Source organism: Vicia villosa, linkage group LG2 (genome assembly GCF_029867415.1).
Source record: "Vicia villosa cultivar HV-30 ecotype Madison, WI linkage group LG2, Vvil1.0, whole genome shotgun sequence".
In the NCBI taxonomy this organism is placed as follows: domain Eukaryota; kingdom Viridiplantae; phylum Streptophyta; class Magnoliopsida; order Fabales; family Fabaceae; genus Vicia; species Vicia villosa.
In genome coordinates this window covers 211,968,018-212,040,106 of record NC_081181.1, presented here as the reverse complement: position 1 = coordinate 212,040,106, position 72,089 = coordinate 211,968,018, and the positions used below count along the sequence as shown (strand labels likewise).

The 72,089-nt window shown below is 34.7% G+C and overlaps 3 protein-coding genes and 1 non-coding gene across 5 annotated transcripts; 2 read left to right on the top strand and 2 right to left on the bottom strand.

Annotated features, from left to right (window-relative positions):
• The first annotated feature begins 175 nt into the window (after positions 1–175).
• Positions 176–249, top strand: TRNAI-AAU (transfer RNA isoleucine (anticodon AAU)). Its single transcript has one exon. It is a non-coding gene; the product is annotated as a tRNA-Ile (tRNA).
• A 31,663-nt stretch (positions 250–31,912) lies between these two features.
• On the top strand, positions 31,913–34,149 carry LOC131651249 (uncharacterized). The gene is made up of 4 exons (XM_058920921.1): positions 31,913–31,964; positions 32,047–32,656; positions 32,802–33,585; positions 33,631–34,149. The coding sequence occupies exons 1-4, from the start codon at positions 31,913–31,915 to the stop codon at positions 34,147–34,149; spliced, it is 1,965 nt and encodes a 654-aa protein (XP_058776904.1).
• A 15,036-nt stretch (positions 34,150–49,185) lies between these two features.
• Positions 49,186–53,044, bottom strand: LOC131653781 (uncharacterized). 2 transcript variants are annotated; one of them, XM_058924059.1, is made up of 5 exons: positions 52,350–53,044; positions 51,987–52,266; positions 51,367–51,618; positions 50,514–51,030; positions 49,186–50,232 (listed from the first exon to the last, which is right to left on the bottom strand). In XM_058924059.1, the coding sequence occupies exons 3-4, from the start codon at positions 51,549–51,551 to the stop codon at positions 50,658–50,660; spliced, it is 558 nt and encodes a 185-aa protein (XP_058780042.1). In that variant the 5' UTR covers positions 51,552–51,618; positions 51,987–52,266; positions 52,350–53,044; the 3' UTR covers positions 49,186–50,232; positions 50,514–50,657. The 2 variants fall into 2 exon arrangements, with proteins under 2 accessions (XP_058780042.1, XP_058780043.1); XM_058924060.1 differs by having other exon boundaries at positions 52,090–53,044.
• A 13,698-nt stretch (positions 53,045–66,742) lies between these two features.
• LOC131651248 (uncharacterized) lies at positions 66,743–69,018 on the bottom strand. The gene is made up of 3 exons (XM_058920920.1): positions 68,195–69,018; positions 67,638–68,114; positions 66,743–67,538 (listed from the first exon to the last, which is right to left on the bottom strand). Exons 1-3 carry the CDS (start codon positions 69,016–69,018, stop codon positions 66,743–66,745), a joined length of 2,097 nt encoding a protein of 698 aa, XP_058776903.1.
• Positions 69,019–72,089: the final 3,071 nt, after the last annotated feature.

Genomic DNA, 72,089 nt, shown 5'->3' with positions numbered 1-72,089 from the left:
AGTCAAATTGTACCTTCATCGTGCTAATAACACAATAAACTAAAAGTAATTACTGAAGTTGTTGATTGTAAATATAAAGACGTTTATACAGTCTTTTTTAAGCATGAGTTGCATGACTCTATCATTCATTTATTTGGTTTGTACAAAATAACAAAAAACCAAATAAAAAACAGATGGCCCATTAGCTCAGTTGGTTAGAGCGTCGTGCTAATAACGCGAAGGTCGCAGGTTCGAGACCTGCATGGGCCATATTTTTAATCTTATTTAAAAAGGTCCATACATCAAATAATGTGGTTGATATGTTCAGGACCGGTCTTGAATTTTTAGAGGCCCGAGACAAATAATAAAAATAAACCCTAATAAATTATACTTAAATAAATTAAAATAAAATTATAAGGTTACAATAAATAACCATCGAGAATAAAATTTGATTTAAGATCTCATTATAAATTTCCATTGATTATATAAAAATTATTTTATAATTAAAATTTTTGTTGCCTTATTGACACGTATGTTGTGAGTGGATCCTTTTAATCTATTGTAAAAAATAATAATAATAATTAAAGCTTTGGTTGGAGTTAAATTTTGAACCGCTAACATTCAACTTTTAAAAAAGTGAAACGCTATTTGTACACTAATAGTAACATCTACACCGTATAATAATACGGTTTGGTTTTTCTAAAATGCTTAATTATTATTTTTTATTTTTCTTACACAGATAATTGCATGGGCCATGTGTTATTGGATACGGTGTATCATTTAGTGTTAGATTTTGGTGTAAGTATAGCAAGTCTCTTTAAAAAAGGACTTATCTGTTGGGCTAAACACTATGATTTATTTATTAATTTCGCTAACAAATACATATTTTAGTATCACTATTATAATTTCTAAACTATACCTAAAAGTGAGACCCCCATTATTTTGAAGTCCTGGAGTGTGGGTCTGCTTGCCAAGGCTCAGGACCGATCCTGGATATGTTGACAAAGTCATTCATCAATGATAAATTCAAGTGTTGTTTGGACTTGTTACAATTTTCTTAGTGTCAAGTACGAAGTATACCTCTCCAATTACCATGATGTGATCGTCATGCATAAAATCTTCATAGGAGTTTGATATTTTCTAAGGTGGATATTGTTGAATATAACTCATATAGTAATGACATAAGGATTTCAATATCAACAAGATATTCAATTGTGACTTCCAAGCAGATAAGATGTTGTATTATTTATATATTAATAGTGTTGAGCACGACTCATATTTTTGTAGACACTAAAGGGAGGTAAGGGAAAAGAGCCCCTACCCTTACGTTTGGCCAAAATGTGTTTTAAGCTTAGCTGTTTATTGTGAAAAGATGACTTAGGATATGGGAGCGATAACTCTAGTATAATTTTAGAGTATTGTTGAAAATTGAGTCGTAATATTATATATATTACTTATAACACTGTAAAAAACGACGAACCAAAGAACCATGATAGTTAACTAAAAATTTTGAACTTAGTGGTAATTAAGCAGGACATGACAACTAAAATGACAACAATAAAAGCATATTAATAATTGAACTAGCATGACCCACATTCTTGAGCAATAAATACTTGTTGGCTACACTTAGAGCTGTTATCGGTCCGGTCCGGATATTTGTTATCCCGAGAACCGGACCGAAATAGTAATCGGGTAAATTCGGATCGGACCGAAACAATGATGGAACATCTTTTTGACCGAAACTGAACCATTACTTCAGATATCCGAAAAAAGTATCCAATAAATATCTAATATAATATCCATTTTTAGTATCAGATAAAAAATTATTCATTCCCAGACTGAGTAACATTTCGGCCGATTTATTAGTCTGGTTCTACCGGGCCGGTTTCCGGTCCGATTCTCGGATAAAGAAGTCCAAAAACAGCCCTAGCTACACTACACTACCGTAGCAATGGACTGCTTGGTTAGCAGATAGTTTTCATTCCTCATTTATAAACTATTTTGCTTTTCAAAATGTATATTTAATGTGAGACTTTATTTTAGGGTCCTACTAACCAGTGCCCTCAGGGCAATGGTTAAGCATTTTAAAAAAAGAAAATATTTTATTGAAAATTTAATATTTTAATTTTCAAGACATTAAATACGCAGATTATAGAAATAAAATTTACTAATTTAAAGTCTTAACCATTGCCCTGAGAACACTGATTAGCATTTTCCTTTATTTTAACATGTCTAAGTTTGAGAATCAGAATTGCGGCAAAGCTCATTTTTATATGTTTAAATGGAAAAGACTTAAAATTTTTTTTTTCCTTCATCTATTTCTGTAATTTAATTAAATTTTTAATTATAACATATAAATTTTATTACATTTAATACACTACTACGAATTCTAAACAATGTGCCGCAAACTCAAATAACATTTCTTTGAAAATTGTATACCAGTATACCAGTTACCCAAATTCATACCAAGTGACTATCACACAAAACTTAAAATTTCACATGTCTAAAACATTTTCTTATACAATCAAAACTGAATTATGTTTAAACTAAACTTTTTATACAAATATTAAAAAATAATGTAAGACGGCTAAGAGCATATGTATACAAATTGACATCTCAAAACTCACCCATCCTTCTGATTTCAGAATAAATCATATATTCTCCGTTTTGTCAGGGATCTGATCTGATCTCATCAGCAATGAGGTCAAGATTCAATTAATTAAGACAAACCATGGAGCATAACATGTCGGGCGCCGTCCAAACGAATACGTACACAAATTACAAAACAGTGGAAGTGTGTGATGACTAACTTAAACGTCACCTACAACACATATTTCTGGTGAATTGGTTCCATTGCTTAAACAAGCTGGAGCTTTGTGGCTATGGTCATCATTGTTTTTTGTTTTTTTGATAATTAATAGTATACTTTATTTAGTTGAAGAAACAAATGTTGAATTAAAAAACAAATTGCAGTAGTTGCTTAGTCTTCAATTTGGCTGGCTAAATTCATGATATAATATTGTTTTAGTTAATTAAATATGCCCCGTCAAAATTCACTGTTGCTCATATTCTAGAATGTTTGGATTTTAAATTGGTCATTTTGCAAAACGTGTTAGTTCCTTTTCATATATTGTGTTTTCTATAAATCTATTTTTAAGGGAATGAAAACATAAAAATTTAAAATGGACGACCTAAGATGGACGCCCTGAGAGCTGAACAAATTGAAATGGACGGTCATAATTGGTCGGTGCTTTATATATGATAGCTAGGAGGGAAAATAGGTTGTGCCGAATTAGTCTTTGTCAAGCTTGAGTCTGACCTGTTAAAAAATTAAAAGCTTAAGTCTAACCTGTAATCTACAGTAAACTTTTTTTTTTGGCTTAAGTCTAACTTTTTGAAGGTCTGATTGGTCTACTAACTTACTTAAAACCAATTTCATTTAAACATTTGTAAATAAGTCATTCAACTAAAGTTTATATAGACTAACAAATTGAAAGATTAAGATTAATTAGACTAAATGTTTGTTTGTGTTTAATTTTTTGAGTTTACCTAATAGCAAAAATTTTGTGATACTATTTGTTTGAGAGAACTTATGAAAGCAACTCATGACATTGTTCATAAGATTTTTTTCATCTTATTTTCATAATTTCTTCAAGATATCTAGGATTTATTTTTATATTTTAATTCAAAGAAAAAATATAATATAATATTGATAATATTATTCATATTTATTTAACTATGCCAATCTGATATGCTTAAAAGGCTTTTTATATGGCCTATGACCTAGTTTTTTTAGCTAAATAGGTTTATAAAAAAGTCTAGACCTTTTTCTATTTAAAAAAAGCTTGGTCTGACCTGAGCCTGTGTAGGCTAGGCCGTAGGTCCCTGTTAGTCGGCATGACCTATTCTCACCCCTAATGATAATGATGTACTTATAAACACTAATCTATGACAATCAAGTAAGTAAGTACTAGTGGATTTCAAATCCAAAAGAATGTTTAGGATGGATAAATTGACTGGGCTCGAGGCGATTGCATAGTTTCAACATTGCAGATCAATTTTATGGCAACTTAATCAAACCATTTTATCACGGGTAGGACTCTAGTGCTCTTCTGCATGGGTTGGCACTGTTTTTTGGTAATGGTTCATCTGGTCGATGTCTTGCTGGTGCTTGGAGTGGTGTTGAATTACATCGTCATGCAGCTAGTTTAATATGTGGCTGTTGTGGTGTTGTCGTTAGATGCAGTTAGCTTGCAAAAATATCTACTTGACTGCGTTTTTCTTTCATTTTCGTTTGTGTTCTGTTTGTGTGACTTTGTTTCAAGATGTGTTCTATGTAAGGGGTGGGTGTTGCTGTCATTACAGCAATTGTGTGGTTTTATTCGTTCGGTATTGGTGGTTGTCTTATTTTGTATTAGTAATATAGGTTGTTACTTGTAATATGGAACTGTTGTGTTTTGACTGAGGCATTTCTTATGCCCTCTGGGTGTTTATTAATATAATTTCCTTTGGCTTTCAAAAAAAACGTAAGAGTCACATGTGTAAGATTTTAGGCTAGGAAGATACATATTCGAGCTTGGATCATGAGTTAGGTTTTATAGTAAGAAGATTAGGGTTTTAGAATCCAAAATGCCAATTAGATAATTGGCCTTGAAGACAACTGTGAACAACTTATAATACAACATCAAACACTCAATTTTGATTTGATAATTGACCATGCCTCTAGATTGTGCTCACGGTATGGTCCTTTCATACATTAGTGACTCCGGGATGTGACAGTCAGTTGCGACGTGATTTTCACATGACAAAATTGTGAAGTGAAAATCACGTCGCACCATTTAATAGGACTGCAAATAATTTAATTGGAGTTGCGACATGATATTCACGTGGCAAAATTGCAAAGTGAATATCACATCACAAACATGTTTTTATTTAAATGGAAATCTGAAAATAATTAACATTGTTTTCATTTCAATTTTAATAAATATATTATATTAAATTAATAAAAAAATTATAAAATAATAATTTTTTTAAATAATAATTTTATAAGATACTAAAAAAGTTTAATTAATATCTTACAAAAAAAATTAAAATTTAAAAATAAAATAAATTCTATAGGGCGGAATATTCTTCAATATTAAGATCATCGTCATTCTACTCATCCACCGGTTTTTGACCACTAACTCCTTTCATAAATCATTTCATTTTCTCCTCCATATCAGATTGCCTCTTCGCCATTGCCTCCATTTGATGATGTTGCTCCCCCATTTGGGCTTTAAGCGTCACCTCACGTAGCGCTGACTCCCGTCTCGCCTCCGTTAGCGCTAGTTGTCTTACTGTTTCAAGCATCTTAGGTGTCTACTGTGGTGGATGTGACATTCCTTCCTCATCTCCAACTCTTTCAAATAGAGTTATAACCCCACTTCTCAAGCTTCATGTGATATTTTCAGCACCAAAAAAAACATTCATTTGGTCCCTTTCCGCCGTTTACTAAAGTTCAAATATAAAAATCCATATGTAGATTAAGCGGCACTGAACCTCTTAGAGTATATTGAGGATTTCCAATAAAAAATTGTGCGAGAAATGTCTGATAATCCTCCTACACATACAATAACAAATTAAGTTAAATATAGTTTAAACTTACTATACACAAGAATTAAATTAAATTAAATTAAATTAAATAATGAACGAAATATAGCCACGTGATTTTCATGCCACAATATATCAGTTGCCACGCAAAAATCACACCACAAAGTTGCCACTAAATAAAAATATATAAACAATTTAAGTAAAGTAACTTACCAAAGCTTTTTTGATATGTCCGTCACCAAAAACCCCTGATTTTTTGTCCGAGTCTTTTTAACCAACTCCGTTAGTAGTGCTTGTCTCCCTAACTCCTTAGCCTAAATAATAAAATTAACTATAATTAAAAATATATAATAAATCAAAATATAAATTAAAATGTTAATAATTCTCATACGTCGAGCATGTTCAGAAGTTCTTATACTTCCAACTGCATTAAGGCTAGCCCTTTTTCAAATGCTCTCATTTTCTTTAGTTTTTCAGATCTAACTTAAATTCAGGTGTATTCCAAAAGACAAGAAGTTCATCAAATACTTCTTTGCCTATCCAATTAGGACGGATATTTTCATATTCCCAATGCTTTCTAATAGGGGTGGCAAAACGGGCCCGACCCGCGGGGAAATCCCATTTTGGCCGCACTTTTACACGGGGCGGGGCAAGGTTTTAGGCCCACTCCCTTTAATGTGTCCGCTCCGTCCCGCCCCGTTTTTTTGCGTGCATTAGATTTTTCATACAATTTTATTATTTTTAGGCCTAAAAGGTTCATTGCCCGCGGGCTTTCCCCGCCCCGTCCTCACTTTTTCACGGGGCGGGGCAAGATTTTAGACCTGCAAAATCAAATATGCCCGCCCCTCCCCGCCCTATTTTTTCGCGGGCTTTTGCGGGGCGGGCATGCCCGTTTGCCACCCCTACTTTCTAGCATGCTGTAGCATGTTAGAAAGTCAGACTTATGTTCTGCCATAATAATTTTTTCTACCACTCTCATCCATTTTTTCTAACGTACATTTTTCTTGCAAAGTTGTATGACGTTCAAATAAGTAGTTAGATGATTATAATAGAAACGTAATTTAAATAACAATAACTTAAAAAATAAATTAATTACACCTTAATTTTTCTAAACCAAGCTTCTTTTTCTTTCTTGTCAATAACATTAAATCTCTTCCAAGCTTTTTTTATACAATTGGTAAATTACATAACTTATACATTGGGCAGCAATCTGACTCAATCCAAAACTAAACAAAAATAATTAAAATTACGTGAATACTCAAATAAAAAATTATACATTCGAAAATTACGAATTTTTTATGGGCCAAATATAATATCTTCAATCAATGATATGAATATCACTCGAATCATCCATAATATAGTCATCCTCCTTATAACCGTCCTCATCCTGCTCCTCATGATCGTCCTCACCCGGCTCCTTGTGATCATCCTCACACATAGGTATATGTGTGGTAGGTGAGGTGCAAGATTTACCAAACTGGTGAAGGGATGAGGGTACCTGTGTGGGATGTGTTGTACGGGATCCACTAGGCTGCTGGAAGGATGAGGGTACCTGTGTGGGATGTGGGGTGAAAAATATCTAATCTGTTGGAAGAATGAGGGTATTTGTGTGGGAGGTGGAAAGCAATATCCCCCAGACAACATGAAGTATAAGGGTACCTGTGTGGGAGGTGGAAAACTAGATCCTGCAGTATGCTGGTATGGATAGCTAGGTCCTCCACTCGGCTCGTATGGATAACTAGGTCCCCTAGACGAGTTAATAAAAGATGGACTCCCAGATAAAAACATAGGATACTCATGAGGAGAGAGTAATGTCATAAGAGGCTGAAAATTGGCCATGGACATAGGATCTACCTAACTCTGCGGGGAAAGACACATGACCGACTGGGGTGCCTCACATACTATTATCCTCAGACGCTGACATTGGGTCTTCTTACCACTACCACTACCCTTAACCTTATCAAATTGGAAGGCATTTTACCTATTTATAGAGAATACACGTTTAATACATATTCATAACACATTCAATACAAAAACATATTAAAGGTTCATTAAGTAAAATTCATTAAAATGCATTAATGTATATTCATTACACATTCAATACAAAAAAATATTCAATACATCAATATATATTCATTAATATAAAAATATTCAATTCATCAACACAAAAACATTCTCATCTATATATATATATATATATATATATATATATATATATATATATATATATATATATATATATATATATATATATATATATATATATATATATATATATATATAAACTCATTCAATAAATGGTTCATTAAGTAAAATTACAAAAACACATTCACATCAATATATATTCATTATTATTCAAAATCTTCACGCTCTTCAATCATATCATTCTCATCTTCTGATGTGATATTGTCCTTAGGTCCAAACTCTTCATGCTCTTCGTCTACATTATTTTCAACCAACAATATAGACGCATCAACTTAATGCCCCTCAGCCAGTGTATCATACAAACTTGTAGTTTTTTCAACTGCAATCACATAATTTATATTTTCAACTTCACCAACTTGGCAAGCAACATCTTTCACTAGATCGCTAGTTTCAATATGACCCAATGGTTTTGTTTTGATTACAACACAATACCCTCGTTTACGTAGAATAATTGAAGGATAAGGAACATAATAAACTTACCTAACAATATATGACATTACGAAAGGGTCATACTTTTTGTACCTCCAGTCTATTCGAATCTCAACAATACGACATGTCTTATATATTTTTATGCCTCTGGCAGATGGATCGTACCAATCATAATAACACAAGTCAACTTTATTTTCCAAATACACCAATGTTTATGATTCTGGGAGTTAACATCAAGTGATTGAAATAGTGACTGCAAAAATGTGATGTTTCCCGATGCAAGTAAAGTGCACATATTGATCCTTCAACTTTAGCTTTATTTTTCACCGATCACTTTGAATCACCCATGAACCTTTCAAATGGATACACCCACCTATATTGAATAGGGCCGCCAAGATAAGCTTCATATGCAAGATGCATAGGTAGATGTTCCATGGAATCAAAAAACCAAGCGGAAATACTTGTTCCAACTTACAGAGAATGACTGGAATATTTCTGTCCAACTTAATAATGTCATCCACTCTTAAAGCTGAGACACAAATATCTCTAAAAAATTGACTAACTTCAGTTAGTGGATTAAAACAAGGAGATCGCAATACAAAGTTTTTCCATGGTAAAGCAAGCCAGAGGAGGAACACCAATACCATTAAAAAACTGAAGGACGATCTAGGGTGTTGGTGGAAAGGTGATGACCATTGTGAAAGGATTCTAGTGAACTACTTTGCGAACATTTTTGCTACGTCCTCACCTACTAACATTGCAGGAGTTTGTTTTGTTGTAAAAGATAAGCTAAGGCCGAATCTGGTAAGTTGGTGTGCATCTAAATTTTCTTCTGTTGAAGTAAAGGAAGCCATCTTTCAGATGCACCCTCTCAAAGCCCCGGGACCGGATGGGTTGCCGGCACTGTTTTATCAAAAGTACTGGCATATAGTGGGGGCTGATGTCTGCAGCATGGTCCTGGAGATCCTAAACAGCGGCAAAGACCCTAGTAACTTCAACAATACCTTTATTACTCTCATCCCAAAGTGCAAAAACCCAAAAACGCCTAAGGATTTTCGCCCCATCAGCCTTTGTAACGTGATTATGAAGATCGTTACGAAGACCATAGACAATAGAATCAAAACTATCCTTCCTGAGATTATAGATGAAGAACAAAGTGCTTTTATCCAAGGGAGGTTGATTACGGATAACGCCTTCATAGCCATGGAATGTTTTCACTGGATGAAGAAAAAGAAGAAGGGAAAAAAGGTGTTATGGCACTGAAACTTGATATGTCTAAGGCTTACGACAGGTTGGAATGGGATTTCGTCGTTGGTACCCTTGCACCATTGGGCTTTCCGGACAACATGATAGCCCTTATTCATAGGTGTATTGTTAGAATCCCATTTGTGCATATTTTGTATATAAGTTTTGTGTTATTTCTTAAACTCTTGTGCCAAATTTGATTACCTTTTGATCTAATAGTATGTAAATAAATAACTTTGTGTTTATTTTCTAAATTAAGTTAGTTTATTAACTCTTGTAATGTTTTTCTTTAGGTTTTAACAACTTTTGGGCAAGATGGAATGAGAAGAATGATCAAAACAAGCTTGCAATGAGGGTGGAATGCAAAAAGAAGGAGTTTTGTGCAAGAAGGTCCGCTCAGCGGAGTCCAAGCGGACCCAGGCAGGGATTGGCAGTGTTTTTTCCACCAGCAAGTCCGCTCAGCGGACCCCCTCCGCTCAGCGGACCTTGAAGACAATTTAGATATTTTTTCTGCTCCGCTCAGCGGACCTAATTTTTCAACTTTTGTTCTTAGCCACATAAAATTGATGATTAAGAGTGGTTAGCATAGTTTTTATCATAATAGACACTTGGAGAAAAAGCTAGGGCAAGAGAAGAAGAGAAAAAAACCATTTTCCTTAAGAGAAAATCAAGATTTCTAAACATCTTTCTTTGATCTTCTTGAGTTTGATGTCACTAAATCTTGGTTTGTTGCTTGTTGTTGAAGCTTCCATGGATATGGAGGGCTAAGTTTCATCTTGTGTCAAGATTAGAGGTAGTTAGTTTGTAAATATGTACTTTCTTTGATCTATTATGTATGAACTTGGTTAATGATTAATACATGGTGAATATCTTGTTATTTATGTTTCATTTGTTGTTTTGGATCATTATTGAGAGATATGTTTCAAAGCTAGACCTAAAAGATATTCATCTATCAATAAACAAACTCTAGAGATAGATTTGTGAGTTGATAATCACAAGTATCAAGCTTTTAAGATTATCATGTTGATTGTCGGCATGAGAGATCATCTGACGGTGAATATGATAATAATCACGATATTGCTTTAGAGATAAACGGTATCGAGAGGATACGTGATTGTATTAATCATGAATAGGTTCATTTATATAATCATTAGAGTACATATGAAGCAAACTAATGAACACTAATCTTGACACAGTTTTACCAAACCGTTTTTAAATCCTAAGTTATTGTCTTTAATTTCTTTTCATGCTATTTATCTTTCATGACACTAAAAAAATCCAAAACCTTAACTCAAAATACACTAAGCTGTAGAACGGCGATAATATCGCATCAATCCCTGAGGAGACGATACTAAAAATACTTATACTATACTTTCTAACAAAATGGCGCCGTTGTCGGGGATTGGCGTTAAGATATTATAAGCATAGCAATAGTTTTTGTGTGTTTTGAGTATAAATATTATTATTATTGCCTAGTCTTTGCTCACTTTTTGGGTAGTGTTTCAGCTCTGGTTTATGCGTGGGAGTGTACCAGCAGATCAGATTCTTTTTGATCCAGAAATTGAAAGAACCGCAAGGAGATTGAACAGTAAAACCAGAAGAAGAAGGAAACTAGCCAAAGAACGAAGATTAGCCCAAGAAGCTACTACTTCATCAGCACCACAAGTTATAGAAGAAGAGATGGCAGGGCATGGAGAACAAGATCCACCACCACCACCACCACCGCCGCCAAGAGCACCATGTGCTAACAGTCCAAGAAGAGCAGCCCAGTTTGCACGAAATGACAACAATGCAAGAAATTCTGAAATGAAGACTGGCATTCTTCAGCTACTTTATGCTAGTCCCTTTGCAGGTCTTGATCATGAGGACCCATATACACACTTGACAAAGTTTTATGAAATTGCTGGAGCAGTAGGAGCCCCTGAAAGAGAGGAAGAGCAGGTGTTTAAGAGATTATTCCCTCACTCCTTAATTGGCAAAGCAAAGGATTGGTATCTAGACCAACCCACTCAAACCATGACAAATTGGAATGAGTTAGAAGAAAAGTTTCTTGATAGGTTCTTCCCTCAGTCACGGTTACTTGAAGCAAAAACAGCAATTTCAGTGTTCTCTCAAGGTGTGAATGAAACTCTCAATGAGGCATGGGAAAGGTATAAGTCAATGTTGAGAAAGTGTCCTAGTCATGGATTTGATGAACTTACTCAGATTCACATTTTTCGTAATGGCTTACAACCACAACCTAAGCTTCTGTTAGATGCTACTGCTGGAGGTTCCTTGATGGCTAAGACAGTAGAGGAGGCAATAGAGATAATTGAGAAAATGGCCATAAATGATCATCAGGTGCAACATAACCGAGGAGTTGTTCAAGAGAAACCGGGGCTTATTGAATTAGGAACCAATGATGCTATTCTTGCTCAAAATAAGCTTCTTTCTCAACAAGTGGAGGAGCTTACAAAACAAATGGCAAGGTTACCTCAACAACTCAAAGAGCTACAAGATCCTAACAAGAACAAACAAGTTGCTTCGTGTGAGCTTTGTAGTGGAGACCATCCTACCGGATATTGTCCACCGGTGAATGAAGTGAATTATATGGCGAATCAAAATCAAGGAGGCTATCTACAAAGACAAGCTCCTTACCAAAATCAAGGTGGATACCAACAAAGGCCTAATGCACCACAATATGGCCAAGGGTGGAGACAAGATAATTATCAACAAAGACAAAATCCTTATCAATCACAACCACCTTCTCAAGACAAGCCTTCAAAGTTGGAGGAGACTCTAAATCAATTCATGCAAGCATCAATGGCGAATCAAAAGAGTAATGAAGCGGAAATAAAGAATCTAGAGACTCAAGTCGGCCAACTTGCGAAACAACTTGCCGAGAAGCAAACCGGACCATCATTCACGGCAAACACTCAAACCAATCCTAAGGAGCATTGCAAAGCGGTTGTAACTAGGAGTGGGAGGGTGCTTGAAAGTGAAGTGGAGAAGGAGGTTGAGGAGGAGGAAGTTAGGATAGAAAAGGAGATAGAGGTAGAAAGTGAAGTAGAACCAAAGAAAAATGAGGGAGTTTTAGTTGAAAATGAGAGTGAAGAAAAAAGTGAGGAAGAAAAAGAAAAAAATAGAGAGAAAAAGATAAAGATTCAAGAGGGAAAGAAGAAAGTTATGAGTCCTCCCGTTCGGAATCTACCTTATCCTCATGCTCCCTGATTGGCCACCAAATTCACCTTGTTCCTATGTTCGAATCAATGGAAAAGCACTTCATTCGGTGGTATTTTAAGTCGTTTTAGTCTAGTTCTTAATTAGTTTTGTTTACCTTTATATTTGAATTTGGTGTGTTACTTTTTCTAGTTTTTGTTGTTTTTCCATTGCTTTTGATCTTGTGTTGGTAGTGTTTTAAGTTATGCAGATACAGGGCATGATTCGAGACAAGAAAAAGTGAATTTTGGTGAGACAGAGCTGTGACACGGCCACCCGTGTCATGGGACACGGCCGTATCAGACTTGTTGAAGAGAAGAACTTGAAAATATGAAAACCAAGAAGACAGAGTTGTGACACTGCCACCCGTGTCATGGGACACGGCCGTGTCAGACTTGCTGAAGAGAAGAACTTGAAAATATGAAAACCAAGAAGACAGAGTTGTGACACTGCCACCCGTGTCATGGGACACGGCCGTGTCAGACTTACGCGCAGAAAAATATTCGTTTTCAATTCTTTGAATCAGTCACTTAAGGAAGGGCATTATAGACTTTTCGAAGCAAAATAATTGTTGAGAGATATTTAGTCACTGTTTGGAGAGGAGAAAATCACTTTTTGACGGTCAGAGAACGTGAAAATAGAGATTGAGAGCACTAGGGCTTGGAGCGAAGAAATCTTCAAGAGCATCCGCGATTGAAGATCAACCCCGACTCAACCAATTGTAATGCTTTCATCTTTAATCATTGTTATCTTGATAATTGCCATGAGTAACTAAACTCTAAACTTGTTAGGATTGATGTCCCTGAATCATGTGATGTAATGACTATAATTTACCGTTAATTTGCGGATTATCTTTATGAAATTCAGTTTATGATTAAAAGTGCTTATTGCTTCTTTATATTGGAAAATATATGTGATGATATACGGTTAAGGTTTTGTTGGAAAACTACCTCAACGCTTTTTAATCATAACGTTATAACTATGAATCACTTAGGAATAAGGATTAATGTGTAGCGACCTAATTATCCGGGCTATGTTCTTTTTAGAATCTTGAGGTAAAACTATCTTGTTAAGGAATTGAAAGAGGGTTTTAATCTCAAGAAGTTTTCACTAAGGAATTAGGGAAAATCAATGTTTGGTGTCGGTATTGAGAATTTCTAAAGTTAATCTGTTAATTGGTGATTATTTCATTGCAGAGCGATTCATACATCAGTCCTGACTTGTGTCCCCATATTTTCATTGAATCAAACTATTTTAACTCTTTCGTTTTGCATAAGTTGTTATTTAAATTAAACATAAAAACCAAATACCCCGATGACTTTTTATTCAATTGCACTGTTCTGAAACATATAATTCCTACGCAGTCCGCGAGTTCGATACTTGGGAATTTACTCTCTTATTACTACATCGGTAAACAAATAGTACACTTGCTATTTTACCGGTCAAGTTTTTGGCGCCGTTGCCGGGGACTGCCAAATTATAAGTTGAAGAATAGTTCAATTGAATTTTTGTTGCTTTGCAACTAAAATTATTTTTCTGTCATTCATTTGCTTATTACTAACAATCATCTAACCTTTGTATGCGAGGTAAAGCCTCAGCAGAATTTATTTTTGACGCAGAGCCAGAACGATCATTGCGAGATAGGCTTCGAAAAGCGAAGCAAGAACAACTGGAAGCGTTAGAAGACATTCTGACAGCTTCGGAATCTGATAACGAGGAAATTCTCTCTATTCATTCTGAGCATTCAGATTCAGAGGCTGAAACGATGGCAGCTCCCGTAGAAAGGCTATTAGGTGATTATGGTGGAGCAAATGCACCAGCTGGCCGGATGACAATTGTAAATCAACCGGTCGATGTTGCTCACTTTCAGCTACACCCAGCAACAATTCGATAGCTGGAAAAGAAACCATTTTCGGGAAGAATAAATGAAGATGCTAATAAGCATTTACAAAGGTTTCTTACTATGACAACATCTCTGAAGATAGAGGGACACTCTGAAGAAGCCAAGAAGTTGGTTATGTTTCCATTCACGTTAGCGGATGACGCTGAAGAGTGGTTTTACTCATTACCTGCTGGGAGTATTACCACATGGCAACAAATGGAGTCAACCTTTCTGAATGAGTATTTTCCCGCTGCTGTTTATATCCGTAAGAGGTATGATATTGTTAATTTTAAACAGAAGGAAGGAGAATCACTTAGAGATGCTTATAAGAGATTCAAGAGGTTGTTGGTGGCATGCCCAACTCACAACATGGATGTCACTGAACAAATGCAGAATTTTCTGAATGGTCTTAAAATGAAGATTAAGCAATTGATTGACACAGCTGCTGGTGGCTCATCTAACTTTTCAACAGCCACTGGTGTTAAAAAAATCATAGAAGCTATTGCGGCCAATGAACACTTGGAGTTATATGACCGTAGTGTTAGCCAACCTGAAGGATTAGTGGATATGAAATTGTCAACGCAAGTTGTGAAAATAGAAGATCAGGTAGCTGCGGAAGTTGAGCGGAGATTGAAACAGATGGGTCTTGAAAAACAAACAGTAGCACAAGTTCAACCGGCTCAAGCAAGTCAACCGGTGGGGTGTGAAATATGTGGAGGACCTCATTTTACTGTTCAGTGTGTTGCTACAGCTCAACAAGTGGAGGAAATAAATTTCTTGAAGCAAAACAACCCCTACTCAAATACCTACAATCTGGGGTGGAAAAATCATCCAAATTTTTCATGGAAGGATCAACCAGGGAATGCTCCTAAACAAGAGGTTATTCCATATCAAGGTCAGCAGTCGCAGCAATAGTATAGAACTCCTCAACAACATTATCAACAACCTCAGCAACAGGTCCCCAGAAAAGCAGATTGGGAGATTGCCATCGAAAAAATGGCAGCTCAAAGCTCTCAGTTTCAAGAAGAAACAAGGAGTAATTTTCGAAACACGGGTGCATCCATCAAGAATCTTGAGGTTCAGATGAGTCAAATAGCACAACAACTCACCAATGCTCAACCACAAGGTGCCTTACCTAGTGGAACTGTTACAAACCCAAGGGAGCACCAGAATGTGAATGTCATCTCAACAAGAAGTCTGAGGAGATCAAAACCAGAAGAAAAAAATGAAATCGAGTATGATATCATCGAAGTAGATCTTGAAGTGCGTGAAAATAAGAAAGTGCCAGAGGAGGTGATACAACCTGTGAAGCCAACTGAAGAGAAAAGAGAAAAAGAGCTGACACCATTGATTAAGTTGCCGTATCCTTCTCGAGTAGCAAAGAAGGACCAAAAAGAGCAAGACTTTGAGAAGTTTACCACATACTTCAAAAAGTTAGAGAGCAATATTCCATTCTTTGATGCACTCGAGAAAATGCCAATGTACAGGAAGTTCATGAAGGAAGTGATATCTAAAAAGAAACAACAAGGGGTGAAGGGGTAGTTAAGAAGGAGAAATGTTGTGCAATCTCACCAGAGAAGAGAATACCAATCAAGCAAAAAGATCCTGGATCAGTTGCAATACCGTGCACGATAAAAAACAGAACTTTCATGAAGGTTCTAATTGATTCGGGTGCTAGTGTGAGCTTAATGCCGTTATCTACCTTCAAAAAGCTCGGTATTGAAAAGGTGAGTGAAAGAGGAACAGAGTTGAAATTTGCAGATCACACCATGAAGAGGTCATATGGGGTGGCAGAAGATGTATTGGTAGAAATTGACAAATTTGTTTTTCCAGTTGATTTTGAAATAATGGATATCCCTGAAGATGAAGAAACACCTATTATTCTGGGTCGACCTTTCTTGCGCACTAGTCGGTGCAATTTCGATATTGAAAAAGGTACTCTGACTTTGAAATCTTTTGATGAAGAAATAACTCTGAAAGTGTTAAACACCAAGAAGCAAGGTGAAAGTGGAGATAATCAATCTTCAGTTGGAATGATCCACATAGTAGGCGGAAGCAAAAGATCGGAACCAACCCCAAAAAAGGTCTCAAGCATAATCTCTCAGGTGGCGGCATCTCATATAAAAACTCCAAAGTCCAATAAAGAAATCAAGGAAAGAAAGAAAAAGGAACATCAAGGTGAGGAGATGGAAGTTGAAAGTGACTTGAGGCATAAAGTGGTCCATCCTTTAAATTTAGATGAGTTCTGGGTTGCAGAAAGGACAAGCAACATGGTGTGGAAGAGGAAGTATCCCCCATAACAGAAGGGAATGGACCGTCGAGCCATGCGACGTTAAACGAAGCGCTTCGTGGGAGGCAACCCACGGGATTTATTTTTAATAGTTTTATGTGTTTTTGCATTTTTATTCTGTAGGTACAAACAGTGTGTCTTTTGCAAGGCGAGAAGCGGTAAGAGAAAAGAATTCGAATTGTGGAAGAGTCAGGGGTCTGACACGGGCACCCGTGTCATGTGACACGGCCGTGTCACAGATCCTGAAGAAGTGGCGTAAAAAAAAAATCAAGTTTGGGAAATCAGAGGTGTGACACGGGCACCCGTGTCATGTGACACGGCCGTGTCACAGACCCTGAAGGATTTTCTTTTGAAATCAATTTTTGGAAGAGTGGCAGAGTTCTGACACGGCCACCCGTGTCCCGTGACACGGCCGTGTCAGACAGAAACGCAATTTTTTTTTTGACAAATTCGTTTTCATAGTGGTGGGCCCCCTATCAACCCTCCACCTTCGCCTCAGTGAGCACTGTAAGTCTCCCTTATGCTTGCTTATACATTGAGGACAATGTTAAGTCCAAGTGTGGGGGAGGTTCTTTCGTTTTAAGTTATTTTATGTTATTTCCGTTTTTGTTATTTCTTTATTTTATGTGTGTTTTGAGTTTTCTGTGCACCAGGATGAATGTGATTCCAGAGGAAAGTATCATGGGAATTAAGGTGAAAAAGGGAAAAGACGCATCTTAAATTGGCATCCGGGACACCTGTGAAAGTTGGCACAACTGGAGAAAAATGCTAGACGCAACTTGATGGTGCCAAGTGAATGAGTTTAGAGCAACCCGAACCGGACATGAAGTTGTACAAAATGGAGACCATTTTTGAACCTGTATGCAATGCCAAACCTGTGAGGATATATAAAGCCAAACACTTCAATTCGTCATGAGAGAGCATCGGGTATGGCATCATCACTCTAATTTTGCATTTGTTCTTCATATAGTACACACATCGATCACACACACTGAGGCATTTATTTTTTTTTTCTCTTTAACCCTGAGCCTTTCGCACCCAACCTTGTTGTTTATCATCCTTTGTAACCATCTTAAACCATCATCCATGTTTTCTTTTTCGTATTCACAATCCCTTTTGTTTCCTTTATTTTTGGTGTTAACTATAAGTCCGAGTCCGATAGAAAAAGTTAAGTTTGGGGTAACCAAGTCCGGTGATAAAAGAATGAGGCAAGTGTGAAAAAGAAAAGAAAAAAAAAAGAACACATGAAAAGAGATGTGTTGTGAAAAAAAAAAAAGAGAAAAAAATGATTTCGATACACACTTGCCATCATGTAAAGAAGTTAAGAGTCCGGAAAGCGAAAAAAGCGCTAAACACCCCAAACATGATGTAATGTGCAAAAAGATATCGGACTAATTAGTTAATACCGAACCATAAACCATAGTACCTACTTTCTTTGTTTATCCTACCTACCCCAAGCCCCGTTACAACCCATAAGTCCTCTAAAAGTGTGTGTTGTTGATATTGTGGAAGTATGTTAGAATGTTTACAAAACAAAGAGTAGATATGTATGCCTTGATGAGCGAGTGAAACACTTAACCCCGAGAGAAGTTGTGAGAGTGTGATTGAGCTTGCAGGTAAAAGAATGAGTCAAAATTGAAGTACAACGGAAAAGTTAGGGGAGGGGGATCGAACACTTTGACACGAAGTAATTATCAAGTGTGGAAGCATCAGTTGTGTTGTGGAGAATAAGAAAAATTCATAGGTGTCCTCTTGTTTTCTCGTCCATCACTTGAGGACATGTAATGAGCTAAGTTTGGGGTTGTGATCGGCCACCAAATTCACCTTGTTCCTATGTTCGAATCAATGGAAAAGCACTTCATTCGGTGGTATTTTAAGTCGTTTTAGTCTAGTTCTTAATTAGTTTTGTTTACCTTTGTATTTGAATTTGGTGTGTTACTTTTTCTAGTTTTTGTTGTTTTTCCATTGCTTTTGATCTTGTGTTGGTAGTGTTTTAAGTTATGCAGATACAGGGCATGATTCGAGACAAGAAAAAGTGAATTTTGGTGAGACAGAGCTGTGACACGGCCACCCGTGTCATGGGACACGGCCGTATCAGACTTGCTGAAGAGAAGAACTTGAAAATATGAAAACCAAGAAGACAGAGTTGTGACACTGCCACCCGTGTCATGGGACACGGCCGTGTCAGACTTGCTGAAGAGAAGAACTTGAAAATATGAAAACCAAGAAGACAGAGTTGTGACACTGCCACCCGTGTCATGGGACACGGCCGTGTCAGACTTACGCGCAGAAAAATATTCGTTTTCAAATCTTTGAATCAGTCACTTAAGGAAGGGCATTATGGACTTTTCGAAGCAAAATAATTGTTGAGAGATATTTAGTCACTGTTTGGAGAGGAGGAAATCACTTTTTGACGGTCAGAGAACGTGAAAATAGAGATTGAGAGCACTAGGGCTTGGAGCGAAGAAATCTTCAAGAGCATCCGCGATTGAAGATCAACCCCGACTCAACCAATTGTAATGCTTTCATCTTTAATCATTGTTATCTTGATAATTGCCATGAGTAACTAAACTCTAAACTTGTTAGGATTGATGTCCCTGAATCATGTGATGTAATGACTATAATTTACCGTTAATTTGCGGATTATCTTTATGAAATTCAGTTTATGATTAAAAGTGCTTATTGCTTCTTTATATTGGAAAATATATGTGATGATATACGGTTAAGGTTTTGTTGGAAAACTACCTCAACGCTTTTTAATCATAACGTTATAACTATGAATCACTTAGGAATAAGGATTAATGTGTAGCGACCTAATTATCCGGGCTATGTTCTTTTTAGAATCTTGAGGTAAAACTATCTTGTTAAGGAATTGAAAGAGGGTTTTAATCTCAAGAAGTTTTCACTAAGGAATTAGGGAAAATCAATGTTTGGTGTCGGTATTGAGAATTTCTAAAGTTAATCTGTTAATTGGTGATTATTTCATTGCAGAGCGATTCATACATCAGTCCTGACTTGTGTCCCCATATTTTCATTGAATCAAACTATTTTAACTCTTTCGTTTTGCATAAGTTGTTATTTAAATTAAACATAAAAACCAAATACCCCGATGACTTTTTATTCAATTGCACTGTTCTGAAACATATAATTCCTACGCAGTCCGCGAGTTCGATACTTGGGAATTTACTCTCTTATTACTACATCGGTAAACAAATAGTAGACACGAAGTAATTATCAAGTGTGGAAGCATCAGTTGTGTTGTGGAGAATAAGAAAAATTCATAGGTGTCCTCTTGTTTTCTCGTCCATCACTTGAGGACAAGTAATGAGCTAAGTTTGGGGTTGTGATCGGCCACCAAATTCACCTTGTTCCTATGTTCGAATCAATGGAAAAGCACTTCATTCGGTGGTATTTTAAGTCGTTTTAGTCTAGTTCTTAATTAGTTTTGTTTACCTTTGTATTTGAATTTGGTGTGTTACTTTTTCTAGTTTTTGTTGTTTTTCCATTGCTTTTGATCTTGTGTTGGTAGTGTTTTAAGTTATGCAGATACAGGGCATGATTCGAGACAAGAAAAAGTGAATTTTGGTGAGACAGAGCTGTGACACGGCCACCCGTGTCATGGGACACGGCCGTATCAGACTTGCTGAAGAGAAGAACTTGAAAATATGAAAACCAAGAAGACAGAGTTGTGACACTGCCACCCGTGTCATGGGACACGGCCGTGTCAGACTTGCTGAAGAGAAGAACTTGAAAATATGAAAACCAAGAAGACAGAGTTGTGACACTGCCACCCGTGTCATGGGACACGGCCGTGTCAGACTTACGCGCAGAAAAATATTCGTTTTCAAATCTTTGAATCAGTCACTTAAGGAAGGGCATTATGGACTTTTCGAAGCAAAATAATTGTTGAGAGATATTTAGTCACTGTTTGGAGAGGAGAAAATCACTTTTTGACGGTCAGAGAACGTGAAAATAGAGATTGAGAGCACTAGGGCTTGGAGCGAAGAAATCTTCAAGAGCATCCGCGATTGAAGATCAACCCCGACTCAACCAATTGTAATGCTTTCATCTTTAATCATTGTTATCTTGATAATTGCCATGAGTAACTAAACTCTAAACTTGTTAGGATTGATGTCCCTGAATCATGTGATGTAATGACTATAATTTACCGTTAATTTGCGGATTATCTTTATGAAATTCAGTTTATGATTAAAAGTGCTTATTGCTTCTTTATATTGGAAAATATATGTGATGATATACGGTTAAGGTTTTGTTGGAAAACTACCTCAACGCTTTTTAATCATAACGTTATAACTATGAATCACTTAGGAATAAGGATTAATGTGTAGCGACCTAATTATCCGGGCTATGTTCTTTTTAGAATCTTGAGGTAAAACTATCTTGTTAAGGAATTGAAAGAGGGTTTTAATCTCAAGAAGTTTTCACTAAGGAATTAGGGAAAATCAATGTTTGGTGTCGGTATTGAGAATTTCTAAAGTTAATCTGTTAATTGGTGATTATTTCATTGCAGAGCGATTCATACATCAGTCCTGACTTGTGTCCCCATATTTTCATTGAATCAAACTATTTTAACTCTTTCGTTTTGCATAAGTTGTTATTTAAATTAAACATAAAAACCAAATACCCCGATGACTTTTTATTCAATTGCACTGTTCTGAAACATATAATTCCTACGCAGTCCGCGAGTTCGATACTTGGGAATTTACTCTCTTATTACTACATCGGTAAACAAATAGTAGACACGAAGTAATTATCAAGTGTGGAAGCATCAATTGTGTTGTGGAGAATAAGAAAAATTCATAGGTGTCCTCTTGTTTTCTCGTCCATCACTTGAGGACAAGTAATGAGCTAAGTTTGGGGTTGTGATCGGCCACCAAATTCACCTTGTTCCTATGTTCGAATCAATGGAAAAGCACTTCATTCGGTGGTATTTTAAGTCGTTTTAGTCTAGTTCTTAATTAGTTTTGTTTACCTTTGTATTTGAATTTGGTGTGTTACTTTTTCTAGTTTTTGTTGTTTTTCCATTGCTTTTGATCTTGTGTTGGTAGTGTTTTAAGTTATGCAGATACAGGGCATGATTCGAGACAAGAAAAAGTGAATTTTGGTGAGACAGAGCTGTGACACGGCCACCCGTGTCATGGGACACGGCCGTATCAGACTTGCTGAAGAGAAGAACTTGAAAATATGAAAACCAAGAAGACAGAGTTGTGACACTGCCACCCGTGTCATGGGACACGGCCGTGTCAGACTTGCTGAAGAGAAGAACTTGAAAATATGAAAACCAAGAAGACAGAGTTGTGACACTGCCACCCGTGTCATGGGACACGGCCGTGTCAGACTTACGCGCAGAAAAATATTCGTTTTCAAATCTTTGAATCAGTCACTTAAGGAAGGGCATTATGGACTTTTCGAAGCAAAATAATTGTTGAGAGATATTTAGTCACTGTTTGGAGAGGAGAAAATCACTTTTTGACGGTCAGAGAACGTGAAAATAGAGATTGAGAGCACTAGGGCTTGGAGCGAAGAAATCTTCAAGAGCATCCGCGATTGAAGATCAACCCCGACTCAACCAATTGTAATGCTTTCATCTTTAATCATTGTTATCTTGATAATTGCCATGAGTAACTAAACTCTAAACTTGTTAGGATTGATGTCCCTGAATCATGTGATGTAATGACTATAATTTACCGTTAATTTGCGGATTATCTTTATGAAATTCAGTTTATGATTAAAAGTGCTTATTGCTTCTTTATATTGGAAAATATATGTGATGATATACGATTAAGGTTTTGTTGGAAAACTACCTCAACGCTTTTTAATCATAACGTTATAACTATGAATCACTTAGGAATAAGGATTAATGTGTAGCGACCTAATTATCCGGGCTATGTTCTTTTTAGAATCTTGAGGTAAAACTATCTTGTTAAGGAATTGAAAGAGGGTTTTAATCTCAAGAAGTTTTCACTAAGGAATTAGGGAAAATCAATGTTTGGTGTCGGTATTGAGAATTTCTAAAGTTAATCTGTTAATTGGTGATTATTTCATTGCAGAGCGATTCATACATCAGTCCTGACTTGTGTCCCCATATTTTCATTGAATCAAACTATTTTAACTCTTTCGTTTTGCATAAGTTGTTATTTAAATTAAACATAAAAACCAAATACCCCGATGACTTTTTATTCAATTACACTGTTCTGAAACATATAATTCCTACGCAGTCCGCGAGTTCGATACTTGGGAATTTACTCTCTTATTACTACATCGGTAAACAAATAGTACGCTTGCTATTTTACCGGTCACTCCCTCAAAGAAAGATAATGAGAGGCAATATGCGCGTTTTCTGGACATATTTCGGCAGTTGCAAATTAATATTCCTTTTGGTGAAGCTTTAGAGCAAATGCCAAAATATGCCAAGTTTATGAAGGACATCCTCACAAAGAAAAGAAGTTACACTGAGCCCGAAACGGTTGTCTTAGATGCTAAATGTAGTGCAATCATTCAAAGTACTTTACCAAGAAAGGAAAGAGATCCGGGAAGAGTGACTTTGCCGGTTACTATTGGTGACATTCATATTGGAAGAGGCTTGTTTGACACGGGTTCAAGTATCAATTTGATTCCTTTATCCATGGTCAAGAGGTTAGGCATTGTTGATATGAAAAATACAAGAATGACACTTCAATTAGCCGATAAGTCTACAACCATGCCTTTTGGGATAACGGAAGATTTGCTTGTGAAAGTTGACAAGTTCTTCTTTCCAGTTGATTTTGTTGTCATTGATATGGAGGAAGATGTTGATACCCCATTGATACTAGGAAGACCTTTTATGAAGACGGCAAGGATGATGATAGACATTGATGATGGTTTGATGAAATTGAGGTTCCAAGATGAGGAAGTGTGTTTTGATCTCTCAGAAGCAATGAAATATCCAAATGATACAAGTGATTGTTTTAGAATTGATGCTATGGAGGAAGTTATCATGCAAGTTGAAAGTCGAGCTCATGTGTTCAATCCTCTTGAGAAAACATTGACCAAAGCTCTTGATGTTCTCAACGAAGAAGAAGAAAAAGAGATTGAAGAGTGTTTGCGAGATCTTGATGTTTTTGAAGAGATAAGTCCTTTTGAAGCAAAGATGGAAGTGTTGAAAGATGAGCCAAAGGTGGAGGAAACTAAGTTAGAATTGAAGATGTTACCGCCTCATTTGAAATATGTTTTTCTTGAAGAAGGTGGTAAGAAGCCGGTGATCATTAGTGGTTCATTGTCTAACAAGGAGGAAGAGAAATTAATTCATGTGTTGAAAGCTAACAAGGAGGCAATAGGATGGGTTTTTTCCGATTTAAAAGGGATTAGTCCGGCCTATTGTATGCATAAAATTATGATGGAGGCGGATTTTAAACCGATAGCTCAACCTCAACGTCGGTTGAATCCTACAATGAAATAAGTTGTAAGAAAGGAAGTGGTGAAACTATTGGAAGCCGGAATGATTTATCCTATTTGCGATAGTGCATGGGTGAGTCCAGTCCAAGTGGTACCAAAGAAAGGAGGAATGACCGTGATCACAAATGAAAAGGATGAGTTGATTCCGACAAGGACCGTGACGGGTTGGAGGATGTGTATTGATTACCGAAAGCTTAACCAAGCTACTAGGAAAGATCACTTCCCTTTACCTTTTATGGACCAAATGTTGGAAAGGTTATCGGGTCAAGAGTTCTATTGTTTCTTGGATGGCTACTCCGGGTACAACCAAATTTCGGTCAATCCGGAAGATCAAGAGAAAACGGCGTTCACTTGTCCCTTTGGAATTTTTGCTTATAGGCGAATGCCGTTTGGATTGTGTAATGCACCGGCCACTTTCCAAAGATGTATGCAAGCTATCTTCTCGGACTTCATAGAAAAGACAATGGAAGTTTTCATGGATGACTTCTCCGTTTTTGGAGCTTCATTTGATCTTTGTTTGAAGAATTTGGATGCCGTGTTGAAAAGATGTGTTGAAACCAACTTGGTCCTCAATTGGGAAAAATGCAATTTCATGGTTACCGAAGGCATAGTTCTTGGTCACAAAGTTTCTTCCAAAGGAATTGAAGTCGACCGAGAAAAAGTGGAGGTTATTGAAAAGTTGCCACCGCCAACAAATGTCAAAGGAATTCGAAGCTTCTTAGGCCATGCGGGATTCTATAGAAGGTTTATCAAGGACTTCTCAAAGATTGCAAAGCCTTTGAGCATTTTGCTCAACAAAGATAAGTCTTTTGTTTTTGATAATGCATGTCTTTTAGCTTTCAATGAATTGAAACAAAGATTAACTACCGCACCCATAATCATAGCGCCCGATTTGAAACTTGATTTTGAACTAATGTGTGACGCTAGTGATTATGCGGTAGGAGCGGTGTTGGGTCAAAGAAAAGGAAAATTTTTTCATGCTATACACTATGCTAGTAAGGTTCTTAATGAAACACAAATTAATTATGCAACAACCGAAAAAGAGCTACTAGCTATTGTATATGCATTAGAAAAATTTAGGTCCTACTTAATTGGTTCGAAAGTTGTTGTTTACACTGACCATGCAGCGATAAAGTATTTGCTTACCAAGCCGGATTCAAAGCAAAGGCTAATCTGGTGGATATTGTTACTACAAGAATTCCACTTAGAGATTAGAGACAAGAAAGGAGCGGAAAACTTGGTGGCGGATCATTTGTCAAGGTTGGTAAATGAGGAGGTAACAAACAAAGAAGAAGAGGTTTTGGAATCATTCCCTGATGAAAAGTTGTTCATGGTGGAAGAAAGGTCGTGGTTTGCTGACATGGCTAATCACAAGGCATCGGGATGGATACCGGAAGATTGGAGTAAAAGTGCAACAAAGAAGTTCCTTCATGATGCCAAATTTTATGTGTGGGATGATCCATACTTGTTCAAAATTGGTGTGGATGGTGTGTTAAGGAGATGTGTGACAAGGGAAGAAGCAATGAGAATTTTGTGGCATTGTCATAACTCACCTTATGGTGGGCACTATGGTGGACAAAGAACGGCGGCAAAAGTTCTCCAATCCGGGTTCTATTGGCCGACGTTATTCAAAGATGCCTACTTGCATGCACGAAGTTGTGACAATTGTCAAAGAAGTGGTGGAGTGAGCAAAAGGAATGAAATGCCATTGACAAATATGTTAGAAGTAGAAGTGTTCGATTATTGGGGAATAGACTTTGTAGGACCATTTCCTTCGTCTTTTGGTTGTGAGTATATTTTGGTTGCGGTTGATTATGTTTCAAAGTGGGTGGAAGCAATAGCATGTCCGAAGGCGGATGGAAAAACCGTGATCAAGTTCTTGAAGAAAAACATTTTTACAAGGTTTAGAACACCAAGGATTCTCATTAGTGATGGTGGCTCACATTTTTGCAACACACAACTTGAAAAAGTCTTACAACAATATGGTGTGAAGCACAAAGTAACAACGGCCTATCATCCGCAAGCTAATGGTCAAGCCGAAGTTTCCAACCGAGAAATTAAAAGAATCTTGGAAAAAACTGTTTCTTCATCAAGAAAGGATTGGTCACACAAGTTGGATGATGCTTTATGGGCTTACCGTACGGCATACAAGGCACCGATTGGTTTTACTCCGTTTCAAATGGTTTACGGGAAGAGTTGTCATTTACCTGTAGAATTGGAGCATAAGGCATTTTGGGCCTTGAAGTTGCTTAATTTTGATCCTAAGGCAAGTGGTGAAATGAGAAGATTGCAATTGCTTGAAATGGAAGAATTGCGATTACAAGCCTATGAATCCAACAAAATCTACAAGGAGAAAGTGAAGGGGTATCATGATTAAAAGATTGTGGAGAAGGAGTTCAAGGAAGGCCAAATGGTTCTATTGTTTAATTCAAGGTTGAAGTTGTTTCCGGGTAAATTGAAGTCGAAGTGGTCGGGTCCGTTCCGAATCAAGGAAGTAAAAGACTATGGAGCGATTGTGTTAGAAAATCCGACAACAAATGAAAGTTGGACTGTGAATGGTCAAAGACTCAAGCCGTATCTTGGTGGTGAAGTCGATCGAAGCTCGGAATCCGTTCCGATTTTTGATCCGTAAAGCCGCCTCGGACCGTCGAGCTAACCGACGTTAAACAAAGAGCTAGTTGGGAGGCACCCCAACGTTTTAAGTAATCTCTATTTTATGTGTTTTGGGATGTTTGAAAAGTCGGTGGAAAAAAAATCGGGTGGAGCAGACTGCTGAAAAACCAGAAAAACCAGGTTTTCTGTCATCCGCTGAGCGGACCCCCCTCCGCTGAGCGGACCTGCTAAAAACCAGAAAAATAAAAAAGGGCCCAATGGACCAAGCTGGTCCAAAGGCCCAATTAAGAAAGAGGTCTGTGGCTGAGCGGGTTCAGAACCCTAACTCACCACACTTGTGAAACTCTCTTGCCTCCACTTGCTTTCTTCTCCATCTCCACCATTTTCAAACCTTCAAGTCTCAATTTCTTTTCAATCAAGTGTTGTATTTTACTTTTCTTCAGTTCTAGACAAGGTATGTGGTGTTAAATATTGCAATCTTGTGTTTATAGTATAGTAGGGTTGCATAGATATGTTTCTTCTTAGAAATTAGTGTGATTTAGTAGTAGAATTAAGATTAGAGTGTGTTTTATGTTTGACTTTAGTAAGAAACTCTGTTTATATTTCAGATTTAGGTTAGATTAGATTTTAAATTTTAGGGTTTCATCAATTGCATGTTAATATTCGTTCTTTCATTGTTTGTTTGCTTGCTTACTTATGCTGGAAAAGGGGTTTGAAACCCCATGGTTGTTCTGATGCAGACCTGTGCTCTCCTGTGTTTTTTGTTTTTTTTGCGCAGGTCCGCTGAGCGGACCCCCTCCGCTGAGCGGACCCTGCAGAATGCAGAATTTTATTTCTGTTGTCCCTGTGTTTGATGCAATGGTTTAGGGCCCAAGTAATGCTACAACTGAACATGTAATGTTCTATAATTGCTGCTTTTGACGATGTTTGTTCGATGTTGTGTTTTTTTTTAGATGTCGTCAAGAAGTGATCGGGGAAAGCGAGCTAGGCAATTGATAGGTTCAAGCTCAGGAGCTGCTCCGCAACCACCCTTCGATTCACATAGGTTTCTAGGTTCAGAGCAGCAGGCAAGGTTTGAGAAGTTGGTTGGTCGAAAGATTTGGCCTGAAAAGGTGTTTGACCTCCCACAAAGCGGTAACTTTTATCAGTTTCTGGAAAACATTGCGGAACGCAAGTGGGAAGCTTTGATCTCTCCTGATTCTCAAATCAATGCGGACATCGTGCGTGAGTTCTATGCTAATGCGATTCCGATTGAGGGAAGGGTGTACACTTACACCTCCTATGTGAGAGGTAGGGGAATTTCTTTTTCAAGGGATGCAATTAACACTTTTTTGGGAAAACCTTCTCATCGTGCTGCAGGTGACAAGTGTGAGTATGCAAGGAAAAAGGCTGCAAAAACTTGGAATATGCAGGAGATTGCTGATCTGTTATCCTTTGAGCACCGAGGGTTCACTCTTAACCCTTCCGGTTATATTCAAAAGATGGACAGGAAGAACATGACTCAAATGGCGCAGCTGTACACAGTTTTCCTCCTGAACAATGTCATGCCGAGGAGCCACACTTCTGACCTGACCATTGACATGTCTTGTCTTTTGTTTTGGATTATGACAGGTGGAGAGGTGGATGTGGCTGAAATCATTTATGAGGAGATGAGGATCGTGGCTTCAAGTGGTACCAAGTCAGAGACGAAGCCTTCTGCTCAGCTTGGTTTTCCAAGTTTGGTAATGGGACTTTGCAGGAAAGCAGGTGTGGAGTTTCCTAATGTGGAAAGTATGAAATCCACTAGTGTTGTGGACACCGGCTATGTGCACAGGCATTACTCTCCTAAGCTAGGTGTCCAGCAGCATCCTCAGCCACAGAACATGGCTCCTCCTGCTGGTGGTAGGTATAATGAGGAATTAGCTTGCAGGTACAATTGGGCGTATTTTGATGCCAACAGAAGATCACAAGCTATGATTCATGATTCTCTCTGCAAGCTCTATCGCCACCAAGTCAATCCGGCGGATGTTCCCTCTTTTCCTACTAATGAGGAGTATGAGACTCATTGTGCATGGCCTGCGGAGAGGCCATTTTTCAGAGAGGGGGATGGTGAAGAGGAAGAAGAGGAAGGAGATGGCATGGAGCAGGATGATGAGGAGGATTGAGGATATCTAGTGTCGATTTTTATTGTTGTTTATTTAGTTTATGTTTAGTTCTATAATACTTTGATTTTACTTTTTGTTGTTGAACTAGTAGCATAATTTCCTATTGCTTTTGTTAGTAACTACTTTTGTGCCATCCGTATGAGGATGAGGTTTGATGTACTTTGGTGGCCGTGGGTGCCACCCGAACATATTTTGTAGGCAACTTATGCCTTTGTTGATTAAGTATTTTGTTTAAGTAATGTGTGTTTGTGTGGGCAATTTATGCCCTTGTTGTTATAATATTGTGTTTTAGTAGTAGAATAGTGTACATATATTATATGTTAAGGTGTATATAATTTTTTGTGTTTGTCTTGGAATAGAAGTGATGCTCTAAAGAAGAAAAAGTGATAAGGTGTGTCAACATCAAAAATTTGGATGGTGATGATGATATTCTTGATGATGTTCATACCAAGGTAAGTATTTTGTTGCTTTGTAGATTATAAGGTGACTATGAACTAAGGGCTTTACACAAAGTTTTTATCACATTGCATTCTAGAAATTTTGTTTGTGTTTGAATCAAAATTAGGACAAAACTAGATAAGTGAGTGGACTTCCATTGTGTACAAAAATAAGAGTGTTCTAGTGATTGATGTTAACTCAAATGATTCATGTTTAATCTTGCTTTGTATGAGACATTAGAGCTTAGAAGGGATCGAGGCAAATTTTTTGAGTAGTATGAGAAAAACCACCCTAAACAAGGCTACCCGCCCGTGAGTGTGTGATCTTTTGTAACCAATTTTGAGCCTAAATTTTTGTTTTGTCAAGTGACTCAAAGGAAAACACAATGAATTTTGATAAAGAGAAGTGATTCACTTGACAATTTCTTTGGCAAACGCTTAACCCAATAGTACTTGAACCTTGAATGGAAAGCATTGATGTCTTTATAGATAGAAATGTTTAAAGTTGGGGAGAGATGTTTCTTAAAGATAAAGAAAATAAAGAAAATGGTGGTGCAATGCATTCTTTGAAAAAGGAAAATCAATGAAAAAAAATTGAGAAAGAATGAGCATATGATAAAAGAGGAAAATTTTTATGATTTAAAGAAAAGGAAAGAATGCATTGTATGGTGAAAAACAAAAGGGTAACATATTAGTAGTGTTGTACATAAATAATGCTTTCCATGATCATTCACCCTTTTTGTTTCAATGGCCGTGTACATATAATATCACTTGTTTGGAACCCAGGCCAAGTTACAACCGAATGAAGTCCTCAGTGATCTTTGTCTCTATTGTCTCGTGTGCATAGTACAGATGAATATATGAATTGTTTTGGATGTGCATCATTGCTAGTGAGTGTGATTTGTCCCTTTTGCTATCATGGCAATTGTCCTTCAATTATTTTGTGAAGTGAAACCTAGGTGATTCATTCATGAACATTATCTCTTTAATGCAATTGTGTTGAAAGTTTGTGTTCAGAAAGTGGTTCATAGTCATGTTAGAATCTTGTACAAGCAAGGAAGACTTATCTTGTAGGTATGTAACTCAAGTTTGAACCATTCAATTGATGTTACTAACCTTATGTGATTCGATGATGTATGTTTTTGAGCTAGCTTTGTTCGAGGACAAACAAAGATCAAAGTTGGGGAGAGTTGTTAGAATCCCATTTGTGCATATTTTGTATATAAGTTTTGTGGTATTTCTTAAACTCTTGTGCCAAATTTGATTACCTTTTGATCTAATAGTATGTAAATAAATAACTTTGTGTTTATTTTCTAAATTAAGTTAGTTTATTAACTCTTGTAATGTTTTTCTTTAGGTTTTAACAACTTTTGGGCAAGATGGAATGAGAAGAATGATCAAAACAAGCTTGCAATGAGGGTGGAATGCAAAAAGAAGGAGTTTTGTGCAAGAAGGTCCGCTCAGCGGAGTCCAAGCGGACCCAGGTAGGGATTGGCAGCGTTTTTTCCACCAGCAAGTCCGCTCAGCGGACCCCCTCCGCTCAGCGGACCTTGAAGACAATTTAGATATTTTTTCTGCTCCGCTCAGCGGACCTACTTTTTCAACTTTTGTTCTTAGCCACATAAAATTGATGATTAAGAGTGGTTAGCATAGTTTTTATCATAATAGACACTTGGAGGAAAAGCTAGGGCAAGAGAAGAAGAGAAAAAAAAACCATTTTCCTTAAGAGAAAATCAAGATTTCTAAACATCTTTCTTTGATCTTCTTGAGTTTGATGTCACTAAATCTTGGTTTGTTGCTTGTTGTTGAAGCTTCCATGGATATGGAGGGCTAAGTTTCATCTTGTGTCAAGATTAGAGGTAGTTAGTTTGTAAATATGTAATTTCTTTGATCTATTATGTATGAACTTGGTTAATGATTAATACATGGTGAATATCTTGTTATTTATGTTTCATTTGTTGTTTTGGATCATTATTGAGAGATATGTTTCAAAGCTAGACCTAAAAGATATTCATCTATCAATAAACAAACTCTAGAGATAGATTTATGAGTTGATAATCACAAGTATCAAGCTTTTAAGATTATCATGTTGATTGTCGGCATGAGAGATCATCTGACGGTGAATATGATAATAATCACGATATTGCTTTAGAGATAAACGGTATCGAGAGGATACGTGATTGTATTAATCATGAATAGGTTCATATATATAATCATTAGAGTACATATGAAGCAAACTAATGAACACTAATCTTGACACAGTTTTACCAAACCGTTTTTAAATCCTAAGTTATTGTCTTTAATTTCTTTTCATGCTATTTATCTTTCATGACACTAAAAACATCCAAAACCTTAACTCAAAATACACTAAGCTGTAGAACGGCGATAATATCGCATCAATCCCTGAGGAGACGATACTAAAAATACTTATCCTATACTTTCTAACATGTATCTCGACGGTGTCGTATCAAATCTTGGTGAACAGGCAGCCAAGCAAAGTTTTTACACCGGAAAGGGGGCTCCGACAAGGAGATCCCCTCTCACCCTATCTGTTTATTATTTGTGCTAACGTATTTTCAGGTCTTTTAAAGGAAGCTTGCAAGAACAAAAACATCCATGGGATTAAAGTTGCAAGGCAGGCGCCCACAATTTCTCACCTCTTCTTTGCGGATGATAGCTTATTGTTTGTTCGGGCAAGTGAAACAGAAGCAAGCTGCATTATGAATATCCTTAAAGTCTACCAAGAAGCATCGGGACAAGTGGTGAATTTAGATAAATCAGAAGCGTCGTTCAGTCAAAATGTGCTTGATGATGTGAAAGAAAGGATCCATAATAGGATGCAGGTAAAGACAGTGATGCGACACTCTAAATACCTTGGCCTCCCCATTATTCTTGGAAGATCCAAAAAGGAGATTTTCAGCATGGTGATTGACCGAGTCTGGAAGAAAATTAAAGGCTGGAAGGAGAAATATTTGTCTAGGTCCGGGAAAGAAATCCTTATCAAAGCGGTGGCACAGGCTATCCCAAGCTATGTCATGAGTTGTTTTCGGCTTCCTGCTGGGGTTTGTCACGAGATTGAGAGTATGTTGGCCAAATTTTGGTGGGGTGCTAAGAACGGGGAGCGGAAAGCACTGGATCAGTTGGGAGAAGTTGGCCTGTTCAAAGGAAGTTGGGGGCATGGGGTTCAGAGGCATATGGAACTTCAACACTAGCCTTCTGGGCAAGCACTATTGGAGATTACTGTCGGATGACTCCTCGCTTCTATCCAGAATTTTTAAATGCCGCTACTATCCCAAATGCTCCATTGACGAAGCTCAACCTGGTTTCTGCCTCAGTTATGCGTGGCGTAGCATACTGAGTGCGAGGGAGTGTGTCTCTAAGGGGGCGAGATGGCTGATTGGTACAGGTACTAAAGTCAGAATTTGGAAGGATCGTTGGATTCCCGGTATCAGCGGTTTTAAACCTAGGAGAACAACTAACTTACTGGAGCCTAATGCCACGGTGAGTGAGTTGATTGATCAAGATCTCAGCTGTTGGAACTATGAGGTGGTTAATAACTGTTTTGATCCTACGGAGGCGAACCACATCCTTAGCATTCCACTTTCCTTCCGCAGACCAAGTGATGAACTGATTTGGCATAGTGAGAAACACGGCTGCTACTCTGTGCGGTCAGCATACCATAGTCTACAGAATGAATTGATGAATAAGAAACTGGGGCCATCAAATGCTTTCGCTTGTCAATTATGGAAGAAGGTTTGGCATGTTAGCTTGCATCCAAGGGTTAAGAGTTTTCTGTGGAGGTTGGGCAAGGATATCCTTCCTACAAAAACTAACCTCCTTAAGAAAGGTATCAAAATCGACACTGCCTGCTCTTTCTGTGGTGTGAATGAGGAATCCACCAAACATCTTTTCCTCGAATGTGAATTCTCCAGGTTAGCTTGTTTCTCCTCCCCCCTTGGATTCAGAATTACGCCTGAGACTGATATTTTTGATTGGCTGCTCGAGTGCTTAGAGGATCCCAATACTCTATCAGCCCAATTAATGTGCACACTACTGTGGAAGGTGTGGAATGCAAGGAATTTGAGGCATTTCCAGCAGCAAATCAAGGATCCTCATCTGGTAGCTCTAGAAACTTGGGACTGTGTAGCTGAATTTAATTTGTAGGTACCTATGGCCAAAAACGTGCGTGTGCCTCCTCAAACCGAGTATGCTTGCCCTGATAGAGAGGTTTTCACAATTCAGACTGATGCCGGTTGCTTCGAGGACGGTTTTGTTACCTTTGGCTGCATGATAAAGACAGGGGACTCAAAACTCTTCTATGCTGCATGCAAGAAGGAAGCCATACAGGTGGATCCAGCTACGGCTGAAGTTCTGGCTATTAGATGGGGTTTACAATTGGCTAAAGAGCTCCACATCGGGAAGATTTTGGTTCAATCGGATGCCTTAAATGTTGTTGATTGTATTAATTGTGTTAGACAGTTTGCTTCTATCGATCTCATAGCTATTGATGTTAGATGTTTGCTTAGCAGTTTTTCTCTTGGGTCTGTTATGTACTTATGCAGGCAGCAAAATACTGAAGCCCATAATCTTGTTGGTTTGGGCAGGTTATTTGGTGATAGGTCTTGGCTAGTAGAGCCTCCCTCTGTCTCGTCTGTATTGTCCTCTGGGGACTTCTCTTCTTAATGCAATGAGTTTACCATAAAAAAAAATAATAATCCGCTTTAGCTTGTTGGAAAGTTATACTGTAATTAGACTTGGATTTTAATAATTTTCCATTTGATTGAGGCTTCAACTCCAACTCTTTTCGATTACACCAAATTTCCATGTCTTTTCTAGCCTTATCATTATATTTTGTCTTCAACATCCATCATTGTGTTAAATACATTATCAAATTTTTTTTCTTAATATGCATACATCAAGATTATGGCGCAGCAAATTAACTTTACAACATGGGAGGTACCAAAATATTCTTCTTTTTGTCCAATTTTGTGTGACCCCATATCCTTGTATTCTACATGATTTACTAGTATCTGTGATTTTTGGTAGCTAACAAACTTGGTTCCATACTTTACCTGGTGACAATCGAGGCGGAGGCAAATTTGTTACTTTTTCTTGTTTTTTGAGATCAGTCTTGTTTCTTCTATAAGGATGATTTCTTGATATGAATCTGCGGTGATAGTCAAACCACAAGCTTTCCCCCATTTTTCCATCGCAAACGCCTTAGAATTTCCCATGCAATGCAAACATCCCATTTTGCCATGCGTACATCTACCAGATAACATGTCATATGCTGGAAAGTCGTTAATGGTCCACATCAAGGCAGCTCGCAAAGTAAAGTTTTGTTGACATGATATATCATAAGTCCATTCTCTAATACACAAGCTCTTCAAATAATCAATTAGAGGTTGTAAGTACACATCGATTCTTGCTATTGGACTCGACGTTCCTAGAATGAGGCAGGTCAAAAACATATATGGGTTTGTCATGCAAATCTTAGGAGGGAGGTTGTAAGGGGTTACAATAAATGGACAACAAGAATATCTGCTTCCCGACACTTGGGCATATGGGGTAAAACCATTAGAACATAATCAAAGCCTGACATTACTAGGTTTTACGGCAAAATCAGGTTGTATTCGATCAAAATGCTTCCATGCATCGCCATCAGATTGATGTCGCATAGTGCTTGGACTTGTTTTGTTTGTATGATGACATGTCATTTGACTTGCACTGTGCATTGAAGCAAAAATTATTTTTAACCTTGGTATTACCGGAAGATAAAACACAGACTTTAATGCTACATGTTTTTGCTTACGGTTAATGGTTTTACTGCAAATTTGATATCTTGGACTCTTAGAGAACTTACATTCCTCCAACAATCAATCATTAGTACCAAACTCATTGTCATAAACCAACATGCAACCATTAATGCAACAATCAATCTTTCTTACTTCTAAACCCAACTTCGACACCAACCTCTTTGCATCATAAAAACTTGTATGCGAGTTGTGTTTCGTAGGAGTTACGTCTAACATCTTTTTTGCGAAGAATTCCAAACACTGATCAAGAACATTCGAATTTGACTTGGCAGCCAATAATATCACACGCATCGATGATTTTGATTCAGAGGACCCCTCAGACAAAGTCGTATTCATCTCATTCAACAACTGATAAAATCTTTGCGCTTCCTCATTCGGCAACTCTTTCCCATAAAAATCTTCAGGTTCATCTTAGGTCACATTCACACCAAAAGAATCACTAACCATATCACCGATCAAATTCAAGTTTTCCCCATAGTCTCTGGTACGTTACTCGACAGCCATTCTCCATTATATGTCCAAAACCCAATAATTTTCAATGAAACCACTTCTCTTCAAATGAAATTTTACTTCCTCTGGGTCACTAATTATAGGTCTACGTTCACATTTAAGACAAGGACACCTAACTCCTCATTCGCTTCGACAACATTCCTGAGCAAGTGCCCACGTGATAAACCCTTTAACTCCTTCCTCAAAATTTGGTTTAAGTCCACGTCTTCAAGTTTCATTAACTCAACACACAAAATCCAACAAAATTTTGGCACTATGTCCTAGGATCACTAGTCAATCCTGCAAGTAACCTTTAAGAAAAAGACTAGAGATTGTTTGCCAAAATCGAGGGTAAACAATTTCCCACTTGTTTATTTGAGGAGCAAGTGGATGTGCATCCACTCATTCCCGTTATAATCCAAGTTTTCAAACAAGTTTCATAATGGAAGACGGACATTCAAAGTGATGAGGCGTACGCCTCCCACTTGTTTATTCGAGGAACAAATAGATGTGCATCCACCCATTCCCTTTTTAATCCAAGTTTTAAATAAGAACTTCTTGATGAAAAATGGATATTCGAAGCGATGAGGCGTACACCTCACACTAGTTTATTCGAGGAAGAAGTGGATGTGCATCTACTAATATCTTTTTTAATCCTAATTTTAACTAATATATTTTTTCGAAGAAAGTAATCGACCTTAAACAAGGTACACACATTGCGTCCGATCACTCGAGAATAAAGCGGATGTACATCCTATTACCGTTTTTAATCTGAGTTTTAATTAGTGCATTTTTAGTGGAAGACCAGTAATCAATTGTACATCCGACTATCTCTTTTAATCCGAATTTTAAAAAGTTTATTGGTTGAAGTTTTAAATTGATAAAGTGAAGCCAAGACGAAACAAATAATTACCATGGCTTATGCACACTCATGTGAAAACCTCCCTAACTTTATAAACGAGACATTTTAAAGATCTTAAAAAAAAATGTAATCTAATTAAATTATTTAAAAATATATATCTACATATTATTTACTCAAATTACTAAAATTTATTTATTTATTTTTTTAAAAAGCTAGAAGATTATTAAAAATACCATCAATTTAACCAAAAAGGGGGTAGTGTATCAATATATAAACTCAAATAAAAAAGAAACTAGTGTTACAAATATGATTAGCTTTTGTTCAACTTTGAAATAATCACCAATTAAGATAAAACTAACTCAAATAATTTATTGGGCCATGAATACAAATCTAATTAAAACAAATGGCCCATTTAGATGAAATAGTTGAACAAACAAAACAAGAATAGAATACATGTTTATCCAATTACACAAAAGCAAAAGCATAAAAAAAGAAAAGGGGTAAAAGCACAAAAACCTTCGTTCTCTCTTTTTCACTACTAAAAACTTTTTATTTAGTGGTCGAATTAAAAATCGAAAAATTTAAAAATTATTTTTTATAATATTTAGTGACCAATAAAACGACTATTATTTTTTAGTTGGTAAAGTGCTAGTCTTAACCTTTAGAGACGTATTTAGTGATCAAATTTGTGATGAAATTAGTGACTTTTAATATTTTAGCGTCCGAATTTGTGACAGAGTTAGTAACCGAATTTAAGAATGAATATTACGGTCACAAAGTTTCAATCGCTAATCAGGTGGCTAATTTTTTTAACCGATTTATTGACTTTAAAAATTTTACTAACATGATGTCAAATTTTAGTTGTTAACTCGGTGGCTAAAGTGACAGAAATTTTCAATTATTAAATCGGAAAGTGAATTTTCTAGTAGCGTCTATGGAACACGTGTTGTGATTCTGACCGATTTTCCTATGAGTAGGTTGAGCGGATCTAAAACGGTGACAACGTGTTTCCGACATCGACATGTAGTTGGTGCGGTGCGGTTGTGTGCAATGGCGGTTCTTGGTGGTGAATGTAGTGGTTGCGTTGCTGGAGGAGGAGATTCTCCAGTTTGAGACCACGACGGTAGATCTATGGTGACAGCTATTCAATTTCTCTCTTCTTCTCCTTTTCTTTTGTTCTATTTTCTTATTGTTATTAGGTTGTTGTTGAGTTTGAAACTGAAGCGAAAGCTACGAACTGTGGAAATTTGGTGGATTTGAGAGTTTAAGTTTGAAATGATGAAGATGTAATGTGAAAAATTCATACTCTTTTGTGTCATTCTTTGTGTATATGTATTGATGTTTGTTTTTCGTAATCTCCCGTTTCATGAATGATGTTTGCTTTTTATTCTAGAAAATTAGGTCTAGAAAATGCTATCCATTTGTCTTTTATGATGTCATATAAATGTAATGGCAATAAAAAATGGTAGCGGAAGGATGTGTAATTGTAATGGAATTACAACAATGGGACACATTGGATTTAAATTAAGATTTGCTTCACATTTTAACACTACTACGAAAAAGGAAAATAACAAGAGTTGAGAAAGATATATAATTACGCAGGCCCATGCGTTGTTATGTAGCGTGTGGTTGCATATATGATACTTACAATCGCGACCTAGTAACCATTATAATAATCTTGAAAGTGCCCGCCTTATCACAACGGTCCTTTATCACGATGGTTGTTCCAAAGGACCGTTGTGATAGTAATAAAGGTCATAGGTTCAATTCCTAGCTGCGCTGTTTTGTTATTTATATTTTTCTGGACAGCGCGAGATATTATACCGATTATGATATATAACTGTTGTTAATCTTTTTGCATAATTAACAAATATTATCCTGATTTTATAATTTTCCCCATTTTTTAACCTGTATTATTGTTCACCATATCACAGTACAAAAAACAACTCACATTTGTGACAAATTTATCATAATAATATTAATTGTATCATATTCATGATATCACATAATTGCATCATATTCAAATGTATAAGAACAAACATCCTATAATTCAAAGGAAATTTTAATACAAACATTCAGTTTTACTATAACTCATTATGAACATATTAATTTGATCTTAAAACTATAATCATATACAAATTAGAAAGAAAAACTTGTAACTAACTGAACAAGAGTAAAAAATGCAGTACCTTCAAAAAGAGAAAAACAAATATAGTAATCAAATTTTTATTGACATTCACTCATTTAGCATTATTAACGGAGAAGAAACAAAAGAGTTTGCAAAAAGGGAAAAAGACATGCAAACCTTGTAACAAAAAAATAATAGATCCATCGATAAAGAGAAAGAGAAATTGATATAGGATTTTTGAACTGAAACCTATCACAAATGAGAAAAGGGGAGAAATTGATTTATAGTTTAAGAAAATTAACCTATATAGATTGATTTGGGATTGGTGGTGTGGGGTTTTCGCAATGGTGTTCTGACAGAGATACCAAGGCAACGACGACGCTGTTAGGGTTTTTGTAGTGGTGTTGTGATTGTTGTTTCGTGCTTTCCACTTGTGAAAGAAGGAGTTCTAAAATATTGAAGAATTTGTTTCGTTTTTGATAGAGCGGTTACTTTTGTTATCAACCGTCGTATAATTTTTATCATTTGGGCCAAATAAAGAGGGCGGTTGGGCTCAACCGTCGCAATCCATTAAGATATTTTAAAAATAAATATAAGGACAGTTCTTTTGTTGCCAACCGTCGTAGATATTTTTAAAATAAATATAAGTACTGTCGCAAAGCATGATTTAGGACGGTTTGGCTCGGAACCGTCGCAATCCATATATTTTTTTAAAAAGATTAAAGGGCGGTTGCAATTAACCGTCGTAGTAAGCGTCGTAATATACCTAAGAGGATGGTTTTCAAGAACCGTCACAAACTATGTGTCATAAAATGACATTTTTCTTGTAGTGTTTATCAGAACAAACAACCTACAATTTACACAATACATAATATCACATAATTGTATCTTGGTGTTTTGATTTCTTGTCTCTTGGTGTCTTAATTCTTTAAAGACCTATGATTTCAAATAATTATACATCTTAGTAAAAAACTTAGACTTTATAACATGTTCTTATGGAAAATTGTAGTTAGTTAACATTATTCTTATGGGAATGTTGGATTTTCACACTTTATACATGGGAATAAATATGAAAAAATTCATGTGTAAAATGATTCCTAAAAATAAAAAATACTTAATTAGGAACCATTTTTTAAAACCTGAAACAAACATGAGATTATTGTGTTTCTCATGTCATATTCCTGAGAATATATTTTCTATTCATGACAGAAACACATCCTAAGTGTTCTTGTGACCAAAAGATGGAAAATAATTTTTTTTCTTTAGTGTGAGATATTTCTTCTTATTGCCCCACAAATTCTAAGTTATTCTCCCTCATGGTTGATAACTTGATAGATTTGATGCAGTCCAAATTCCTCCACCTATTTTTTTATCAAATTTTTTTCCTTTCATCTCATTTGCATGTTCATTTACATTTATTTTATTCCAAAAAAATACAACCAATATACATACAAATAAATTAGCTTTCCTTTTGCATTTTTAAAACCAAATAAAAGTGAAAAATAAAAACCAAAAAATTTTAACTTCAACTATTTTCAATCTTGTAGCATTCAAAGCTTATAACAAATTATCAATCAATACTAAAGTTTAAAGTATCACACAAATACAATTTAAAAAACTGTATTTTATTAAATTTCTTATTTATGTTCACAGATATCAATGTAGCATATAAAAAAAAGAAAAGAAAAAAAAGTAAAAAGATGGAAAGAGAAATCACATTACATTTTGTCAATAGATTTTTAACCCAACAATAGTATTTCATAGTTTCATCAAACATGAGATAGTTATGGAGTCATGTTTGTCTCTATTTTTAAAGGGTTGATTACTATATTACTCCCTCCGTCTCATAATAAATGTCTTATTTGAGCAATGCGCGGTTTTTAAGAAAATGATTGGATGTGTTAGTTTTAGTAAAAAAGTTAATGTCATTTACTAGAATACCCATATTAATAGTAGTTGAATAACGAGAAAGTTAATAAATAGTGGTATAATAGTGGAAAAATAATAATGATTGATGCATTGAAATTGTAAATGGACAATTAATTTGAGACAAGAAAAAAATGCAAATGAGACACTTATTATGAGACAGAAGGAGTATGAGAAATCAAAAACCATTTTGTTTTTGTAAAAATGATAACAGACAACCCCTCTACCTCTACTTTAGTGGATTTGAATTGAAAAAATCATTTTGTAATGTGACTTTATTCAACTGTAATTTTAAACCAAATTAGTAACGTGAACAATTAGTTTGGAGGTTATACTTGAATATTATTGGAAGAAAGAAGTAAACCTGCAAGTTTATTATACTTTCTGCTATGAAGCATGGTACTCCATTTAAGGTAAAATATCGGTATCATGTACATATTCGGTACTAGTATGCGTATGATATTCATCGGGTATGCACCAAAGTCGTTTTTTAAAGTTGGTATACCAACCGATACACATTTGATACCACGTTCCCAACTTTTTAAATATTTTTGACGGATATAATTTGAGTTTTCTTTACTGAGTAATAATTAAGTTATTTATTCTATTTATAAATAAAAAAGTGAAGGAAAAATCAATCTATTGCATTGAAATTTATGTCACAAACAAATTCTTCATCTTCTGCTGAGAGAAATTGGAGCACATATGAATGTATTCAATCATTAAAAAGAAATAGACCCAATTCAAAGAGGGCTGAGGATTTAATTTTTGTTCATACAAATTTCTGGCTTCTCTCATAAAAAGAGTAAGGTTTATAATGAAGGAGGAACAAAAATGTGATATATTGGTGGAGATGAATGAGAACTACTTGATGGAGTTGATATTTTTGAAGTTATCAGTCTTTCTCTCGATGAAACCTGAACTAGAAATCGTTCTTTTTAATGATATTAGAGAGGAAAATATTAATATTCGGCCATGATTTCATGATTTATTGATACTTTTTAAGTGTAATTTATTTACGTTGTTACATAGATATTAACTTTTTTTAAGTAAATTATTTTTTAATTTTAATGTTTTGTTTTTATTTAAATAATATTATTTTTTTATTATTTTTATACTTATATTTTTTTTAAAATTATACTAATGTATCTGTACCTTAAATATTCTAAAAATATCGTACTCTGTATCGGTATTGGATACTGGGTACGCACCCATAACTATGCAACGTAGACTTTCTACCTTGGATCCCAAAGTCATATAACATTGGTAAAAGTAATAAATGCCACAAACGCGATGAAAGTAAATTAATTGTACACTCAGATCACTCTAATTCATGAAAAGAGAGAGAAATGGATGGGATTTATATAAAATGAAAATATAACTGTTGATGTACATTTTTTTAAACCTTGGTATCTGATCGTACTTGATCATGATGGATCTTCAAGGCCTGCACGGAACTGGATCTTTGAAGTGGAGGGGGAGTGTACCTGCAAGGTACTCCGATGCCAAAGTGAGAAGACGAGCAATCAGAGCGCAAGTGCAAGCTAAAGGTTAGAAGAGAATGAATACCTGACTCTCTAGTGAAAGGGGGTATTTATAGCCCCCAACGGCTGGGCCAATATCTCGCTACTAGACTGGATGCCCAGGCCCAATTAGGAGACTGTCAGGTTTCCTAGGCGGAAATATCGGAGGTGCGTGAGTGCTCTCCGTCCTGGTAAACCACTCCGAAGTTTGAGGGAGACACGGTCTTTTAGGGATGACGTGGTCTCCGCATTATTCGGGGGGTTGGGTGTGAAGGAACCCCACGAGGAGTGGGTTCTCGGTATAGAGCCACGAGGAGAAGGGTCCTCGGCGGAGAAGGTGCTCGCGGGGAGCACGCTTGACATGCTTGGGTCTAGGTGAGGAGGTAAGTCCTCGTCAGGTGGAGTGCTCGCGGGGAGCACTTTATGCCGGGCACCGAATAGCTTGCTTTAGTGCCGTTGGGTCCTCGCGGAGACGAGCACTGTTTTCTCTTTATGGACTCAGGGATGGTTTGGGCCTCCAAGGTTAAGTGGGCCGAAAGTAGACTGGGTCGAATCTTGGCCCAGTCCATAACAGTATCGGTCTTGCGACCAATTAATTTAAGGGGACCAATCCCATCGTCCATTTGTGGAGGTCCCGTTTAAAGCCAGAACAAATCTCTATATGAACTGACCCACACATGAATTATTAATATGGATTAATGGAAAACTTTAATGAAATACATGTTTTTAAATAGGCTTTCGGGTCAAGCCAAAAAACTGAGCCTATGATAGACCATACGCCAGACTTAGACCTTTTAAGTTTATCGTAGGTCAGACTCAGGCTTTATAAAGCCAAGTGAGCCTATGATAGACCATACGCCAGACTTAGACCTTTTAAGTTTATCGTAGATCAGGCTCAGGCTTTATAAAGCATACTCTAGCCTAACTTATTTCCACCCCTATCTGAAACCTTGAGAGGAGTACACTCTTAAGACTCAAATCTCAACCATTAGACCAACTCATAAAAGTTTGTCGATGTACATATATTAATTAAAGACTTAAAGTATAGTGATTTTAAAATCTAGGTTCAATATTTTTCCGTTCATTATAACAATAAATAAATAAGACATGGATTTTTGAGTTGGTCTTTATTTGTTTCAATATTATTTAATAAATTTAAACATACATTTTTTTTTATTATTTAATCTATACTTTTTTATAATTTAAATATGGAAAATACTTAGATATAATTACTTAGATGTGGATGATACTATTTTTCAATGAAAATATGACAAGTGTATAATTTCTTCTTACACATATGCAATTTTCTCCTTTTTTTATTCCTTAAATGATGTTAACATACACTTATCATATTGTTATTGGCAAATAACATAAACTACGTCGATGAATGTATTTTTATTGACAACTTTAACAATAAAATATTTATTTTTATTTTCAAATTAAACATTACATGTTTCTTCCATCTAAAACTTTTATTTTCTTATTTTGGTTTAATACTAGAATTCAACACATTATAAATAGAATTTAATATATATTTAAATAAATACCACATGCTTTATGATATAAATAATTTATATTAAAATAAAAGTTATGTTAAAAGACACTGTTAATATTTCCAAACGTTATCGTAATTGAAAAAGCAAATAGACACTGTCCATCTAGACGTTAGTTATAGTAAAATTCGGTTAGAATAAACAAAAAGCAACACACTATGAAGAACAGATAATTAAAACGGACAATAGTATGCGTATTAAAAAAGATATTGTGTATTAATATTGAAAATTTCTTCACCCACCTCCTAACCTTCTTGCCCACCCCTGGTGAATTTACCACACTACCCCTTGTTTCGGAAGTTCATTTTCGAAACTGTACTTTTTTTCTTAAAAAAGGTGTTTTCGGAAATGTATCTCCGAAAACGTGTTTTTTTTAATATAAAATATTGATTTCGGAGATGCATCTCCGAAATAAAGTTACTTTTCAGAAAATGTGGTGTTTCGGAAGTTCATCCCCTTGGAGAATTCGGAAATGAACTTCCGAAAATATGTCTGGACAGAATAAAATGAAAAACAACAACAATTCGCTTTATTTAATCGGGTGAAGATTACAACGATAATATTACATAAAATTAAAGTTACATATTGTTGAACACGGGTAGGTGGGGATGAGAGAGTGGTGGGGAGAAAAAAAGGCTTCCAAATTTCAAAAGGTTTTTTATTCATTTAATAAAAATACGTACTACTGTAAGTAACAAATGACGGAGGAGGTGTAACCGGGGCCGGAACATATGACGGAGGAGGTGGATGTCCGGAGGAAGAAGAACCGGAGGTACGTCCACCGCGAGACAAAGGAGCCAATCAATGTAAGCTATAGTTTATCATTATCATCAGGGGACGTCATTACAAAAAATTGGGAAAAAATCTTATTATTTTTAATCTTGATTTTTTAGAAATGACGTCCCCAGATGATAATGATAAACTATAGCTTACATTGATTGGCTCCTTTGTCTCGCGGTGGACGTACCTCCGGTTCTTCTTCCTCCGAACATCCACCTCCTCCGTCATATGTTCCGACCCCGGTTACCACTTCCAAAAACTAACATGATAAATCCAATACAAAAACACTGTGCGATACAATCCGAAATCAGAACAAAACAAAACAAAACACGTCAAACAAAACAAAAACATGTTATTCTGCCCGACGAGGGTTACAAAATACACATCAAACAAAATAAAAACACGTTATTCTTCCCGACGAGCGAACTCCTCCGAATGAAGATGATTATACCAATCCTCATCCCACTCAGTATCAGAACCATCAGCGTTGATCACGCCTGAAGGCTGAGCCTGCACGTCCGAGCCATGGACCCCCAGGGGACGAGAAGCAGAACCAGTCAAAAGCTTCTTCTTCTCCTTCACCTCCTTCACCTCTTTCACCTCCTTCTTTGAAGAACCCTTTCTTCCCTTAGCGCCCTCTTTAGAAGACGCAGTCCTGCGTGCTGGTTGGTTGCCTGACATGTTCCTGTAAACAATTGAAAACGATTAATATGCATAGACAAAATAAAAAACAAAAAAATTTGAACTTCTGATACATTTTGGAAGTTCATTTCCGAAAACTAGGATGGAGGTGTTTTCGGAAATGAACTTCCGAAACACCCCTGCGATGGAGTTTTCTGCAACTTCCATGACAGACCCCTAAACCAAACTTCAAACCAAATCAAAATGCTTCTAAACAACCTAAATACTACTAACAACCTAACCATATATCATTTATGCAATTAAAACCCTAAATAACATGCATCACAAAACTAGATCTAAAAATTTCAAAACTTACAAAGTGTTAGGATTGAGGGCTTTTGAATGTTGTTTAGCAGTGTGATTGGAGCCTTGATGCAGCTTTGGAATTCTGTTTGCACAAATTTTCGCCTTTGCCACTTTTTGTTTTGATTTAGGGTAAATGATTGGGGGAGGGGGAGTGTTTTGATAAATCTGCAGAAATCGCAGTATTTCGGAAGTAAACTTCCGAAATAATGTTTTCGGAAATGAACTTCCGAAATAAGTCAATTTTTTCAAAAAAAGACGCTTTCGGAAATGAACTTCCGAAGCAGGGGTATTTTGGAATTTTCGCTGGGGTGACCCCCATAGGGAGGTGGCCAAAGAAATTTTCTTAATATTTAGTTGGTCTAATAGTAATTGGCGGAGAATATCGCATATCAATACCTATAACTACGATTGAGAGGAGATTATAACCACTTGATCCAGTGAATATTGATGATAGAAACTAATAAAAAAATTGAGTTTGAACCCATCCATAGACACACAATAATTTTATATTAAAAAACAATATCATTATAAATTAAAATTGGAATATAACAATTTTACAATTAAGTTATATAAAATATAAATTAAATATTAAAATAAAGTTTAACTACATAAAAAAAATTATAAATCAGAACCTAAGTTATATTAATAAATATTTCTTCAAAACAATTAATCTATAAAAATTATATGTTTAAGGTAAACTCAAATAAGTCTATCTAAATAAATACTTATTTTCATTGATATTTATTTCATCAATTTATTTAACATAAGTACTATTACTTATTTAAATACTTTTAAATAAAATAATTTTTTTAATAGATTAACATGTTAACTAAGAATAACAAAGACCAAACACAAATATAAAAATAAGCTTAAGACATGGCAAAACTAACCTCTTACTCTTTTTTGACCGAACTTAAATTTAAATTTGTCAAAACCTTGATCTGGCCTATTCTGACTTATTTACAAATATACTTTCTCAATGCAAATATCTCATGCCACCAACGTTTATTTCTATTTGTATACTTGCAATTATTTTTAGGTCACCATCAATTAGACATTTAGGTAGACAATAAAAATCTATTTTTACACGCAGAGCCAATTGATAGGTATATATCATGGAGCCAGTATGATTAACTAAATCAAAATTATTAATCATCTAAGTGGAAGATGGGTCACCCATGTCTTTGAATTCCAACAAAAGAAAGGGAGTTTTATAAATATGTATTTTTGGTATATTTTCCAATCATATATAATTTGCCAATAATTCAATGAGCAAAAGAAAAACACTCATTAGTTATCAGAGAGAATATAGATAATGACCTATGTTTACCATAATTTATAATACATACATATCTTTATTTTTTTTATTAAATAATTTAGGATTTGGGCATTATTTGATCTAACATCTCTTTCACTTGGTATAAAGTTGTATAAGTGTGGTCCCTCTAGCTACCAATTTCTCTTTAAAAGGGGTGGATTATTTAATAGCAATTTTCTCAAAAATTAAATAATTGCCAAGGCATGCTTGATTCACCTTAAAAAGCAAAGAGAGATCATACTAGTGCAGTTTGTCCTTTTTTTCTTCTACTTTTCATTTTTCATTATCTAAATAGTTTGGTAGCATTGATTTTAGTTAAAGAGTTCCATCTAATTAAATTTATTTTTGAGGTATAGGAGATCCTTTTAATCTTATCTGCTAATACATTGACTAGTGGTGGTCAATTTCATGTCCATGAAGACAAAGTGCTTGCCTCTTAAACGTTTAGAAGCATATATATATATATATATATATATATATATATATATATATATATATATATATATATATGAGAAAAAACTATATTTTTAAGACCTATAATTTGTAATTCATTATTTAGTCATTTATATTTTGTCTTAATAATGTTTTGGTCTTTTTATTTTGAGTTTTAAATTGGTCTTCTATCCCATCAAACTGGTTCTTTTATGTTTGCCTTAATAGCATTTTTGCATATGTTTTTTTTTTTTTTCAAACTTTGCAAATGTTTGATTGCTAAAAAGAGCAGTTTAAATTCAAAAAATAAAAATAATTAAAAATATTGTTAACGCAAAATATAAAAAACAATGAGATGCATTAAACCTATTTAATAATATTATTATTAATATAGAATGTACATAATGTTATTATAAAATTAAGCAAATACATATAAATTTAAATAGAGAGAAAACATTTAGAGGATGAATTACCAATATATTATATGTATAATTATATAAAACAATGATACAACTAAAACTCTTAATTTGAGAATATTTAGTTATTTTAAAATACCATACAAGAACACAAAGAAGGAGGTAGGAAAAATAAGAGATAAATGAAACAATAATGAATTAGTTTAAGGGGTAAATAATTTGAACCATTTAAGCATCGGATATTGTAGTATTTTGATGGCTGAATTGTGGAGCATTTTCAGAGGCTGGTTAGAGATATTGGGTGTAATAAGGTGGTTGTAGAATCTGACTCGAGGAAGGCAGTGGAGATGATTTTGCAGGAAATTAGTAGAGGCTCAGCGGCGGGAAATCTGGTGTGGCAAATTAAGAGGCTCATGGAAACTTTTGAAGAAGTGGAGATAACCCATAATTATAGAGAAACTAACAAGTGTGCTAATTTGTTAACTATGTCCAAAATTCAAACAGCGAGGACAAAAAAATCAAATGATCATGAACTATTAAACAACACATTAAATTATAGGAAAATGAAAATGATATAGACACTTAATGATTACCATATCCAAAATTTAAATAGTGAGAATGGCGTAGCTGAATTATTAAAATTGTACTTAGGGATTTGACAAAAACTGAAACAAATTAGAGAAACAGAAATGTAACAAAACAAAAATGAATTAGAAATTTAGGATTAGGAAAAACTAAGGCTATGTTCGGGAGTTTGGAGGGGAGGGGAGGGAAAGACTTCCAAAAACGAAATTTTAAAAAAATTATAAAAAAATATTTGACATTTTTTGAAAAAATGATTTTGTTTAGAATAATAAAAGAGTTATTATCATTGTTAAATTTTTAATTTTCAAAATACTATAACAACCTAAAAGATATTTGAAAAATTCATGTAAGCCCTTCAAAACCCTCCAAAACCCTAGTTCAATACAATTTTTGATTTCCCCATTTTGTTTTTTGTGTTATGAATAAACTCAAACCCTCCAAAACCCTCTGACCCAAAATCTTTTTATCCTTTCCACCAAATTCTTCCTATTTTCTAAAGCCCTCCCCTCTCTTCCTCTCTAAACTCCCAAACATAGCCTACGTCAATTGAGAGGAAGATAAGAAAATCTCTGATGGAAAACGTTGAAAGTGGATTGGATTCTTCTGATCTTCTTTGTTCTTCATTTTGAGGAAAAAGCTATGTCTACTTTCTTCTGGGATCGGGTTCATGTATCACTACTAGAAATACTCTGTTTTCCTGCGGATTTACCTGCGGATTTTAGTTAAATTTCCGCAGGAAACACGTTTCCTGCGGATTTACCTGCGGTTTCTTGTCCCCAGCTAAAACCTTCGTGGGTAATATTTTCGGCAGGAAGTTCCGCAGGTAATTCCGCAGCTAAATCCGCAGGAAATTTTCCGCAGGTAAATCCGCAGGAAAAATCCGCAGGTAAATCCGCAGGTACTTTCTATCAAATTAAAAAAAATAATTTATTAAAATTTTGAAACATTACTATAAATGACTCATAAAACCAAGCTCTTGGGTCTTTGCATCATTGATTTCTGGCGTGAATATTAATACAATCTGAAGCAATATTTAACAATAAATATCCAACTTAATCAGCAAAACTATCTATCTACTATTATATGCAATGTATTACATTATCATACAAAATCAAGATACAAAGCTTCTCAAGTTACACTTTCAATTAATTATCGGATTTCTAAACAGAAACTTCTTAGTTTGAATCCCATACACTATAATTAATATTTTCCTAATCATTATAATTAATATTTTCCTATTTCTAGTTATAGCAAAATCTTAAGGATCAAGAATTTTACAATCCTCAATCATCAGCTACACACAAAGAATGAAAAAATAAATTCTATATTCAAAATTAGAATGTACAAACATTTGAAGCTCTTTTCAAAATTGATTTTACAATAATCAGCTACTAATTAGAACCTAAACAAGCAATCATTCATCAAATTATTCAGTAAAAATAATTCCTATGCCCTAAAAGCTAGAACAACGTTGAACTTAAAGCAAATAACAAAGCAAAAAAATAAATAAAAAATAAACTAAACAGAAAGGATTGAAGTGGCAGAGTTTATACCTCAAAAACAATTGTAGCGAATCGAAGCTTAAAACGAAATCTGAACAGGCATGCATGAACTAAAGTGAACAACGAACTCCATGAAACGATCGAATGTCCTCTTCAATATATACAATTCAAACAAACATACAACATAAATAATAAAGACCATCACCACACCAAAAAAAAAATCACAAATTATAATTATTAAATCAAGCCATGGCCCCAATAAAGACCACCACCACCATAACATGCAAAACTCATCTTACTGTTACAACTTTGATTCAATGATGGATCTGCCTTCTGAATACCAAAAGACTCATGGATGGTTCAGAGCAAGTAATACCTCAATTTTCTTCACTTTTATCATGTCTTAAATTGATTGACCATGGGCCATTCTTTAACATTGCTTTCAACATCTGTAAAATTATAAGGTGTAAAGTAGTTAATATCAAATAAAATTAAAGCCTTTACATTATCCAACTTAACAATTGAGCAAATGAAATGGGATTACATTAGCATCAACCCAACAATATGAATTAATAATAAACCCCAAATAAAGAAAACCCCCAAAAAAAAGCACAAATTTTGAGAGATGAATTACTGATTCATGTTACAAATTTTGATAACATCAAAATACAAAGAGTTATAGGTTTGAGGATATCAGATCGATGAAGAAGAGATGGATGGAAGGGATTACCTTTAGTTGAGAGATGCAAAGTTTAAGGTAGCAGTAGAGGGAAACAACGACACAGTGAGAGTGAAATTGAAAAACCGTTTTTCCATCACAGAGGAACTATTGATGTTGAAACAGTTGAGATTCCATCAAAAGGGAAGAGGAGATTCACGTTTTTCGACCACCATACCATTGAAAACGACCACCGTCGTTTCTCCATTTATGTTCGGTAACTCCACCTTTCTTCCCCTCTCCTGAATCCTGGAAGCTTGGTTGATGGACCGGCCGAGCTTCTTGACGCCCAGCCCTTACAAAACTGTTGTCTCCCCATCTACGGTTGCCAAGCCGGACATTTGCTGAAGCACCATAGTAAGCCTCATTGTCATCTAGATCATCATCAGCTTCTTCATACTGATAATAATAGTCTTCTATCTCATAGATATCTTCTTCAACAACTGGACGCTCTTCAACAGCTAAAGGCTTGAACCACTTGGCCCGAAGTAGGAGGCAAACACTTTCATCGAACATGTAATCTTGAATACTGCCAAGCATAAAAGGTCATGCAGTTAGCACACAATTTCAGTCACTTCTCTGAATTAAGCATGCATTAAGATTATTGTCAAAGAGAAATTGAGATGTCAAAAAGGAAAATAATGCAACATTTAACCTATAAAGTTGTATAATAGGGACAAGAAATTGAGTAGTTTGAAAATTCTAATTATTCAGAAAGCTTTATGGAGTCCAAAACCAATTTAAAAATTTTAATTGTGGCAAAGTTTTAATGATTCATCCCAGCAAACAACTTACCAAAATGGAATAAGGCCATCGGTTTTATTGTCCCGCTAAATATTTAAAAAAGGGTAAAAGTGAAACTTACAATCTTGTCGTCCTTCTTTGCTTCTTCCAACTTCTGGTCCCAGGATAAGTTGTCCATACTTGAGTAAAGCGGAAAATGTTGTCGATGAAAAGAAGCACATCATGTCCTTCAGCATCACGGAAGTGTTCAGCGACAGTGAGTCCAGTAAGTCCAACACCGGCACGAGAACCAGGTGGCTCGTTCATTTGACCATACACAAGAGCACATTTGCTTTCACTCTGAATTCATGAAACAAACCTGACAATATGCAGCCTGGAAAAAGAAATAAATTACTTAATTATTATTAAAAGTTCAAGTAATTCACTCAATAAATAAATACTACAGATTGAGGTTTGGAGCTCTCTCAGTGGAGTTTCTCAAGCTACAATTTTGAACCTTGATGATTTAGATGTTCAAACACTGTTTAAGACAAAGATTCTATAAGATTGTTCTGTTAAAAGTAGAAAGAAAGAGAGAATAGGCCCTTGGGCGGTCAAAATTGAAGATATGGATGGTTAAGAGTTTCATTAGCTGAAATCCTGCCATTTGGGTACAGGCAAAGCATTCTCTGTCCAACACAACAGCAGGCATAATAAATAAACTTTCAGTAGATGAATAAAAGAGTTAAGTAATTTAGGCACCTATTCAAAAACAGTTATGTGTACCGAAAGAAGATCAAGACCGGCAGGATCGAACTTTGTCCATGACATGTCAACATAAATGAAAAACGGTTTCGGTGAAAACCTGAATAGATGGTTTATTCAGATGCCCCAGATTGGAAGTTGTCTGCCTTGGTTCTTGCCCGAGCATCATTGTCTGTGGATTGATCAATCGAAAAGCATCAATCACCACTTTTCCTTTAACACTTTGAATTGGATCCACAACTACAGCCACTGCTCGCTGATTCAAAGCCTCAAAACTCTGCAAGAAACAATAGCAATTTACATATATAAACCAGCAGCACCAATAAATTAGTAACTATTAAAAACCAAGAGTAATCAAACCCTTAGGTCTAGTCGGAAAATTCGATATTAGCATGTAATTCAAGTTTACAAAAAGGCATTAATTGACATTTGGCACCACCGGCAAACATTCGTTGAAGCATATTTTCTTCTTCAAGTTTTTCAATCTTCCTCAGTTCTAGAAATAAAACCTGTCCATGACAAAGAAAAAAACTTATACTAAATAAATATAAATCTTTCATAAGCTCAGTTCATGAACCAAATCAATAACATATGATAGCAAGGTTACTTTTCCATGCTCAGTTATTCCTCTGTAACAAGTTCATGAACCGAATCTACTCTAAATTATATCTAAAGGAAGCATAAAAACTAGTTTTTGAACAACAATTACAATGTCAACACGATTTCAACTGACCTAATTCAAATCTCCTACCCGCGATTCGACATAATAGATTAGGGTTCCTGCGAGCAAGTTTTCACTGAAAATGAAGATGTGAAATCGTAGAACTGTGATGAGAAAGTTGAACGAAATGAGAATTCAAACCGTGACGAGAACGGTGGACGGCGGTGAGAACGGTGGACGGCGACGGTCGATAGTGAAGAGGCGAGAGTGGCATGAGAATGCTCCATAGGGTTTCACTATTTTTCTAACTTTTTTAGATTTATATGTTATTTAACATTTTTAAGTATCACTTTCATATACTTTCAAAAAATAAAAATATATACAATTTAACATTAAATAAAAAAAATTATAAAAGAATGTACCGTGACATCACCATATAATAACAAGAATAGGGGTCTAAGTGGAAGAAAAGAAACTGATTATACCAACATACAAACTAAACCAAATCGAAAAAATCTTGATTATTTTTTATTTATTCAAAACTTAAGCAAAATAATCAACACCAAACTGATATAATTATTATATAATAATTATTAGTAAATAATTATTACATAATTTTTATATCAATTAAATTTTGATAAATTTTAAATAAAATACTATTAATATTTTTAGTAAATATTTAAATCTATTAATTTTTTATAAAAAATGTTTTATTTTAAAGAAAAAATTATATTTTATAATCAATAATTTAAAAGTTTTTGTCTTATTGGTAGATTCTTGACTCAATATTTAATAATTAAAAATGTGGGTTCGATACACATAAATTACATTTTAGTCAGATTAACTTAAGTTATTGTTCTACTGGTAGATTTTTTGGACCAACATGACGTAAATAGAGAAATTAATAAATTATACATAACTTTTATTTTAGAGAAATTAATTAAAGATATTGTCCTACTAGTAAATTCTTTGGTCTAATACGAGTTACATAGTAGGTTCAATTCTAATATAAAAAATGTTTAAGCAATTAAGAAAATTAAAAATGAAAAATTTCAACAATTATGGAATATATCTATTATTAAAAACTAAGATTAAAATTAAAATTAAAAATTGATTCAAATACATTATAAAAATAATTACTAACATAGAAAAAATAAGGATTAAAAATTAAAATTAAACTAAATAAAAAATACCATAAAAAAATTAGTAAAATAAAAAAATAATAATTAAAATAGATATTCGCAGCAAAATCCGCAGGAAATTTTCCTGCGGAATTACCTGCGGATTTTATAGTGTAGTGAGATAATTTCTTTGAAATATAAGTTCCGCAGAAAATTCCGCAGGTATTCCTGCGAAATTTTCTGCCAATTTTTTATCCGCAGAAAACTTTATTTTAGGATGAAATTCCCAGGAAAATCCGCAGGTATTCCTGCGGAATATTTTCCGCAGGAAATTCCGCAGGTAAATTGAGTATTTCTAGTAGTGTATGCAATTTTGCAAGTCAGAGAAAGAAGGTAGTTGAGGGAGAAAGCAGGAATGTAGAGAAAGAAAGTGAAACCAATGTGAGAAGAAGATGAAGGTTGTTAATGTTTCATCGCAATGAGAATAAATTCACATTTTCATGGTGAAAAAGAAAGTTACAAGATTTAAGATCAAAATTTTCAAAGAATGAGAGAAGATTTGACAGTGATGAGAGCAATTTATTTTCTAGGATTTTCAGTAGAAAGGGAGAAGACAAGATTCTACATGAGTTTTGTTTGTTTTAATTTTTTTTCTCTAAAGAAGAGGGAAACGAAAAAATAAGGGGGGATGAAATTTTTTGGGGAATATTTAATAAATTTAATATATAAATCCAACATTAAATATATAAAATTTTAATGAATAAATATAAAACAAAAATTATTCGTGGGAAGATGACATTAGAGTCGGCTCTAATCGACACTAACATTTAATAAATAAATAATTTTAGTTAGGAAAAAAATTCGTGTCGGTTAAGACAAATCTAATATTTAATAAATAAAAATTTAAAAATATAATGGAAGATGTTAGTGTCGGCTCACACAGGCGCTAATATTAAAGTCATTTGAAAAAAATAAAAATTAAATGAATAAATGCATTAGCGTCCGTTAGGATGACGTAAAGTCGACGCTACTAGCATTCGAGTTGAGATCGACGCTAAATATTTAAAGCTAAAGCGCATTTTCTTGTAGTGTTTGAGATAACTTATGGCATCCATACTAGAAGAAAGACTTAGAACTTTGGATCTTTAGGGTGGTCACACCCTAGTATCCTACAAGATCTAGGAAAACCATTTACCAAAGGACAATCAAATCAGATGCACAAGTAGATTCACTAATGTCAGTTTATCGAGGAAGTTGTTCACAAATAATGTTATATTAATTCAAAACTTTGAGATGGTATTGCCTTATTGGTAAATTTGATTAGAGCTAAGTGATTAGGGGTGATCGCGGTGCGGTTTGGGCGGTTTTGACGAAAAAAGTCATCCGAACCGTAAGAGAAAAAATCGTGCGGTTTGATTTGGTTCGGTTGGCTTTTAAAAAAAATCCGAACCAAACCAAATCAACCTAATGCGGTTTGGTTCGGTGCGGTTGGTTCGGTTTTTTAAAAATATTTTATTGAACCATTCATATACATATAGATGATAACATAACTTTGTATTGAGACATTCATACACTATTAAATAACAACAAAACCCGTCATATTTTGACAATAACTTTCTATTTAATATGTAAAAATTAAATTAGACAAAAGTGGAATAATAAACATAAAATAATAGTATAAAACAATATAAAAATTATTAGAATGAAACAAAAAAATAGAAGATACGAGAGATTAGTGAAGGTGAAAAAGAAAAAACAAAAGAGTTGAGAGATTAGAGAAGAAGATGTGCGATAAAAACGAAACTGAAATAGGGAACATTTGTCTAAAAATGAGAAGGTGAAAAAGAAAGAATACAAGAGAGTATAGATTATAGAAAAAGAGGGAAGATGTATGTGGCAAAGAAGACGCGATAATGCTATTAGAGATTTGAGAAGATCGGGACTAAAATCATGTGTAAGGATGAGAAAATTGTTCGTAACATAAGGTTAAGGTATTATAGATTTAAGTTTGGGTTGAATGTGAGTTAAGTAAAAGTTAGGTTGTAACATAATGCGGTTTGATTCGGTTTGGTTCGGTTTTTAAAATACAAACCGCAAACCAAACCGAACCATACGGTTTTGTTAAAAGATGACCCAAACTAATCCGAACCAAATGCGGTTTTTTGCGGTTTCGGTTTGATTTGGTTTGGTTTGCGTTTTTTTATTGGGTTGGTTTGGTTTTGATCACCCCTATAAGTGATCATTAGAGGTTGTTATATTTTACTATATTGGATGTTCTAACATTAGTTTTTCTTGACAAATGTGACTAGTAGAAGGTTCTAGTACCTCAAAATCGTACCATCTTACTATAAAAGATTATTGACCAAATTGGAGTACATATTGTTCAAATATAAACCTCACACTTACGACTGTCGCTGACTTGATCATCGTAGTTTCTGGATGTACACCCTATCATTAGACACATTACAAGACCAGTCGCACTAGAGTTTATCATCAAAATTACTATTACCAACACAACACTTAAAGAAAAGGATCACACTGATTTGAAATGAATATTGATCAACTAATTTATTGTAAAATTATTTTAATTTTATTTTAAAGTATACGATAGAAACTCAATTTCTTAATGAAATAATTATTTTAAAATACCAAATTCTTCACGTGGTCCTTTATATTTGTCTTTTGTATCGTTTTTTTTTTATTTCAAAACAATCCTTTATTTATATTTTCTTGAAAAAATGGTAACCATTTACAACACAGTAATAACTTATAAGAATATTTTTGTTACTAATATTTAACTTAAAAGATTATGTTTAAGTGACTTAAAGGATAATTTAAAAAAATAATAATTAAAAAATAACCAAATCACTACTAATGCCAAACATAAAGGACTGAAGAAAGTATTTGGTCTATAAAATAATCAAATTTGAGGAGCTGGTAAGACTTTACCTTTAACCTTAAATTATCTAATTCAATAACTATTAGTGTAGTCTTAATTTAAAAAAAAAAATTAAAAAAGCCACATTCAATTTTTTAAAATTAAATAAAATAAACATGATTTGTTTATGTAAACAAACTCATGATTTATTCTATGTGTATGTTATATTAACTGTTATTAATTTATTAATTCATATCTAAATATTAATTATTTACTTTAGTCTTTAAAATTAATTAATATATAATGTATTTGTAATACAATTTACACCATGAATTAATCATAAATATTTATAAAAATTATTTTTAAAATTTTAATGACAAATGAATATTATATACAATAAAGAAATAGTGCACAAGGGATAAACAAGTTATAAAAAATATGAATAATGAAAAGGGTATCAAAGGTTCTCTTCATTGTCAAGAAACGTAAGGAGAACAAGGAAACTACAAAGAAGTTTGGGCTCCAAGCTCCCACCAGAATCCCAAAGATAAAGAGCACAATATTATTTCGAAAGAAAAATGAAATTAAGTTTTTTTAATAATCAAACATATATGGGCTTTTTTTTTTATAGAAAATAACATTCATTAAAAGAAAAGTCAGAAGACACTACAAGCAACATAATCACACGAGAGGTTAAGTTTTTTTTTTTTTTTTATTGAAGGGAGGACTAAAAAACCAAAAAAAGAAAGAACTACAAAATAATCACACGAAAGAAGAAGACCCCTAATAAATCAGATTGAAAAGCAGAAATAATCTCTTGAGGACAATCAGTTAATTTTTCTTTTTGACATAAACAAATTTAAGGACTTTCATTCAAGGATTGAAATTAATTTATTTTTTATAATAATCAAACATTTGGGGTTAATTGGTGATGTAAAAATTCTTAGCATTATAAGTGCATGTGAATTAAATTGGCCTTCTTTAAATAAAAAATTCAATTTAGAGAAATTAAAGTATAATTAAGTGGTTGAGCTCAAATGATTAATAATATTCTGTTAATAATAATATTCTTTGAAATATTATATTAAAATATTAATAAAGTATATTTTCATTAGTCTATTTGAAGATATGTAAATTATTTATTTAAAAAGATCAATATCAAATAAGAAAAATTATATTCACAACTTCCGAAGTGTGTTAAATTGACATCGACACTTCTTCTATTTCTAAAATATACATTAATATTCTCTAAACTTATATATATTATCAGAAATTTTTAGCGAAATACAAAAACCATAAATAAATATCATTTGTATGTTTTTTATTGTTACTAAAAGTTTTGATTGATATAGGTAAGTTTAGAAGAAATAAACACATAATTTATAATTAGATAAAATGTTAGTTTCATTTTAATATATCTTATAAGAAATGTGGGTTTAATTTCCTTTATAAAATATGACTCACATGAAAGTGTAATGGTTTGAACAATATCATCACTAGGAAGAGACCAATCATTTGGTTAATAATTTTATCATCAATTTTAGGCAAAAAGAGCTTCATGACACCGAGGAGGCCACCCGATTAGTAGCATTGTATCCTTTATATAATCATACTTTATTCATCTGAAAAGTTTGGGACAATATATAGTGGCTAGTTTTGCTTTTACTATAATTTTGTTAAATAAGGAGGATATTTTCATATAATTTATTAAGAGCTATCAAATAATTGGTTTAATAAACACTACATTTTCATTCAAAATTGTAAAAAATCAAAAGTTTTAAAATATTTATTATGAAAATCAAATAATTCAAGTGTTGTAACGGCTATTACGTTTTGGTAACTGTTTACTACTATATTAGAAATTGTTTTGTAGAACAGTTGTAATCAGTTATTATGTTTTGGTAAGCGGTTACCACTATGTTAAAAATTTATTTTAAAATACCTATAATTGATTATCAACAAAACGGTAACCGATTACAGGAAGACAATTTTAATATTTTTCATTTAGGTGCTAGTATCCCAATCAATTCTACTTGTGTATATACCTTTGAAGTATCAATGACAATGTTGAATGCACATTTTTACTCTCAATTATACTCTCTCTAATTCTCTCTCCCACTCTCTTCCTGTCCACACTCAATTATTCAATTTTCACCAACCTTATGATTCAAAATTCTAACATTTGGCATCAAGAGCTTGATTCGATCCATCAAACATCAAATGTGCAACACGAATTCTGTCTCTAATGAAAGAATCCATGCAAACTTACTCATCTTTGATGCGAAGAATTGAGACAAATGGTGCAAGCAAATGAAGTTGTTGTTTGGCTACCAAAATGTTTTTGGTGCGATCAAGAACAGTGTGAATCCTCTTGTTGAAGGTGTAAAAGATGCACAACAAACATCGCATAAGATGCTAAAAAGAAGAAATATTTCAAGGCATTGTTTTTAATCCATCAATGCGTAGATACAAATAATTTCGAGAAATTTAGTGAATGTAAATCATCGAAGCAAGCGTAGGAAATTTTGGAGAAGGAATGCGCAAGGCTGACAAGGCGAAATTTGTGAGGTTAAAAACTCACTAACGTCAACTTGAGTTGATTCAAATGGAGGAGATTGAAATAATCCACACTTCACAAAGAGAATTACTTAGTTGGTGAACCAAGTGAAAGCATGTGGAGAAACAATCATACATCAATATGTTGTCGAAAAAATATTGTGCTCTTTGACGGCAAGATTCGAAAACATGGTCGTAGTAGTTGAGGAATCGAAGGATCTTGCGACGATGACCAAAGAGGAGCTACAAAGTTGTCTTGAGGCACATGAGCATAGAATGGAGGTGAATGTTGTTAAAGCAAAAACAGAGATCTCTTTGCAAGCTCGTTTCAATGAGAGAAACATGAAAGCGAGGGGAAAGTGGCCCGTGAACAAAGATAGAGGGAAATTTCAGAATTTTGGTGGAAGAGAGTCCTAAAATTCCAAGAATTCAACATCCCCAAAGGGTTAAAACAATGGCAGCAGGGCTGTTAAATCAAACAACTCTAGAGGAGACAATCTAAGAGGTAGAGGTGGAAGAAGAATGGTTGACAAGAGTAACGTGCATTGCTTTAATTGTCACTAGCTTGGCCATTTTGCAAGAGAGTGAAATTCTAACAAGAAAGAACCTCAACAAGATGAAGCTAGAGTTGCAAGGCAAGAGTTTGATCATGAGAACACATTTTTGGTTATGATCACAAAGGAGGGATACAGCAGCAATAAGCTGCGAGACAACAACAATAGTAGTTTGAAGAATGCTGCAAAACCATGATGTAGTTTGTTACGTAAATGCTATAACCGGTAACATGTTGAAGAAAATGCAATGGTGACTTTGAAAGAAGCATTGCAGTGCAACAACCAATGGTATTTGGACTCCGAAAGTTCAATGCATATGACAGGGAAGAAAGGTTGTAGAGCCAAGCAACACCTTGAGGTGGTGTATTAGGATGTGTATAGACCGATGCAAAATGATTTGATTGGTGGCAATAGATATTTTGCCACATTCATTGATGGTCATGATAAAAAGCCCTGGACATACATAATCAAGAGAAAGGATGAGGTATTTTAAGTTTTTAAGAAATTCAAGTCCATGGTTGAGATACAAAGCGGTCATAAGCTCAATGTTCTCAAAACGGATGGTGGAGGCGAATATGTCTCAAATTACTTTGGGAGGTTTTATGATCAATAGGGCATAGTACATGAGGTAATACCACCCTATATATATTGCAGCAAAATGGTGTTGCCAAAAGGAAGAACCAATCAATCATGAATATGGTTAGAAGCATGTTGAACGAGAAGAGCTTGTTGAAAGAGTTATGGGGGAGAAGCGGTGTCCACTGCTGCATATTTGTTGATTAGATGTCCAACAAAGAAGCTTGAGAATTTTTTATAAATCTTTTTTATGGTGGTATTCAGGGTCTTGACTAAGGGGAGGTCATAGTGGCACTTATGACAAAAGAAGAACTCACAAGAAGAGATGTAGAGAAAATATGAGATGGAAGAGAAATGAAAATGGGTTTACCTATTTATAGCATGCCTTCTAAGGATTTGAGCGTGTATTCTAGGAAAGTATTAAGTGAAAATTGTGGTGATGGAAAATAAAATCAAAATCTTTCCTTTTTGGCTTTCCTAATCGATTAGCTAGTGGCTATAATCGATTATATTTGTAATTTCTTCAAGATTTAGTGAAACCTTCATAAATGATGAGATTTGATTTACATGACGCGCAAGACAAGCTTGGATTTTAATTGAAAATAAGTCCTCCAAGATTTTCTAATCAGTTAAAAATATGTGTCAATCGATTATTTCTTTCATGGTTCAACTTTCTTAGTGCTCAATGGGCTTTGTGTTGGATTCTCGATTCTCATGCGCCCCTATCTGTCATCATTTGCACCTTTTTGCTATAGAATATTAAAAATACTCATTTTATGGGTTAGACATAATTTATTTTAAATGAGTAAATAATTAAAATTATTATTTTAAGGGTTTAATCAGATTTTCCTGGTCATTTCAACCTTAAAATAATTTTACCTCCCTTATCAAAAAAGTATTGATAAATATTTCCCAAAAGGGAAGACATCACATGGTGTATCCTTCTCCAAGCATCATTGGATGCTAGAATTGGTAAATCCACTGTATGGATAAGTCCATTACAGACTTATTCATTCAATTGATCATTTTAGATCATCAATGTGAGATATTCTCAAATATCTTGCTTTGATCACAACTTTTGACATTTGCCACCTCTTTGGTTTTTGAGATCAGAGACTTTTATAAATCTTTGTATGCTTCTATAGTATACTGATGCTTTGTCTAACTTTCTCAAATAATCTTTAAAGCTTCAAGTTGCAAAGTATACCTGCAAAACACTTAATGTTTCACCTTTGGTGCCCATATCATCTTCTTGAGCTCAGATGCATTAGTCATAGAAAGATATAAGGTTATTACTTTTAGATTGAGTGCATTTATATACCGAAAACTTCTCTTCTATGCGATCTAGTTTTTCCAACCTTGAAAATGTATCTCTCTCGTTGGATGCCTTTGAGTAAATTCTATATTCTTCATTGGAAGACAATCCTTTCATATTTCTCTGTGAGGTTGATGTTTCTCCTCCTCTTCTTTGTTCAACTATTGAAAAAATTTCTTCATCTTCTTTGTCGATATTTGAACAAGAGGATCCTTCATCTGATGTTGAATTTTCCGAAGATCGTTCAAATACCGAGTATATTCTTTCGAGGTATTGAACTAGAGTTGTATGATAAGAGCAAGATGAGGATGGTGATGCTTCAATTTGGATTTATTCGTCTTAAAGTTGTTGAATTAGCTCCTTTATCTTTTTCTTAATTCTCAGATATTTGTTAGTAAAACAGTTTTTAACAAAACTTCCTATATTTTTAAAATTAGAAAAACATTCTTGACTAATATCTACTTTGCCTCGTGTGTTCATCTTCTCTTGTTTGATACTTGGAGAAACTCCATATATCTTTTGTAGAGTATCCCACATTTTCTTGGCGGTTTTACAATGGCAAACATCTAAAAGTTTACTATCATATAAAGACATTATTATAAAATTCTTAGCTTTAGGATCTATATCTATCTTTCTCATTTCTTCTTCGGTCCAAAGAGAATAATATTTTTCCACTACTTCATCATTTATTTGATGAGTAAGGTAAACGGACCATTAGCGCTTGTTTTCCACAATTTATGATTTAAAATTTGAAGAAATTTTTTGAATCTGGTTTGCCAAATGGAAAAACTACTATTTTCAAAAAAGTGGTGGTGTATTTGAAAAGATCTTGTGTCGAAAGTCATCTTCCTCCTGGGACGATTAATCATTAAACATGAGTGAGGCTCTGATGCCACTTGTTAGACTTGAGACTTCACACACAAGAGGGGGTGAATTGTGTGGTTTGAAAAAAAATGGTTTTGGAAACTTTTTCACATTAAAAATAGAGTTTGAAAAACTTAGGCAGCGGAAAGTAAATAGCAGAAAATAAATTATGGAATTTAAAGAGTTTAAGGGAATAAGAAGAACACAAAGAATTATACAGGTCCGGTAAAAAAGCGAGTTAGTTGTGTCGCCAAGAACTGATCTTGAGAGTTTCCAATAATAGTTTAGACCTTTTAGTAAGAAAGACTCACGAACCCCCTTGTACAAGGAATTGATGGTTGATCTTCAACCAAATAATACAAGACGATGAATGTGAGCGTTTGCGTCTTTTCTTCAATATATTATTGAGTGTGAAGCGGCCGATCTTCCTTCTCAATGGTGGATTAAAGTGGTTAGTTTTCTTTCCACAAACACGGATCTCAGAGTGGTTAGTCTTCCATTTGCTTTTACATAAGATCACTCACTAACTAAAATAGGAGATTGCTCATTTTCTACAAGCTTTTGCCAGTAACTTCTTTTTTACGTTAACACTGCTTGAGATCTCTTGATATGAGGTTTTAGATATTTTCCATTTAATTTGCCCTCATTGAATAATCTAGTTTATCAAATTAAATTCGACACTCCTCCATCTTAGATAAAGTAATACCCAAATTAAATTCGACACGGGTGTGAGAGGCGGCGCAGGCGGAAACATCCCTCATCGAAGAATTGTCCTCTTTACCAAATAGTCAAACCATGGCCCAAAGCTAACACTAGGGGCATTCTGGTTAGGAATGAGAGAACCCACCTCGTAGAAAATGTCTATGAGTTTTGGGTTCTCAAATGTAGAATTTGATAAAAACTCATCGTTGTCGTGTCCAATGGCCATGTCTATAAGTATATTCCTTAGGTTAGCCATAACGGTGTATAAAAGGAAGATGAAGACATACCTTGAGAAGAGACGACACGAGGAAAAGAATAACCCGTGACGAAGAGACTTCGAATGGCTAAATTTGTCTGAACACACGATTATAAGAATGGACTCAAAAGAGAGTAGTAAATTCCGAATGATAAAAGAAACAAAAGGAGATGTTTGAAAAAGAGACCAACCTTTTATAATGACATAAACAACAAACCAGAAATCTAGATCAAAAGTAGAGAGAAGATTTAAGAGTGATGGATCAGCCGCTCCTTGGAAATATAAGTAATTTAGATGCACTTGAGTAACCTAGGTGGGGAATCCACGCCCTAACATGCAGGTCTAGAGCCACACGTTAGGGGGAATAGCAAAATATCTCAATAATGTGAAAACATGTAAAACACTCGTTCCTCGTTACCTATGTAAGTGCCTCATGACCTTCCACTTCTTACTATGGTCAGACGTCGGTAAATAGTTTGAAAGACTTTCCAGCTAGTACACACTTGGCAAGCCTTGGTGGCAACTATTATGAACCGACGAAAGGCCCAATGCAAGGGTACAACCATGGACAACCCAATTGAGATTATCCAACGTACACAGTTAGCACATGTGAGATTTAAGGTACAATTTTTTATCTTCATATTTCACTGCACTCATCTTAGACTCTATAACTGACTTAGGCGTTTGAGTGTTAATCCGCACTATAGTATCAATGTTAGGATGCTAGGTTAAGAATCCTAACAAAACTAAAGAAAGATGTAAAATAAAAGAGACAATAAAAACTAACTAAGAAAATAAACTTGATTTCTTTTCATTGATATCTCAAATGTGTCAAAGACATTACATTATATAATGTGACTAAAAAGATCTAAACATTAAAAGCCCACCTAAATGATAATTGAAAAGCCCAACTAAAATATAATAAGATTACTACTAATAAACTAACTTGAATAATATAATTCTACTTTTTATCACTACATACCCCTTCAAAACCAACTTTGTCCTCAAGGTTGTAAAATAAAATTATCAAAGTTTTAAATTAATTCTAATTATAATATCAATCAACATCAATTCTAGCTTTAATATGAAATTATTATTATTATTTTTTGTTCTACCCATAAAAAAAATCTTAAAATAATATATTATTGTATTTCGTAACAAAGACTATAAATAAGTCATATATATATTCTTTGCAAAAGTAAAGTACAAATTGCAAATCCAAAAGGGAATATCCATGTCAAGTGCTGTTTTTCTTTTTGTCCCTAAAGTTGGGTTGGCAAAATTCAGCAAGATCTTGCAGCATATATCGTGTATTTTGTAAACCAAAAAATAAAAGAAAAATGGAAGTAGCATAATAATTTTTTAAAATATAACATTATTAGTTGCTCATTGTTAAAAGACACGTTCTCCAGCTTTTGGTAACAAAAAAGCATGTGGGTTCTGTACAATGAAATCACCAATCTAATATCTGTTCTACTCTTGGGCAATTATTCCAATTTTATTTTTGAGAGATAGAAATAATACCAATGTAATCATTAAGCTTTAAGATACTGGTTGAAAATTTGATTATTAATTAGACTTTAAAAGATTATCATTATAGTTCCGTTAACTCAGTTTTGTTGATAACGGTGAAAAACACCAAATATAAAGATGCAGATTCGAATCAGCAACATATTATTTGTTCACTTTTAAAGGATGAATTCGAATTAATATTCTACTTCACAAAAAATTATCATAATAATGTAAGCTTATTGATACTAATTCTCAAACTGCTATTGTTTAGAATTTAAACATATACATATTTTTATTTATTATTAGATTTTTTAACACAGATAACATTCACTCACATCATGCATCAATCATTTGCGTGACACTCATTTATAAGGTAGAAATTAAATTGTATATGCATAGTTATAAAATAAAGGCTTAATATTTAAATTGGTCCTCTACCTATACATTAGAGTCCAATTTGGTCCTTTACCTTTTAAAAGTTTCAAAGTGGTCCCATACGTTACCAAAAAGTATGCACGTTGGTCTTTATCGTTAAAATGCTTCAAACGGTGTTAACATTTGATGACATGGCACGTGAGATGGATCAATCACTGTTCATCATCTCTATTATAATTTGGGTTCTTACTGCAATTTTCAAAAAATCCCAAATCCTCTAACCTAAAATCCTGTAACTCAATCTTGTTACAAATTGACTACAAAATTGCACAAGAAAGCATGAGTTCTGGTCGCATTTCATCCTCAACATCCAGAAATGTGATTGATTCGCAAGTTTACACAGGGTTTGCGAAGCTTCTATGCGCGTGATGAGACGAAGCAATACTGCGTAGGGCGAAAACCGTTAACAACTATGGAAAGCTATTCTGGGGATGCAAGCATTTTAAGGTACTACGAGTTCTATTATTGTTCTGAAGTGTCTTTTTTTCTGTAACCATAACCATCGTTCCCAATATCGTCATAGGGGCATTCCAATTCTGGGTGTGGTTTTTTCGAATGGTTCCATGAAGAATGTAGAGATGAGAAGGAAGAAACCTTGATGAAGCATGAATGGAAGATTCAGGTGCTGAGCCAAGAGATGGATGCTGTCAGGAAAGAGACAGAAGATTTGAAGTTGAAAACATTGGAATTGGGGGAGCTAATTGAGAAGACAAAGAAATGGAAGAGCATTTGGAATTGTTTTGTCTGTTTCATGTTTTTTGTTCTTGTAATTAAGATGGTCTAGTTATGTGTTCTAATGTATTTTGGAACTGTTTTGTCTTGAATTGTTTTGAGACATGTAGTTTGCAAGATGTGTTGCTTGTAAACATAGTATCTTGCTAGAAATAATTGTAATGTTATTAATGTTTTGAAATGTATTTTGAGACAGTATTTTGAGACATGTATTTTGCAATATGTTATTAGACTCAAGTATTTTGCAAGATGTTTATGAGGTACTCAAAACAGAAGTACCAGGAAATATGCTCATTAGAACATGACATTAAAACTATCCAAAATATGTGCATCTAAAAGATGTTCAAAACAGAACAACCCAAAATATATTAGAACACAATATGTTAGAACATGACATTTAAACAACCCAAAATAGGTGCATCTCAAATATGTTCAAAACAGAACAACCCAAAATATATTAGAACACAATAATTTAGAACATGTCTTTCAAACAACCCAAAATATGTTCAAAGTATACTAGACAGAACCAAAATATACTAGTCAAACATTACATTAATTCAACCCAAAATATAGTTAACAGACCCTAACAAACTAAATGCCCTTCTTAGTATTGTTTCTTTTTGTAGGAGTGGTCCTCCTAGTGGTAGGACCAACTACATTTTGAGATGCACTAAGCCTTGTTGTTGGACCCACATGTGCTGGTTTCCTAAATGGTATCTTGTGTGGCCTAGCTGTTGGCATCTTTTTATGAGTCCCTAGTGTAGGTGGTGCCCTTGAAGCTTGGATTAGTTGAGATCCTTGTGTCATTGAAGTTTGTCTTGATTGAGATCCTTGTGTCCTTGAAGCTTGTCTTGGTTGAGACCCTTGTGTTGGTTGTGATCCTTGTGTCCTTGAAGCTTGTCTTGGTTGAGACCCTTGTGTTGGTTGTGATGTTTGTGGTGGTTGAGTCATCTTGCAGGTGGATTTGTTGTGCCCAATTTGCCTACACCTTGTGCACCTCATTATCATACTTGTCTTCCTCATTTTCCTATATGTCCCATCAATTTCACCAGCCTCACGATTCCTCCTCTTCTTAGGCCTTCCAGGCATTTTCTTGTACTTTGGTGGCTGGACATCTGGGAACTCTGTTCTGACCCATAAATTTGTTCCATTTACTGGATAAATTATAGGCTCATAAACAGACATATACCTAGCCTTTTTATAAATGTCAGAAATGAAGTCTTCAATATGTAAACCTCTGCTCTTCAATGCAGCAATAGCATGCACACAAGGAAGCCCTGTTAGTTGCCACTTTCTACACATGCAGTTGTATTCCTTTAGGTTGACAGAAAAAATGTCACCTGGGTTCTCAATGTTCCTAACCTCATAAATGTATTCAGCTGACATCCTATGTACAGAAAATACAACAGAAAATGAATAACAGAACAATACAACAGAATATACATAATTAGAACTTGTTAGGGAATCAATGAATAACAAAAGATACCTAACAATCCATGAATTTGTATAGGAACTTGTTCTCTCCACTTTTTTCTTTATGTTTGGCAATACATCTTCATCACTTAAGTTAGGGAATTTCACCTTATTTGTTGCCCATTTCTCCATTATGTAGCCCCTAATTTCTTCTAGCATTGTCACAATTGGCTTACCTCTAGATTCCACAATGACACTGTTGAAGGTTTCAGACATATTGTTCAACACAGTATCAGACTTTGAAGTAGTCCTAAAATAAGACTTACTCCAAAATCTAGGTGGAGTCTGCATCATATGCTTGTATGCCTCTTCATTTATCTGCCTCATACCTCTCATCTCCTTTTCCCATGCTTGTGGGTAAGTTGCCCTAGCTGCTCTCCAGATTATCTCCTTCAACATTTTTCCTGGGAACTTTTTTCTAAAGTTATTGCATAAGTGCCTAACACAGAACCTTTGTTCCACATTTGGAATCCATGGCAGGAAGTAGACCCTATAACATAAAGAACAGCATAAATATAACCTCATAAATGTGAATACAAATTAAAAAATAGATTAATTATAGAATGGTACCTTTTGCTGGTCAGAAATGAATGTGTAGGTTCTACATCTTCTCTGCCACCTAGGTCATCAATGAGTAGTTGCAAGAAACATAACCAACTGTCCTTTGTTTCCCCTTCTACAACAGCAAATGCAATAGGTAACATCTGATCATTTGGATCAGTCCCAATAGCTGCTAAGATCTGACCTCCACATAATCCTTTTAGAAAGCAGCCATCAAGACCAATAATAGGCCTACACAGCTTGAAACTTTGCTTATAAGCAGCATAGCATACATATAACCTCTTGAAAAAAGGCCTTGTATCTTCAGCACCCTCTTGAACTGGTGTGACACTTAGCTTGACAGTAGAACCAGGATTTGTCCTTAGTATCTCATGACAGTAATCATATAACCTTGTGTAATCTCCTATAAATGAACCATCAACCATATCCCTAGCTAAACTTCTGGCCCTAATTGCCTTTGTCTTACAAACCCCCACATTCCATTTCTTTATAGCCTTTTCCTTAATGTCTTTAACTTTCAACTTAGGATTAGATTTCAATGAATTTTGTAACCTTGTGCTAAGCCATTTAGTAGACATCAGTGGTACATTGAATTCTCTAGAACAAGTGTGTGTATCAACAAGTTTTCTAATTTGCCAAGTCTCCTCATTAGGCAACTTCCCACAATAAGCCTCCCATTTGCAGCCTTCTTTACATTCAACCTTCACTCTCAGCTTGTCATTTTTTACAAACTTAAGAGCTCTACCAGTTTGAACAGAATAGGTTCTAATAGCTTCTTTAAAATCATTTTTTGAGTTAAAAAAAGTTCCCAATTCCCATTTATATTGAGACATGTCTTTTAATAACTTGAAAGTAGGATACTTCTTCTTTCTTAGTTACCACTATCCTCACAATCAGACTCCTCAGAATCACTATCACACCCACTATCTAATTCCTCACTATCATTGTTCAACTCTTTGTCATCACCACCATTAACTCCATCCATAGGCTTCTTATTTTTTCTTGTTGCTCCTTCCATAAGATTGGCAAGATCCTCATCAGAATAATCCATACTAGCATCAGAGTCACTAAAATCAACCTCCATAGCACTATCACAATTATATGTCTCATCCTCACTATCATCAGAGTCATCCTCACTAGCATTCACACCTGCATTATCTGCTTCAGTCTCCTCATTATTCAACAATTCCTCACTTGCAATCATAACCTCATCAATCAGATTGTTCAGGACTTCTTCATTTGCATTTAGGACCTCAACACCCTCATTGTCCATGTTTCCTTGACCTGCACTCACCCCTCCATCAGCCTCACCCTCACCCTCATTGTCCATGTTTCCTTGACCTACACTCACCCCTCTATCAGCCTCACCATCACCCTCATTGTCCATGTTTCCTTGACCTGCACTCACCCCTCCCCCACCCTCACCCTCATTAAGTACTTCATTAATAATATCCTGAATTGTATCATAGTTTTCTGTATCAACCCCATTCAAAGGTTCTTCAACAATGGCTTCTTCAACAACATTAGGACTATCAACAAATTCTGGTTGGGATAAGGGGTGTTCTATGTAAATATCCACTTTAAGATGTACCCTAAAGAGGTCAGCTATATCCAAGGCACCCTTATCATCTATGAGAAGGTTCATCCCAAATGTTGGGTCATTGTAGTATATGCTACAAACTCCACTATAACCAAACTCTTTCAAAAGACCCAACAATTCAAAGTAAGACCACCTATCAGCATCTACTACTAGTTTATCACACATGCCCCCCTCATAAACCGTTTTTTCTGAGTCCAGAAAGCTACCACTATGGTGCACATTAAAGGTCAAAATTTCATCCATTTCAACCTAATAGATGAAAATACGTAGTTTTAGCTTGATTTCTAACAAAACGTAAACCAGAAAATCCAGTAAAACAGGAAAAATGAAAAAGGGGAAAAAAACCCTAATTTTCATACGATACATAAACCCTAACCTATAAACAAGAAGAAGAGATTGAAGAAATAAGAAATCTGACCTTCGTATATTACTTCCCAATGTGATGATAAGTCGTCTTCTTCGTCTTCGCACACTCCTCTTCGTCTTCGCACAAGTCTTCGTCTTCGACACTTCTCTTCAGAAAACTTCTAACCTTGCTGAACGAAAAATGGAACATGGATATTGAGGGTACCCTATTTGCTAGTGAAAATGACAGGTCATCAATATTATTACCCTACCCATGACACCTAGCAGCCACGTTGGAATATATTTAACGTTCCAAACGATAAAGACCAACGTGCATACTTTTTGGTAACGTCTGGGACCACTTTGAAACTTTTAAAAGGTAAAGGACCAAATTGAACCATAGTGTATAGGTAGAGGACCAAAATGAGTATTAAGCCTAAAATAAATTTGCCAAAAGAAATAATAAAAAGTTTGATTTGATCCTCGCAACTGTAATTAGAAGAGGATTATAACCAATTATGTTAGAAATGATCTCTAAATCAAATTATACAGTTCAATGAGTTGGAAACCGGTGATAAAAACTAAAAAATAAATGAATGTTAGTCCGATCTAACTATTTAGATGGGTTAAAGACACATAGAGCTGTTTTGATTTTGTTTTGTAAATAAAAATAGAACATGCAAACAATTATATATACTAAAAATAATAATAATAATAATAACATGTATACTTGGTGACAACAATTTACTTTTCTCTAAACAAATATGTTTTCAACTAGTAGAAAGGAAATGTTTACCATGACAGAATAGAGATAATTAAATAAGAGGATTGTGGCAATTAAGGTCAATATATTTTGTGTAATTCAAATAGGAATCTTATACAAAGCCTTGAAAGTTGAAGCCTTTGGGGGATGTGCTGGAGGGTCATGAGAATATTCTAACCTCTAAAGAGTTCAACAGCTAAAATCCAAAATTTTATTTTAAACAATGTTAGAAAGTAAAAAATGATTAGATTATGATTAAGAGTTTGTACCAATTTTTCTAGAAAAGTCAGCCCACAAGTAGACATCTACTCTTATTTCCAAAAATTCGATGCCTTTGTCAGTTGGCTGTCTTTTTACACATGCAAGTGTAAAATGTAACATTTCTTTGTTCACATTTACTCTTCTAAATTACTACTTTGAAATAGGAGTAATAATCATAGGATAGTTTAATATTGAAATTTAAGTATATTTGACTAATGGTTGCATTATTTATGTGATATGATAAGAAAATACTAAAAGTTAGTCCAAGTAGGCAAGAAAACTTGTCAATTTTGAACATAGACATGTTAACTATTCTCTTTTCTATGTTTTTTGGCTTTTTCCTATTTGGGATTTGCCTTCTTGACTGTTTATGAGTATGGACACTTGTGCCACCAAACTCATCTTTATAAACTTAAATTATTGTAATCAAAATATAAATTTTCTTCTTTCTGCCCTTTTAAATAATAATAATAATTAATATTATTATTTTTATATGCTTTAGAGTGTAGAGGTGTTCAAATATAAACTCGTATCAATCAAAACACTACAAATCAAGAGAAAATTATTAGATATGCTTGAATTTATTTTTGTACATAATATTATTTTATAGTGGAAATTCTCCCTCAAGAAATTTAACACAGTTGTATGAGTTTGAACTTAAAACCTCATGTTAACTTGAAAGAGATAGTTACCATTTTAATTAAATGCTTTGAATATTATTTTTAATAATTTTGATATCAAATCAATGCTATAATTATAATTTCGATATGAAAAATCAATTTAAATTAAATTGCGTTAAATTAAAATGGATTGAAATTCTTAGATGAGTTATCCAAACTAATTTACACATAATTTTATCTTTGAATTCAAATATTTTTAATCTTTAAATCTATCCATAGTGTACCATGTACACCAAACATAAAACATAGGATGCG

What these genes read in the sequence shown, in the direction of transcription:
- LOC131651249 (XM_058920921.1), top strand. Translation starts at nt 31,913, where the DNA reads ATGTATCTCGACGGTGTCGTATCAAATCTTGGTGAACAGGCAGCCAAG. An exon ending in TGAACAGGCAGCCAAGCAAA is followed by an intron (nt 31,965 to 32,046) that starts GTTTTTACACCG and finishes ACGTATTTTCAG; the next exon opens with GTCTTTTAAAGGAAGCTTGC. An exon ending in TGGGGGCATGGGGTTCAGAG is followed by an intron (nt 32,657 to 32,801) that starts GCATATGGAACT and finishes TTTCTGCCTCAG; the next exon opens with TTATGCGTGGCGTAGCATAC.
- LOC131653781 (XM_058924060.1), bottom strand. Translation starts at nt 51,551, where the DNA reads ATGAACGAGCCACCTGGTTCTCGTGCCGGTGTTGGACTTACTGGACTC. An exon ending in CAAAGAAGGACGACAAGATT is followed by an intron (nt 51,031 to 51,366) that starts GTAAGTTTCACT and finishes TATGCTTGGCAG; the next exon opens with TATTCAAGATTACATGTTCG.
- LOC131651248 (XM_058920920.1), bottom strand. Translation starts at nt 69,018, where the DNA reads ATGTCTCAATATAAATGGGAATTGGGAACTTTTTTTAACTCAAAAAAT. An exon ending in TCATTTCTGACCAGCAAAAG is followed by an intron (nt 68,115 to 68,194) that starts GTACCATTCTAT and finishes TTTATGTTATAG; the next exon opens with GGTCTACTTCCTGCCATGGA. An exon ending in ACAAATTCATGGATTGTTAG is followed by an intron (nt 67,539 to 67,637) that starts GTATCTTTTGTT and finishes TTCTGTACATAG; the next exon opens with GATGTCAGCTGAATACATTT.